We start from the raw sequence: 72,089 nt of genomic DNA, 5'->3' as shown, positions 1-72,089 counted from the left end.
GATAGCAAAATGTTATATTTTATCTTTTAAAGCCATCCATGTCATCAATACACTTCATATATCACTGATGTCGAGGATATTAAAAAAATTTGATAAATGGCTCTAAATAGTAATGAAACTATAAAATTAAATGTTTGAAGTGTATTGATGTTATAGAGAACTACTTTGAAAAATAAAATATAACAATGTTATCTTAGATGTTTGTCTTTTTTGTTGCTGCAGCGTGGAAACTTTATTGTCAGATCATGTATATAAAAAATGCATTAAGTGTAAATCAATAAATATATTTTATATATTCAAGAATGAAGTAGAAAAGAAAAAAAATACATTTATTAATTTGTATAGATTACCTAAGAGTAAAGTCTCCCTTTTGATCTTTATCACCAAAAGGTACTTCAACTTCAGAATGATCACTGTCTCTGTATCGAATACGACCAGGTAATGGATCATTTTGATGACGAGCAGCATTGCCTCTCTCCAAAGGTTTCAACACTTGGCCTTTCACCACTTCGTTGCTGACTTCCTCAAATACAATTGAGCCGGGTGGTAACTTTGTAATGTTGCAAGCTACTTCTTTCCCCTAAAATAGAAAAACATTAAATTTTAAGGACATCATATATACAAAAATTTTAGTCATAATCATAAGACTGAAAGCAAATTGACCAATTACAATAAAAATTAGGATCTCATGATTTAGAATACACGACTGTGATTGGTTGATATGCTTACAAACTTAGAGTTACAACTAAATTTTTTTTACATATAATTAAATAACATATAATTATGTAAATTTTTTACGTGTCTTCAGATTCTTCGTAATTTAAGTCATATGTTGCTTATATATGTATCTTTTCAAGAAACACATTTATAGAGATTTTATTTTACTTACATTACGCGTTTGTATTATAAACTCCACATCATCTCCTAACCTAAGTTCTTCTTTCATTGATTTAGCTTCGCTAAAGTGGAAGAATATTTCTTTGACTACATCAGCACGCTCGATAAAACCAAAATTTTCTTTCATTGAGCATACCACTCCGCGATAACGGACTGGATGTGCTGGATTTTCCAGCCTTACATTACATGCATTCAAGACTCCTCTGAAATATAAGAGTTGCATATGTCAGAAAAGAAAATACTACTTATGTTTTTTTTACTTTACTAACAAATACTATATATGTATATAATCTAAAAACATCGTACCGTTGATTATTTGCAACTTGAAATGATACTTTATCACCAGTTCGTAAGGTGACGTTCCCTTCAACATCATCTTTGGTATATGGCAGAAAAAAACATTCTCCACGGTATTCGAAAGTGATACGTCCTGAATCGCCACTCGCTTGTAGCTCTGTGGTTACATTACCGATGCATCTTTGATCACCCAATGACTAAAAGAAGTATATGTACATTTACACCTTTTTATAATATCAATCACTTATTCATATCATTATTGTTGTTATTATTATTTTACTAACCACTGGGCCAATTTTGCTAACGGTGCTTGCAATAGGCTTGCCCGTTCGTCGATCATAAGTCATTTCAAACTCTACCGCATCTCCAATCTTTAAATGTTCAATATTACCACTAAATTGGCTAAAATGAAAAAACAATCTTGCCTGTCTTTCACAGCACTGTATGAATCCGTAAGAATGCTGTTAAATAAAAATCATGTATAAATTAATTGCTGATATATACATAATTACACATAATTACAGATAATTAAGTCTCATAACATTTGTAGTGCTCACCAATAATTTTTCAATTATACCAGTTTCCCGTGTTCCTTGATTCGCAGATTGATCCTGATAGGTAGAATTACTGGTGGCAGGTTCATTTGTATACCCAGCATTTGTTTCCATACCCGTAAATTCAAACGGGAATCTTGTGGCGCCATTGCGTGGCGACGACTGTGTACCAGGATAACTTCCGTAGTTAGTAGAATTTTTACATTCAGGAGATGAGACTATATGATCACCACTGTAATTGGTACCATTTCGATAGTTATTAGTTGTCGGCTGATATCCCGTTATGGCTTTAGGACTTGATATAGCCATAGACTTATAATCGAGTATTGCTGGGTCAGAGTTCATGATTGGCGGCTGGAACGTTTTCCACTGAGGATTGTTGGACATTGTCTTCTCAATTTGCGCAGTGTTACGTGTAATATTTACGTATAATTCAACTCTTCTTGAAACAATTACTTAATTTCTTGTTTACACTTTTGCGTTTCACCCCACAATATATATACTTATATTTAGAAATTTTTAGTCTTTTTCAATTATTTAAGTGTTTAACATAGATATCACAGAACGGTTCTTGGTACCTTATATCTTTGTTCACTATTAATAATGTTACAAGAACTTAATGAAGAGGAAGAGTGGCTCCTTGAAATGCTGCAGAAATGCAGACTTCTTCGTGACCAGAAAGTGGAAGTAAGGTCTCTTCAGAATACTTTAACGCGTTTATTGTGAGAATTATTTATCAGAGTACCACAGTGACTCTACACAAACTTGGCACTCGTCAAACGCAGTTAAAGATGTTCTAGTAACCAAGCGGAGCAGCACAATCTCAGCCGCAATCACAATCACGGTCACTGTATTTGCTCACCTATCTCTTGCTCACAAGGCTTGTTGTGTATATAATGTACAAATGAACGATGCAGTTAATGCTGATTTATGACTTAATACAAGTACAAAATCTTAGCACACCATACACTGTCAATACTTTCCATACGTATATGTATATATATATATATATGTTTGAATATTATAACAACTGTTTGATAAATACTCAATTTAGCGTACACTAGAACAACTGTGTTTTCTTTTGAACATCAGTCATTCCTTATAAAAGGAGTAAATCAAAAACATAGGAGATTTTAAAGGATAAATGTTGACTTGAAAATCCTCAGATGTCTTCAATGCGTGCTGAGTCTGGTTGTGTTCTTCCAATATTTCTATAGTAACGTTTTCTTCTTCAGCTTTTAAATGTAGAATTTACAGTGAACCTTGGTTTCAGAAGTGTCCTAAACTAACAATGACACAAGCTGTAAAAGAGAAAGACAAAAGTTACAAAAGTTAAAAAATCATTTTGCAAATACAACATGTATAGCCAAAGTATATTGTTTGTTGTTTGAAAATTGCGAGCTTTGCACTAAATATTAAAATATATAAAATATACAAACATTAATTTCTATATTTTGCGACATAAATTAAATAAAGCTTCCATGTCAAATAAATGATTTAGAAAAATTTCAAAATTTTTATGTACAGATCACAATTTTACAAATAATACCGTTCAAAATAAAACTATACAAAAAAATACGAACAACTAATCGCTATGTATTACATGTGCTATAAAAAATATTTACAGTTAAGAAAATACTTCAAATTATACTCCTAAAAAGAATTATATTCCGTCACAACTCTTCATAGATATGTATGCATTCAAATAAAATTAATTAAAAATTGTCGAAATATCGCGCGAAAAGTCATCGAAAATTCAACGCACGCATAATTTTTAACACGCATTTCGAGCACACGTGATTGAGCAGGCAGGTTACTTCATCCTCGCGAGAACATAAAAGAATTTCCCGGAGCCGGAAGGAAATGACCAAGGCGGAATAACAACGCGTTTATTTATAGCACTCCGCGGCGTGAGACAAACATACTTGTACCAAATCATCTGATAGTTTGACATTGACACGAGGGGATACGAGATCTTACTTTCCGTTACGCGCGACCGCGTGAAAATTGTGTCTGACGTGAGGGCGTCGCGCGGCGCGATCCGCGGATACGTGAGTCACGGCTCTCGGACTCGCGCTATCGCTTCCACCTCAATCCTTATCCTGCTCGCGCTATCAACCGACAACATTACCACGAGCACGTTTGTGTGCGAAACCTTCGGGAAAATTCGAAAAGAGGGTGGCGATCGCGGCGACGAATGGCGATTTTCGTGGATCACGTACACGCCAATCGTCCGAGCTATGCTCGCGACCAATTTCGCGGATCCCTTTTGCATGGCGAAGCGGTCGGTGATCGAGACGTAATCATGCATGCTCTCTGTAGTTTTAAAGTGGTTGATTTTTTTATGAGGTCGTGGAGCGCCTCATCTCGCCGTGGTGGTCATTGCGAAGTCGCGGCATGCTCCCATCGGTCTGTCCCGGACGCCAATTCGATCGGCGAACGTTAGCGGGGATCACGCCGATCCGGATGACACGTCTTCCCGTACAAAGCTCGCAATTGTAGGACGTCGAGAGGATTTACGAAACTCACCACGACACAGCACAGCACTGACGACATGCCGCCATGTTGAATGTCAACATTCGGCAATCGGCGTTCGCATACATCCAACGGGAGCGACCACGAGTTTCCTGTGCGCGCGCGCGCACGCGCGCAGCTGGGACCGAGTTGACCGCGACGTTGCGATGGAAACGGGCTTAAAATTACTCATTACATAGGATAGTACGCTATTTTAACACATAATAGTGAAAAATTTAATTTGTTTACATTGTATAATGTAAACTACAAAATTCCTTTATCAGTAGTGTATAGGATTTCAATATACATTTAACATATCACTGCGCATACTTTGACGCTCGACGCTCTCATGTAAAGGCACTTTACAGGCGCCCATATCTATACATATAGGTATATAATACTTCTGATGCGCAGCCAGCTGCGACAAAAAATGTCAACGTGATTCAAATTTTTGAGAATTGATTGACAGGTCACCTCACGAAACATTTTTAACCAATGATAGCGTTGTAAATGCGTTTTAAAAACTATTTTTGAATCTATTCGTTTTGATTGTTTTCATCAATATCATAATTTCTAGAGAACAATTATTATTATTATTATTTCTTTATTGGATGTCAAAGAACAATTTGAACTGTGTGATTAATCAGCAATTATTATTCACTTCCACTAATAAAAGAAAACTTTAATATGTCTATTGTATATTAATAAAAAATTATTAATTTACCCATATTGGAAAATAATGTAAGTTAATCAGCGTTTGGAAAAAATTAAAGAATTAGGACGATTTCGAATTATATTAATTAGATTAATTTAATCATATACTATCTTATTAAGTAATACAAATAAAGCTATTAAATTAACAAAATTATTTTTAATGCACCGATAAAAGATTAAAACAATGAATTGTACATTAAAGATTTTGTCTTAAGTGACCTATCATTGAGTTAACTGCTGATTAAGTTGCTCTCTTGATTCAATTTACTATAATCTTTCTCCAAGATCCTAAATACTAGATTTATTATATTAAATCGATCATTTTTTTCTCAAATATATTTTATATTTTAAATATATATTATATATAAACACACATACACAAATATATACATATTTCAGAATTGATTAGTAACGGCAGATTTCTTGCTCAAACGTTTTTATTCCGAGAACGATTAGTATAACAAAGTTGAGAGGGAGAACAAAACGTCAACGAGAGCACCGTTTAACTTCGAGGAACCAAAAGTGTACCTCAAATCTCATTTGACAAGTACTGTGTCTCTTATTATTGTAGCTCTCTCATTAGTATACAAAATGACATACCTTCTCGAGTTCAATTATTTAATCTTATAATTTACAGTATAACGGTCAGTTTAGTAATAGATAATTTGTGCAAAGTTTGCGCTTATTGTTAAGTGTTCAGCTTTGCGGGAGCTTCATTGTTGGACGTCCTCGTATAGATGCCAAAGTGATTGAGCCGACGCCAACGTAGATCTTCGGGATCGGGTGTTGGGGGGGCAGTAACACATTCGAGACTCAGCTGTAAGGCTCGTCTCAGCTCGTCATCTTCGTCTGTATCATTTGTCAATTCTGTTAAATGCGTCGTTTTATCGTCAGTATGAAGATCCAATCTCAACTTTAGTGTCTTGTCTACGTCATCCTCGTCATTCTGCAGACTCATCTGTAAGGCTCTAGCCAACTGCATATTTTCGTCCTCCTCTTCGTCACTCTTTTCTTCCCTACTCTCGACTCTTATGGGAATTAGCCTTTCACGAGGTTCGTCTGTAGATAGTCCGGGTTTATGTAAAAGCGACGACACGTTTCTGCTTGCACTTGAAGATTGTGGGACCTTCACTTCTCCCATTGCAAGAGCAGTTTTCAAAATTTCGTCCTCTAACTTGGTGCCTAAGCGATTGCCTTTAGGTGTGGTTTTTGATTCCGAGCTTGAATTGCTTTTAGTCGCGACTATAGGATTTTTTTGAAGAACATCTTCGGCAGGACATTGCGGAAGGGTACCGATAACGATAAAAATAGAATAACCTGTAAAATTAGCAAATAATTCATATATCTTTGATTGACATACTTTTCATTAGTCTTACTATAGGCTTACCTTCTTGTAATAATTGAGCTAGATACATTGTGAGATAAGTGTCTGATATAAGCTGGGGTCCGTTGAGCATTGAATTTAAATTAAACCACTGACTTGCAAGTTTTCTTATCGTAAACCAATGTCCCTTATAATTACAAATATATGCTCTCATCCGCCTGAAAATTATATTGTCACTATATGAATTATTTCATAAAATCATTATAAATAAAACTACTTATTTTAAATCACTGAAAAGTGAACGCTCAATATAAATGATGTGATATAAACAAATATGTAATATAAAAAAAACATGTATTAATTTGCATGTACGTGATTTGTTACTATAATTGTTATAAGGACAATAAAATTTATGAAAAATATGCTGTTCTGCGAGTGCAATAAAACAAAATATATCAGGACACAACATAAAATAGACTTAAAATCTTTGACTACACAAGTGCTCATATATAGTCAAAGATCAAAACAAATTATCAATAACCTACGAAGGATCATTCTGTGCCAGTAAAGCTGTCGGTTCTGTGCTGTTGTATGGTATCAGTTCTAAACCCCAAACTTTCAAAGCACTGCTAATAACTTGAACTGAAAAGTATCCACTGTCATCCATGTTTCCCGATGGTTGCTAAACATAAGAAGCATATTCGTTGTTGTTACAGAGAGTATTTGCACAGCTCTTGGTAGCAGATAATAGCAAGGTCAAGCGTTTATGTCTATCAAAGAGGACATTTTCAAAGAGTGCGTGTCTTTTCTATTAAGTTGAATTTTTGCGTGACACTTCTGTATCGTCGAGTATTCTGCAATTATATGTTGAAAGGCTTTGACACGCGACGTTGTATTCACCTCGAGAAACAGCTTGTAGTCCTCGCTGTCAACGCCCGATTCAGCCATCCTGATTCTTTCCTCCTCGTCCATTTGATGACCGAAGTTTGCCAGATCGACGGCGTTGAAATACGGGCCTTGCAGGAGCGCGTTCAGGCAGTGCTGGGCGCACAGATATCCCTCTTGCTGCGAGGAAAAAAACATCGCTAAAGAACGTGAACCCTATCCCCATCGTTGAAAACGGAACTGATCGTCATCGCGGCAGCATGTTTTTTTTTTTTTTACCTTCTCGTGAAATATACTCTCCATTGCACAGTTTGCCCGGCGATACCGCGGATAACGCAGAACCCCGCGCCCGTCACACGCGTAATAATAATCGTAAATATAATGTCCCTCCGCCGATCTCGGCCGCAGGTGAGAACGTCATCCACAAAAATATTTTCAGCCTACAGTCATGAACAACAGATGACCATTGTGTGTCGCGCTCGCTGATTTCTGATTTCTCGCCACTTCTCGCTGGAATGTGTCGGAATGATCGACGGGATAACAGATGGCGGCAGCGTTCGCTAATACATACGTCAACATCCGGTCATTCATTTCCGGGTGGAATGCGCGCACATTTTTGAAGAGCGGATCATACATTTTGTACCTTGACGTCTGCGAGACGCATCCGATTCTTCGTCGTCCTCGCCTCGGACTCGCTGTTATCAATTATTGAAAGGGTCTCTACAGCGATATCGCGCGTTTCGTCCCATTGACATTCCAACGGGACTAAAACCCCATTTAATTCCGCACGTCACGTATTTTCATCTTCTCTGACGCGTCACTTTATTCAACTTAATTTTCTCGCGGACGTTCCGTCACTGGACAGATTTCGTTCAATTTCGTTGTCGCGGAAATGTTGGAGTCAGGACCACGTACGACCGATCGCTGTTCTATCAACCTTCTATCCACTTCTATTCGCATTCTTGTACCGTAAAGGAAAAAGTACCGTTGCGGCGTTATACGTATATACACGTCCGAGTTCCATGTGGATATGTGTGAGTGGTGCGACGACGATCGTGCGCTGTGCGCCTCGCGACAGCGACAGCTCGGATCATTCGGCTGTATCGCGTGAATACAGCTGTCGACACTGCGGAAGAGCTTCAGCAGAACCGAACTGCCACTGCCAGCGTTCAGTTCGTTCGTTCTGTTTCTTCCCTACGACCTGGTTCTCTTGTTTCACCTCTGCCACCCTCCGCGTGAGAATGCGAGATCGCGAGCAAACCTAAGACACGAGTCTTCTTCTCCCGAGGAAGGTACAACGGCAGAGAGACGTATGCCTGTTACGCGAACAGGCCGCGGTTATGTTTTTCGATGGAGAGTACTTTAACGACAATGGCAGCAACGTCCCCGTCGAAGGTACGTCGAAGACACTCGAAGGTCCCTCCCCTCCCCTCTAGTTTCCCATGTTCTGTGAGTTTCCCTCTGTCTCCTGTTATCTTCCACCCATGTAATCCCAGGGAACGCCAGCCGCCTGTGTAATCGGGAAATAATTAAAAAACCGAAAGAGATTAGAAAGAGCATCTACTTGATTTCCGACTCGCGCGAGGCAACCGAACGATCGAACATACTTAATTCTGACGGATATTGCGAGACAAGATGGAAAACGTACGAACTCTGCGAGAATTTGTTCGCCGTTGCTTATCGTCAGATCGTTATCAATGAATCATATTAATTGTCAATCGCGCCCGTTATTGATGCAGTTGTTCCTGATTTAGGAATTATTTTAAAAACAAATCTACTTTGGACAAAGAATTTTATGAACAAAGATTTTATTGTCATAATGTGTGCGATTGTATATTCTTCAGACACACGACACATTAATAATTTTTTAATTTTTGCTATTTATCATAAATGTCTCATAAATAAGTAGTTTTATTCTTTGTACTTTTATAACAACCCATGTTGTTCATATAATTTGCTGAATCATATCGTATGCTGAATAAAAATCTTTATGCAAATATATGTGTAAAATTTTATCTATATAGATATTAATACTTGTCTCTAAAAAAAAACATTTATATATCTCTTGGACCAAAGTAGTTTCTTCTATAAGATTGTTTAATATAAAGAAATATTACATTAAATGAATTTAATTGTTTAATATCCTAGAGGAGACTGCAGAAGGAATTGATGTCTTTAATACGTGAGCCTCCACCATGTGTACACGTAGATGCAGAGTTAGCTGGACAAAATTTGACGCAGTGGATCATCCATATGGAAGGTGCTAAGGGCACGCTGTACGAGGGGGAACAATTTCAGCTTCAGTTTAAATTTAGTTCAAAGTACCCATTTGATTCTCCAGAAGTGACTTTTATTGGTGGAAATATCCCTATACATCCACACGTCTATAGTAATGGTCATATTTGTTTATCCATATTAACGGAGGATTGGTCTCCTGCTCTCAGTGTGCAAAGCATCTGCCTGAGTATCATTTCAATGCTAAGCAGCTGTAAAGAAAAGGTGTGAGATTAATTGTTAGAACATATGCAAGTTTAATGTAATTTTATAAATAATATATGTATACTTTACATGTAGAAGAGACCACCTGACAATACGTTTTATGTGAAAACTTGCAACAAGAATCCAAAAAAGACAAAATGGTGGTATCATGGTAAGAAAACTAGCTTTGTATTACACATTTTAGAGTTTGTTTCTGATACTTTTATCATATTGTTAAATCCCTGTCCTGTATAACATTTGCAATTCACTGTCTTAACTCACTGGCTAATTAGTATTTTAGGTAACAGTATTAACTAATTATAATTTTATGTATGTAAAAGTACAACTTTGTAGAATTAATAAAATGAATAATTTGTTTTTTTTTTTAGATGACAATGTCTAATATTGAAGATCATATAAAGTTCTTAACAACTTGTCAACACATTTGTTGGACCAAGTGGGATAACATCCAAATGTGGAACTTGCATTCAATAGAATTTTCATGCTTATCATATTATATTATATAGTAAAGTCAACATAACAAGAAATTAGTACTTTTAAGAAAAGACAAGGCTACAACTTACTTATTATTATAATTATAGAATTAATGCAAACTATGTGAATTGTTTAATCATAAATTATTGCAGTGTTGCTGATAGTGAAGCATATTTTAGTTATATAAAGTTACTATATCAGGATCAGTAAATTAACGCTAAAAAGACAGATACATAAGAAAAAGGTATTATTTATTATTAAATAAAATATTAATATATGAAGTTTTCTCTCTTGTTACTCCGAATTTAAGGAGATTCCTGATGTACATTACAATCATTTAATAAATTTAGAAATTATAAGAAAACACGATGAATATATATGCATACTATATTGATATTACAGTAGCTATATACTCTAGAAATTTGCTTTTTGTTGCTTTTAATAAAACTTAAAAACATTGAATCTTGATCTATCTATTATATACATTTGGGAAAGCATATTTTGCTCAAAATTTAGTGGTAAATACTACTCTCTTATATACTGATTTCTATTTAATAATTAAATGTGATTAAGCGCAATATATACTTTTTCAAATAAGCATTTTTATCAAATTATATTTTTTAATACATTCCTCTCTGTTGTATTAATTTGTTTCTTTTAAATTTTTTGAGGCTACTACTTACGCGATTAGATCTATCAGGCCTGCTTTTTGTCATTGCGTTAAAAATTTCTTTAAATTTTAATTAAATTTCATTAAAAAGATCATAGTATCATGCAAATATGTTGAATAAATCCCATTGGATATTATTAAAACTTCCTATATTTCTTTTTCACCAAAATTCAAATATTTATTTTTTAAAATACTATATATTAGTTCAAATGCAAAGAACAGGCCTGTTAATATTATGTATTTAGTAAAGTAAATATTCTATTTAAATACAGTGAGAATTGAGATATATATATATAACTCATATATATTACATTTTTAATATTAGTACTTTTACAAACTAGTTGTGATTTTTGTTTAAATATATGTATAAAATATTGTCATATCACGCTATGTTCTTTTGATAAATTTTAAAAACTAAAAGTTTTATTTATATACATATATATATATATAAATAATTCATTATGTGTTATTTTATATAAAATAGGATAGCATTGATGATAATATACAATATGAGATTAATGACACTGCAAGTATCAACAATTACAATCTAATGTTTTAAATGTTTTGTGTCACATAGTTTCATAATTACATCATTACATGTATTAGCTAGTAAAATATTTTATATATTTATTAAAAATGTAAAATGACGTGATATTAAATTTCTTAATAACATTTAATGTCTTTTCCAATCATTAATTCATTGCGCTTTATACATTATATATGTGCGTGTGCGTGTTTCTTTGTTTATGTAATTTGGCTATATAATGAATGTGCGGAGCACTACTTTCACATGAAAAGATAAGTTTTAAAACAAATAATTGATATCAAGTTGGAGCATAACCTATAGGTAACTGCAATAAAATAATTTATTAGAAAAATGTTTTATGCAATTATTATACTTCATGTTTTATCGTTTTTATTGTAGATATTTCATTCTTTCTGCTCTATTAGAGCACTATCAAATATTTATCCTTTCAAAATTGTTAATTTTAGTCAATCGAAAATAGTTAAAATTTCTAGAAAATATATTTTGTACACTCGTGTGATCTTTTGATACATAATTTCTTTCTATAATAAATTATTTTTATCTTAAATATAAATATTATTCTTTAACAATCGAGTAATAAAAATAATACAAAAGGATAAGAATGATTGATAATAAAGATAAAAGTTTATTTTGGAAACGTTTGATTGGAAAGAAAAACTTTTATCTTAAGCATAGAATACTTTTCCTAATTATTAACTTTATGTTAATTTATTTTTAGTTTCATCTTCTTTGTCGAGTTTTCAGTAAATACCAGAATCAATATTACTCTTTCGAAATCCTATAATTCCAAGAGAGACGACTTTATTCCAGTTATTTTCGTGATTAAATATAATCTCAGAAGCTGTAGCAAGCAGGGTCGGCGAAGTAAATTTTTTCTATGTATGGAGTTTCGGTTGGAGGAGGGTGGCGAGGGGGAGGGGTGACATTAATATTTTAGATTTAGACTTTTTTCATATATATGCGTTTTTATTTTCATGTTTTATAAAGCAAAAATGTTGCTGCTTTTATTTTGTTTTTAGTTATAAAATTGTTCATTAATAATTCGAAATCTAAATCTTTGGCAATATCCTGATACACATGTAAAATTGCTATATTATTTAAACGTTTTTCTAACATTGTCGCTCGAAGAAAATTTTTTAGACGCCTAAGCGCGGAAAACCCGGAATTGTTAATATTATAGTATTTTCATTAATTTAGTGAAACTAATTATGTGTTAATTAAATGTTCATTAAATGTTTATTAAGTATTAATTTAGTGTTTGACGTATGTATGGAATTCCATAGCTCAGAAATTTTTATGTATGGAGTGCTCCAGACCGACCCTACTGAAATCGCCGGCTCTTATAGATAGAGCCTACCATTCTTGTTCTCACTATTACTTCTGACGAAGTATGTATGGAATTCCATAGCTTAGAAATTTGCATGTATGGAATTCTATAGCTTAGAAATTTGCATATGGAGTACTCCAGACTGACCCTACTGAAATCGCCAGTCCTGGTTGCGAGAGATGAATCTTTCTTGTATTTGTTTGTATACTTATGTAGTATAACATATGTATATGTAAATCTTTAATAAAATATAACTTTTATCAGAGTAAACTTGCCTTCTTTATACATATAAATATCAAAATACAAATAAGTATTAAAATCGCGGCTCAACACAGAGAGCACTCACATTGAAATTATGATAATAAGCTCTCTCTTGCATTCTTTATAAAATTAACTTTATAAAATTAATCTTATAAGCAAATACGGTTATATTACTACTTATCCATTAAAAAAAAATATTTTATTAAAATTTTAATTGAGACTCAACAGTTTCCAGACTGAAATCACCATAAATTTTGTTTCCTTGTATGATTAATTTATACCTTATAAACAAATAAACCGAATGTATTTGTTTAAAAAAAAAATGCATTCAATACATTAATTATTTATTTATATCCTAAAAATATTTTTTTCTATTTCTGCGATTTTCTTAAAAAAGTTAATCTACATTTTCGATTTATTGTCTGGTTATATTATAACTTTGATCACATTTTGTCCCGTCTAGTTTGAAACATATATATAATATTGTATATAATATAGATACATGTTCTTCATAATATAATTATTGCGAAATAATAATCTTTCATTTTTAATCACAAAAAATTATAATATAAATAATATAGGTATTTTGTTTATGCTGATTTGATAGAAATCTTCGACCTTAGAAAGGCGAAGATACAAGTCATCATCCGGTTTCACGAAAAAGATTAAACTTGTGTAAAGTGACGTTATCGCACATACATGCATATCGCAGCTGTATCGTTAACAGTGTGGTTGAGAAAAAGAGGCAAAGAGTGGGGCCAACGATTTCCGAGCACGTCTGACGTCTCACAACGCGACAACAGTCTATTCCGTGTCGAAATGAACGGAGAGATAATGCCCGCCATTACGGATGCCTTGATAATTGATTCCCTCGGTAGTTTGTCAACGAGTGCTTGACAAGCGCGGCTTGCTGCCGCAAAATCCATTCTTTCTGATAGAAACGATCGCCGTGGCGTGCATTTAAAAAAAAATATATATATATAAGATATCGCATTATATTTACGGTGGTTTTCTTATAAAACGCAGTGCGATAATGATATAGATTCAGTGCGCGAATACTGTACGATATTATGATAGTGCATCCGCGTGTATCAGCACAAGAATCCGTATTAGTGTTATTATTCGAATAAAATTCGAGACTACTGCATCCAAAAGGGAATATCGTGAACGCTGTACCAGTTTTCTGTTTTTCCATTTTTTCCTCATTTTGCTTCTCCTACTTACGCTCTCAACAATTCCACCTCCAAGCGTATGTCGTCCTTCGGCAACCGTGTGGCGTCATCGCTGAAGCCAGTATCTGTCTGACCAGTCTGACAGTGTCGTAGGATCAACGAAGATAATTGACAGTGGTCAGTTGAACCGAGCTTGTTCTCGTTTGGATTGTATGTACTTTATTCCTGCGGGTCAGTGCATTTAATTCTTCAACAGCTGGTGAAGTCAAAATCGCGTGTCGAAAACTGTCGGGGACCAGTTCGAATGAAGTTTTCCTTTCCGGGAAACATTCTCTACGATAACGACATATCATGTCGTCATAAATTGTTGGTGGATTTAGTGTTGGCAAAGTGACCGCCGCCAGCACAAATGATGATTTGTACGAGGTAATCTCGAATATGAGTCAGTCAATCCTTAATTTAGTAGATAATTGTTGTCGACCGGTTACACTCTGATTTGGGATTTTTTAATCGAGCTTGCCACTTGTCTTTTTACTTTATTTTACAAGTTAAATAAAATATTTTAAATGTATAGGTGTTTTTACTTTTCTATATTCATAGTGAACTTTGTTTCTATAGTTGATGTATAATTTACCAAAACAAGATGTAAAATATTATCAAATTTGCATTCTTTTTAGCTAAATTTTTTGCACGGTTTACCTCTTTCTCTTTTTCTTCAATACAGAGATAAAAAGGAAAAAGAGAGGTAAACCATGCAAAGTTCAGCTAAAAAGAAGAAAAAAACAGATTTATCTATTTTGTGACCGAAGATTAAATAATTTTACCTAAGCAAGAATTATCATATTAATTATAGAGATTTGTCATCGTGTGATGTAGATAAGCAATTGATCAATCTTATTTGAGCGTAACTTTCTGCAATATAAAATATTTTGAACGACGAAGATATTACGACGTTTAGTCCATGTTCCTTTTCAACTTCTTAGTATATAATCTTTATATCTTTTATATCTTTTATCGTTAGTATGTTCATAATTTGTTTACAATGTAATCAATTCGTTATACATAAATGTTTTGTATGCTTCATCCTTTTTCTAATTTCTGTGCTATTCACTTTTGTTAGATATATACTTTATCCGAATCATATTGTGATTAATCTCCATCATCTATAGAAATGGAGTTCCAATGAAATATTATTAACAATATATAAGAATTTTAAGAAAAAAATATTAATATGTAGGATAATAATTTTACTGAAATATTTATATATTAATCGCAACGATATATTTTTAAAATGACAATGTACGGTAATAAATTTGACGCAAAAAGAGTACAGTGACGTACATTACGGTGACTATAGTACGTTCGTACTCAAAAAAACACGCACATGATGGCACCATGAGGCATGACTCATCGGAACATCCCATACAGCACACAGTCATTTCAGCAATATGCAAGCTTCTGTGTTGTGTGAAATTATAAAGAATCCGGAACGACAATTTTTAATATAAATACGCAATTAATCGATTTACGATAATTAAATATAATATTCGTAATATATAAAATGCGTATAAGTGCGATTTCTATCCCGTATGCAGCATATATATAATGTTGGATCCTTGTTTCAGCAACAGCCAATGAATATAAATTTAAATAAATTTATCAAACACCAGATTTTACTTTAATCTGTTTATTTAAGTTTCTTATCTCAATACTATTCACTACGCAATTGAACTCTGATTGGCAATGTTTTGATCTAATTTTATGTATTCTCCACTGAATCACGTCGTTTTATAATTTACGTAATTTTCTTGATTGAAGCATTCTATTGCTATATGAAACAATAAGGACCCAACAAACATCCGGCAGTGTTGATTAGAAATGAGTTATTATTATATTCCTCAACGATTTAATTGTCGGTTTCATCAACATTAGTCAATTTTAAGCATAATTCAGATATTTTGTTTTTTTTTTTTAATTTTACAAGAACTAGAAAACACAATGTTTTCAATTAAATATAGTTACAAAATCTGGCAAGAAATTTTGAGTTTAAATATTTTGAACGTAAGATAATTGAGAAAAATTATTTTTAAGATAAAAATCGTAGCTTTTCCCAAACTGTTAAAAAATCTTACATTAACATAAAATCAAATTTCTGAATTTCTCTTTTCGAGAAAAGAGAGAATAAAAAACAAAGTATTAAACAGTACATTTATACTCTAATAGAAGTGAAAGGATTGTAACGACTTGACGAATTTATCTAAAGACCCTATAGTTACTTCTCCGTAAGCGCATAATTCTACTGCATGTGTGGCGTTTATCTTTTCAAAATATAAGTAAGTATATTCAATGTAAAAAAAAAAAAGGTGAATCTTCCTCGTAGCACATGGGTATGGTGACATTGGTACAACAACAGCAGCAAACGCTCGACGGTAATCACCAGTGTCAGAAAGATCAGGACCACGTGAACGGTGCTGTTGTGTCCGCCGAAAATCACGCGGTCGACAGGTTTCACGGCGAAGCTGCGTACTCGGCGAGAGAAACCGCGGTCGTCGCTCCAGGCAATGGTAGCGTTGGAGATTCCTCTACGCAGTGCAGTGACGTAGACGACGATGAGGAAGAGGAGACGGACGTTGAAGAAGCCGGCAGCTGGTTCACAAATCTGCCGGTATCCTCGACCATCATCCAGCAACATCAAGCAGTTGCCACTACAAACGGCGATGTCGTTCTACCGAACGCCGATCCGTCGAATTTTGGTGACGTTTGCGTAAAAAATTCAACGAATGTGCATCTGGGTAACAAGACCTTCTACAAGGGTCCGGTTACCATAAAGCAGTTCGTTTACACGAATCCTATTCCGATCCAGGATGCGAGTAAACTCGACGCCAACTGCGCCTCCGACGTCTCGGATTTGTCAACGAATAAAGATAATGGAACTGCCAATGGACCCATTTTCCCGCAAAATACTGAATTAGTTAAAGGTAATGATCTATTAGATTTTGTTTACTTTTCGTTGTTTTTAGTTTCGATTGTCTTTCTCTTCCAAAACAAAGATAAATACGAAATCGACAGGCAAAACTAAAAAGAATAGGTCTCATTTTAGATTTAGAATAGGACAATTTTATATAAGAAATTACGTGATTCGCACACAACAAATTGAATTACAATGTAAATATATTTCAAACACTTTGTGATATTATTGCAATAAGGATTTTGGAAATATCTAAATATTAAATCAAAAGAATCAATATTCATCTTAAAAATGTTCAATTTATCAATAGAACTTTACGCATAATTATAAATATATTTGCAAAAAAAAAACTGTCGATGAACTTCAAACGTTATAAGGCGACGGTTTTAGTAACGTCTCATGACAAATTTGACTGGACGTACTCATTGCACACTCATGCATATTAAAATCGTTACACACAAATTGATGTAAAGATGTGCTTAATATGAATATAAAAACAGGTTAAACTGTGAAGTCCTCAATATACATTTTAATGCGGACGTGTTTTATAATTCGAAATATTTGCATTTTACTTTTACAATATCAAATCTTATTGGACCGTGAAGTTTAAACTAATAAATACCGATGAGAACACATAACGGTTAAGCTGGATCTTGGATGCTTTTAATATGCAATTTAAAGCGATCACAATTTAGTGTGAATTTATATATTAGAATTTATATATTAGAAGCATTCAAGATCCAGCTTGACTGTTACGGCATGTTTTCATCGATATTTATTGTAGTTTTTACTTTTATACTGTGATCAGATTAAATTACGATGGCTTTAATATGCTTTAGTGCGTTCAATTGAATTTGCTATTATTAACATTAGAGATGTCATTTCACCTTGCTACTTTTACGATGTGATCGGCATAGCTTCATGTGGTATAGAGTCAAAGACGTCATCAAATATAATCTCTTTTTATACGTAAACATTTTTAACATTTCGAAATATGTGGTACTGATAGTTATTTTAAATAATGTATACATATATAATAGTATGTATAATACCGTTATATATTATTTTCATTACCGATTAAATGAATTCGATAAGAATCGATGATGTATGATATATCTCAAAGTTCTTTGAAGCGTATGGAATACAATAATCAATCTGCTATAATTAAAAAAAATCATTTTAATGATATATAACAAATATCATTAATTCTTTTGACTAATGTAACTTAATTAACTGTCACGACTATACTAGAATATATAGCGAGTTTCAATATTGTTGATATATTAAATTGAAATTTGTTCTTACACTTAATTATTACAAGAATTAAAATAAAACTAAATATAGAGCTATATTTACTGGTAGTATGTACGTGTTATGTTATTCTGGCATAAATTGGTGAATGCTACAAATTGTTTCACTCGTCGACTGAGAATAGAGTAACAGAAGAGTGGCATCAAACAAAAATTATAATAAAACACGAAGGATTTAATGCAATTATAATATATTATATATCTCTTGCTAAACACGCTTTCCAGCATAATGCTAATATTTGAATTTTATCCAACGCTATTACGTATAGCTCGTAAACTTGTTATAATGATCGTTCTAATACAGCGCTTTATAATTATTTTAGTGACGCAATGGCTTTGGACGTGGAGATGTGCAGCTTTATCGTGCGTTCTAGCTTTAATACTTCTAACTACTATAGTGGTCACATCTGTATATTTCATTCATCACTCGGACGTACCGATCTTCCCGGAAATTCCAGACTCATCGCTCGAAGGTAATTTCATTTGGAAATTTTTTTGCTTTGCAAGCATACAAAACGAACATTATCTTATCGTGATTACAAAATTTAAATCTGTGTCTGCATTCCATATTTGTTCTATCTATAAAAAGCGTGTCTGTGTTTTCCGTGAATCGTATATTAAAATATTTTGTATTTTCCTATACTTTGCATAGTAATGTTTCAAATTTCATTGCAAAAACTTGGTGTATGCGTCTGATTAAGATTGTCACATTTGATGTCAAATTAAAGAGTTTCTAATTAATTTGTCTGCATTTTGAACTATATACCTTTGTACGATATTTATTTTATTTTTCTAATTTTTAGGTATAACAGTAACTTCGGTACGCTTTGTTGAGAGGAACGAATGGGGTGCGCAGCCGCCCGCAGACCCCCTTAATAAAATGAAGCTGCCAGTACCATATGTAATTATTAGTCACACTGCAACAGAGTTCTGTACCACGCAATCAGAGTGTACATTTCACGTGAGATTTGCTCAGACTTTTCATATAGAATCTAGAAAATGGTCAGATATTGCCTACAATTTTCTTGTCGGAGGCGATGGTCTCGCATATGTTGGCAGAAGTTGGGACTACGTTGGTGCTCATTCCTTCGGTTTTAACAACAGGAGTATCGGTATTTCCTTTATTGGTACATTCAATTCAGTCGTACCACCGAAAACGCAATTACATGCCGCGCAAAAAATCATAGAGCTCGGCGTCAAAGCCGGGAAAATTTCACCTGACTACAAACTATTAGGTCACCGACAAGTGTCAAAAACTTTGAGTCCAGGAGAAGCCTTATATAATGAAATTAAAAAGTGGCCTCATTGGTCACCTCAGCCTTAACTTGATTATCTGGAAGTTTAAATTGTCAATAAAATACCATTTTTGAAAATATTTATATTTTTTTTTTTCTTTAAGTCTGTAGTTAAGTGTATTATGCATTTGTCTATTCTGTTTAGCTAAATTTCTTGCATCTTTTCTTCTCTTCTTTTTATACTAAAAAGAAAACATGAAAATGCAAAATATTCAGGTAAAAAAAGACGGACCATATTATGTCAGTAGACAAATAATTCCAAGTTTAGATAACAGTTGACTGAAAATATCTACGAGCTATACTTATAGATACTGTTACAAATTGCTCCAAGAATAAATCTTTTTGAAATGACAGAAAAGTCAGTCTTTACAGACTTTGTAGCATAAAGTTCAATTAGAATATGAGCTAATTAATGAAAGAAAAGAAATGCAGATACTAAAAGATACAAAACAAAAAACAGTATTGCATTGATCATACTTCATAACAAAATTAATACAGTGATGATTAAATAAATTTGTTAAAATTGAAAATCATTATAGAAATATACATATGTGCAGACATAAAAATAAAATATAATACAGAAAATGTTACAGTAAAAGAATTTTAAAGTAGTTATTATTTTCAATTATATTTACTAAGCAAGAAACATTGAAACATTCTAGCAACATCGCTGCAATATTGCAAGAATGTTCCAAAATGTTTCTTGCTTACTAGACATACTAACATTTATTGATTCATTAATGTGTCAAAATACTAGATTATCTACTTGTTTACATAAAGAAATAAAGATGTCAATGTGACAATTTTATGTATTTTATATATTTTATAGTATGTTAAAAACGGTCAAATGTTAAAAATCCATTTAAATCTTGAAGAGCATCTTTTGTATATATATTAAAAAATATATTGTACATTTAACGAATCTATTTTTTAAATAAAGAAATATACATATATACATTATATACAGCATTTGTTTATTTTTTCCATTCTTCAAGTATTATTTTATTTTTACTCGTTCCACACATTACTAATTTTATTGTAAAGTATAAATTATTGTATTGCATTCAGCAGAATGGATGCATTTAAATTAAATATATTACTTTATGTACATATTAGTAATAACGAGAATATCAAATATTCATATTTTTCAACTTTGTTAATAATAGGCGAGTTCAAGAATTCTACACCAGTTACAAAGCTGCTTTCTCTGCTGAACGCAGCCAATAGCAAGTTCAAGACGGCAAAGCGGCTAGGTATGCTTGCCGAGCGATTGAACATAATTGGTTATTACTTATAGATCCAACCAATCATATTCAATTGCTCGGCAAGCGTACCTAGCCACTTTGCCGTTTTGAACTCGCCCAATGGCTGCGTTCAGCAGAGAAAGCAGCTTTGTAACTGTCGTAAAATTCTTTATATAATTGGTCTTGCCCTTATTTCCTCATTAGATCTAAATGTATAAACCAATTATATTCAAGAATTTTACAATTGCAAAACTGCTTTTTCTGCTGAACGCAGCAATTAAACGAAGATAATCGACTGTATGAAACCGATAGGTTAAATTGGTTCTTTATTTCTGCCTAAACCGGCCTAAACTAATGTCTAAACGGTGCAATAAGTTGAAGTGAAATAAATTTACGTTTCGCTGTAACTGGTTGTAAAACTCATTGCAGTTTAAAGTACAAGAATACAGAACAGACCTGACATTTCATGCGACGTACGATAAAGGTGAATTCAGATCATGATCAACCTCATAGTCCGGGAGATGATGACACTAAAATGGTCATGATTTGTTACCGCTTGAAATCGTCATAATTTGTCATTTATTAGGTAAACATGAAGGAAACGCAAGTATGGTAAACCTCCCGCGGTTTTAAAATTGATAGCGTGTGATTGAAATTGTTGATTGAAATTGTGATTGAAACCGTACCCATGGACATAGGAATATAGGGATCCCGAGCATAAATTCGTAAGATAGGCGAGGGTAGAGTTCTAGGGTGCGTTCAGAATCGTCGTGCGGATGCACCTAGATGTTGTTTTATCCTTGTTATTCATGAATGATAAACAAGGATAACACGACATCTGGGTGCACTTAGATGATGATTCTGGGAATCGATTTTGTATTTTGAAATAAGGTGAAAATTGCAAAAGTGAGCGAATTTACTAGAACATTTATAATTTCATTGGTCAATACCTAGTAAATTTGCTCACTTTTGTAATTTTTACTTTGTTTCGAGATACAGAATCGACCCCCTGAACGCAGCCCTAGATATCAGGGTATCGATCATAAAACTTTTTCCCTAAGATGAAAAGTCAAAAGTGAAAATTTTTATCATTGAAGTTAATGGAGAAATTTTTCAATTTTCACTTTTCATCCTAGGGGAAAAAGTTTCATGATCGATACCCAGAGAAGCGCAACCGGCTTAAGTCAGTATCGCAAAACTACTAAGAAAGTACTAAAAATGGCATCGTTTGCAGACGAACTATGAAATCCACCAATCGTCTATTAGTCAGCCATTTTTAGTACCAATGAATGAATGTCATGATTGGCTGTCAGTCACGCCAATCAGGGATGCGGAACATCGGTTGCACTTCTCTGATATCTAGGACTCTATCATGAAGAATAGAGATAAGGAGGCTGAACTAATACCGGGACGACGCGTCAGATTATGTGCCCAAAACTCATCATCTGTATTAGTTCGAAATGCTGCTCGAGAGATGTCGCTTCCGTTCCACACGTCCTATACACATACATAAAATCGTATATCTATATAACATACGAATTTATGTATGTGTGTTAAGCCTTAAGCGGGGAGCACAGACTTTTGCATAACGCATAAAGCATGTGCATAAGGAATTTGATTGGTCCATTGACTCATGCATAAGAAAATGGACCAATGAAATTCCTTATGCACATGCTTTATGCGTTATGCAAAAGTCTGTGCTCCCCGCTTTAGGCCTGTTCTTTTTGCCTGCACTGTCTGAACTGGTACATACAGTGCAATAAGTTGAAATGAAACAAACATATATCTGTTTCACTTCAACTTATTGCACTCTGTGTACATACCAGTTCGGTAAAAAGAACAGGCCTCTTGTGTCCACGATGCTAGAACTTGGACCGAGTTCTCGGATGAAGGAATAATTAACCAATCATATTGGTCACGTGACCAATCGTCATCTGTACCACTGCGAACTGAGCCGAGAGACATCATTCCTGTCGGTCTATTCTTCATGATAAACTGATAGCTCAAGGCACTCGGTATCTATTCCCAAACGCAGCCCGATGACGCGTGTGTGTCGTTTCCCGATTGTAAATCGGCAAGTGCAAGTGACCAAAAGAAAAATAAATTACATGTTTGGAAAAATAAAATCAGTGATTTAAAAATCAATTGCACATAAAAATCTTTTATTATTTAGGCAATGACAATTTATATCTTCCTGTTACTGTCAAAAAATAACCTCGCTATTCTTTGTTTATTGTGTGTGCGCATGCGTATACAGGAGTTTTGCGATTCGAATGCCATTTACCGAGCACCATCAATAGTATTATGGGCCTTCTACAATAAGCCATAAGTCATAAATCAGAAGTCAGAAGCTAGTTGCAAGCGAGTCAGTAATGCGTCATAAGATAGTAATAAGTCGGTAGTCCGTGACCGAGTGGAGATGGCCAAATTCCATCTCTTCTGACTTACAGCTTATGATTACGTTATGACTGACCAATCAAAAAGCAGTATGTGTCTACCATTTCTTACGAGAAAACTGATTTCGTGTAACCTAAAAACTGAATCGAGAATATTTTGATCTAAAGCATGTGCATAAGGAATTTCATTGGCCCATTTTCTTATGCATGAGTCAATGGACCAATCAAATTCTTTATGTATACGATTTATGCGTTATGCAAAAGTCTGTGCTCTCCGCTTAAGAAATTGATCAATCACAGTCGAATGTGAGAAGAATAATCGACCGTGATTGGTCAATTCGCTTACTGATTACGTTTACGGCCTTACGTTTTTCTGTGTGCCATGGGCTAAACTGTTTTATGATTTTTCGCTGAGATAGAACTATTCCTTTAGATCTAAAAATATAATCCAATATAATCAACGAGACGAATCATAAAACGGTTGCAAAACTGTTGAATCTGCTGAACGCAGCCAAAGTCGCGATTCGTAAGCAGTAAAAAATTGGCCAATCAGAGTTGAATATGACAAAATATTCGATCATGATTGGTTAATTTCTTATGCCTAGTTCACACTAGATGAGCGATGCGCGACAACTAATAAGAACTCTGCTTTACATCGTCGTGTGAGCAAAAGCAAAGCTTTTATTGGATATCGCTCGTCGTTCATCGCCCATCGCATCCAGGATGAACTAGGCATTATACGAATTACGGCTCTATTGTGAAACAGGCGTGCGAATTTGAACATTTTCGTATGCAAATTACGATCAGTATAGACGCTATTTCATTTGTGCATTTTTAACATACAAATTTTTTAAGCCTGTTGATTGGCTGTATGGTAGTCTAACTTGAGTATCTTTTTGTCCTGCATACATTTGTTGCATGACAAAACGCACAAATGAAACAACACCCTACATACATGTCAGGAAAACGACACGCGACATCGCAATGGCCGATCAGCTTTCGTCACGTGTTATCGTTTCCGGTAGAAAATGAGAGGATCTCGAAAGTTTTGATCGCGCGTCGCTTCCTCCGTCGCTTTCCCGCGTAGCCACGCACGTGTTTTTCCGAGGCGTAGCCGCACCGGTGATCAGTCATATAGGAAGGGGGAGCGACAGACACGAGCGCGAGGAAACATTTTTTTAGAACGCATTTTTTTTTTTCAAGAGAAAATAGACGAAAAATTTTTTGCAGCTTTCCGGTTTTTCTTTACGTACGAAATTACGTGAAAGGGGAAGGATTGGTAGTGTACAGCCATGTGGTGGGTATCGACGCGTGCAACGTGTGTACGTAAACGGCGCGTCGATTGCGTATTTCGAAGATGGCCATTTTGGCGGGTGACGTGTTGCATGCACGCTGTCAAGCGGCCATAACATGATTCACGGCGTGAATGACGTGCATGTCACTCCGTCGTTATGAGAAGTCCGCAGCACGCGAAGCCAAAGCTGCCAAAGATTAAGCCATGGAATATCAAGAAAATTTGATCGGCCGTATCAGCTAGACTCGCACTCGTCGAGTCACGCCGAGTCGCCGCGTAGTTTGCGTTGGTTGCGTACGATTGCTAGAACACGTTAGAAGGGCGAGGAAGAGGGGGCAAGGCACTATGGGAGCAATTTGCGACAAGCGCATGCGCAGATCAGTTTACAGTTGGAGCTTGGAAGAAAATGGCGTCAGCTAAGTTTCTGGAGGAAGCTCTAAGCACGGATGTAGATGAATCCGCAGTGAACGCGATAGTGGGCTCCCTTGAGACGCAGCTTGTAACGTCCACGCCGACTATCGTCGGTCATCAAGCGAGTTCCGCATCGGTCAGCCAGCAGAATCACCAGGTGAACAGCGCTATTTCCAACGGGGGCACCATCACCGCGGTGCAGCCACAGAAACATGGGGTTTCGAACGGCGGCGGTGTGACTACCGTGAACAGTCTAATGACTCAGGAGGTCACCAAGTCGATTACTACCAGCACTCTGTTGCCCGTGAACGTGGTTACCTCGAACACAGTGGCGCCACAGGTCATCACCACACAGCAGCAGCCGCAGCAGGTACAGCCACAGCAGCAGCAACAACACACGCAACCATCAGGGATATCTCCCGCTACCTATATCAATCAAGTAACGACTAATCAGGTGTCCAGTAATCAGACTACACATATACCAAGCTTAACCAAGACGCATGAACCAGTGAAGCTTATCTATCCCACAGTCGGACAAGTTATTGCCACTACGGGGGTGGCAAATGCCAATAATAAGCTCTCCTTTCCCGCTCAAACTGTCGGGCAGTTAGCAAACGGTACTTTAGGTATAACGTCGCAGGCAGTGCTGCAGACTACAGCGAACGTTGTTACCAATGTTGGCTCTGTTAGCCAGGCAGCGAGCCAAACAGTGACCACAGTAAATAAGCCAACAGGGGCAGCTTTAGTGATCAAGACCAGTGTAGCACCTGGCATGGTTTCCGTTCCAATGTCTGTACCAGTCTCTGTGGCTGGCAATGCAGTCAGCACAGCATTGCAGACTAAGGGTGGGGTTACTTCAACGATAGTTCCCAGTAATGTTCAAATCCTTAATGTAAATACGATGCGTCCTGCAACGCCAGTAACGGGACAGCAAGCTAATAAACAAGTTACCCCAAGAGTAGTGATTGGACAACACCAATTGGTTGGAGCAAGAGCTGGAGGTCCAGGGGTAAGACGTTCCATTTTGTTATGATAAATTATAAAGTTTCTTTTTTTTATTTATTAAGTACATATACTTGTATAGTATGTAAGAAAGTGTATTGGAATTTATTTTAACAACTTTATTTGTGTATTTAGATTTCTATTGTATATCTACATAAATATATTTAAACCAATTTTAAGTTATATTTAAATTTTTAAATTGTAAAAATATATAGAATTTTAATGCTCATATATATTGCTTTACTTATACTATACTATTAATTTATATAATTAACTGTTCAAAGAGATCTTTTTATTTACTTATAGTAGAAAATAAATTTTATATACTGATAATATAACTAATGATTATTATTTCCAATTTTTAGATAACATTACAGACACTTCATAGCCTTCAAGCTGGTGCTCAAGGTCATCTGTTATTAAAAACAGAAAATGGGCAATATCAGTTACTGAGGGTGGGTCCAGCTCCAACTGCGGGTACACCTACGGGTACTGCAGTTACACCGAATAGTATAACTGGCAATACAGTAGTTGCTGCACCATCTCCAGGCACTACATACCGCCTAGCTTCAGTGCCGACTGTAAGTAGGCTGAATACTCAGTTCACTGGCCCACCACTCGCCACCCTAAGAAAATCTGTTCAGGTGACGCACTTTTATACCTCTTACAAGACTCGTTGTAGTGCTACTGTAGATATTTATTAGTTTGTGATTTTATTTTCTGTGGAATGATGTTATCAGTAAGCCAATATATTTTGTTTACTGTTTGTTCACACTAAATTTAATTACTACATAAAATTTTTACTATTAATTTATTTATTGATTGTTTGCAAATATTTAGTGCATTATACTTAAAAGACACAGTATATTATACAATTTTTATGAGTATTCTGAATGCAAAAGTTTTTATGAACAATTTTACTTATTGTCATAGTATTTATTGATTTTTGTCCACATTTATTCTACATCTTATTATAAAAATTTAAGATAATTGATAACATCTCAATATTAGCTTATTTTTTGGGATGCATTTTTCTAGTAGTGTGTCTTAAGTTTTATGAAGTATAGTAAATGCGTTAAAATTCAAATAATATCTTTCCAATTTTTAATTAATTGCATGAATTATTGGTTAAAGGTGTTATGTTACGTAGAAACTGCTATGTTAGATGAAAGATAAATTATTTTTAAGAAAGAATATGTTTGAGGATATCTATATATATACATACAGATATCTTTTTGCCCTTTATTCTACATTTTTATACATATATTTTTAAAAAGTTTATTTTTCTTCCTAATATGTTATTGTACTAGCATGTGATTATTTAAAATTTTTATGAATCTATTTTTATGAGCTTACTTTTTCTAATTGGTATTGAGAAATCATAATAGTAAGATGACACATTTTTTAAATCTATCTCTGTCTATTTCTACTATTATATTATATTATATATTGAATAATGATATAATAGTATAATTTAGTTAAAAATTGGCATATTGCACAATTACTTTCAAAAAAATTTTTATACATTTTCTTACATTGACAATTGAAATTAGATAAAAGCTGATATATTGTTCTGTAAATTATTGAAATAAAACAATCAATGAATATTGATTATTGACATATGTTATTATTTTAATCATATATTTTATATGTCTACATAGTCACAAAAATTTGTAAAATATGAGTCTGTACAAGGTACAAGTGCGTCTAAAGAATACATTGTAATGCTATATATACATATATATATATATATATATAAACATGTAGCAATTAATTATAAGTATAAATATTTTTGTTATATTTTTAAAGTCAAATTACTTATTAATGCAAATAATTGATTTGTATAAAATGTATTAAAAATTATATATTAAAAACTTATGATTATGTTTATATGCAATAGCCAGTGGAGTTAAACTTTTTGATAGGATTATTCTAAACCTTGGCATGCATGTCAGAAAAATAGATGCAATTATCACAAATGTAGTAATATAGAATTTTCAAAAATTCTAGTTGCATGCAGTAAATTATGAAAATAGTAATTTTTATATTTTTATCACAACCTTTTGAAATTTTAACAAATACATTTGTTTGTTTATGTTTGTGATTTTAAATATAAATGTACTATATAAAATCAATAAATCTTATGTGTTATTCCCCAAAATTGCATTAATTATATTAATTAATGTTTACTAGGACAATTGTTACATGTAAATATGTGCGATAAAGTCTCAATAATTCACTTTTTCTTATACTGCAAAATTTATTTGAAATGTAATAATTATATTTTACAATTAAGTTTATTCTTTATTATTTACATTTATTATTTCTGCATGCAAGTTTTTTTTATTAAGTTTTTTATTAATTTATTTAATCTGAGTACATGAACGTAAATTTTTATATAATATTCCATAGATTATAATAATTTTAACATTTCAACGACATTAATGTATTATAAAAATATTATATTGCTACAGACTGTTGCTCCTACTATTACTACATCTACTACAACTCCAGGAACAGTGACTACTGCACCCACAACTACTTCTACACCAACGGCTACCACTGTTCAAACAGCTCAAACTTCTACACCGGTATATTTCACTTCTTTTAAGCTGAAATCCTTACAAATTACAAATTAAGTAGTAATGACTATTTTATTTGAAATTTCATAAAAAATTAAATTTTATAAAATAAAATAGTTTAATTTTATATATCGTTTTTAATTAATGATGTTTCTTTTTTTCTTTTAGCGTCAAACTACTGATAATACCAAAGAAAAGTGCCGTAAATTCTTAGCAAACTTATTAGAGTTATCTAGTCGAGAGCCTAAAGCAGTGGAACGCAATGTTCGAACTTTGATACAAGAACTGATTGATACTAAAGTCGAGCCAGAAGAATTTTGTGACAGACTTGAAAAATTATTAAATGCTTCACCACAGCCATGTCTCATTGGATTTTTGAAGAAAAGTTTGCCTCTTTTACGGCAATCACTTGTCACGAAGGAATTAGTCATAGAAGGAATAAAGCCTCCTCCAGCCAGTGTTGTTTTTTCTTTATCGTCGGCTGTTCCAACTCTTACGGTAAAATAATTTTTTTGTTATATAAAAAATACGATACAGGGTGAAAAATAATTCACCTGTATTGCATTTTTAAGTATAAAGCAGGTTGAATAAGCTTTTTACCATAGGAGATAAATTACCGATGGCAAGTTTAATTGATTTATCACTGTTTCATAGATACATAATACTTGTTATATATATATATAATTGTTACAGGATTGTCACATTATTTTCTAACTTGTAATTATATGTTATTGTATATTGTAGCAACCTCAATACAGACCTGCAGTAGCAGTGGCAGCAACCGTTCCTGTAACAGCAACAGCAACAACACAAGTGAGAGTAATGACACAGCTTCCAACAGCAGTCACGGCAACAGCAGCAGCAGCAGCAGCAGCAGTTACAACAACAGTCCCACGACCTGTTCAAACTATTCCACAGAGGCTGGTAAGATTATTATTTATTTTTTAGAAATGTTAAATATATATTTATATAGAGATAAATAAAAGTAAATCAGTTTCGAAGGGGACGTATGCTTATTTAAAAAATTATCCATTTTGTTCACATACATTTTTTAAGTTGTTTATATTATTTGATGCAACTCATTATTCTGTTCAAAGGTAAGATATTATAAAAGTTAATAGTTTACTACATATTTAATATTTTTTTCATGTTAAATGTGCTAGAATAAGGTACAATATAAAGTATATCTTTTTGGCATTTCTACTTGAAAAAAAACAACGTGATACAAAATAATCTTCCAAAATCTGGAGACACGGTAGTGTCTCGGCGCTAAGCCAGGCGCGCTTGACACTGCCGTGGCTACTTTACGCGAACCGACGAGTCGTGGCGGATTGAGATTATCAGATCTCAATAACGGCTGAACCGATCAAGTTTTATATACTCTCAATCGATAGAAAATACTTAAATTGTATGATAAATATATCTCTCTCAGAAACAATTTTTATTTGAAACATTTTTCTGTATTTTTTAGATATTTCAATGTAAACGTTAAAATGAGACACTCGGTATAATTGTACAGAAATAAATTTGAAAAAGTTTTAATTGTTTTATTGACATATTTTATTGACAGAAATTATGCGTTTTTGCAATTTTTTTATAAATGCAATGTATAATACAATAAAAATTACATTGTTTTAGGTTCGACCAGTAACAACGGTGGTTCGGAGTCCTAGCGCAGCAACATATACTGTAAAATCAACAGTAGCAGCAACGGGAATTCGCCCCTCTGCCCCTGTTGTGCAAAAACCACCCACAATTGCAACCACAGTTGTAAAACCAATGACTACTACACAAGGAAAAACACTCAATACCACCACTACTGTTAATAAAGCCGTAGTGCCTTCTCTTGTTCAAAAACCGGCTGCGAAGGAGAAAGAGAAAAAAACGTTTTCATCAGCAGGATATACGTAAGTTTTTTATTGTCTAAGAGTGTTGTAAAAATAGTCAATTATTGTGAATAAATGAACGGAGATACGAGCGAAGAAATATGTATCTGAAGTTGATGCATATCATTATTATTATGAACATGTAATATGTGATGATTTATTATATGATTTAGGGCGGATGATGATATAAATGATGTAGCAGCTATGGGTGGTGTTAATCTTGCAGAGGAATCTCAAAGAATACTCGGTTCTACAGAATTTGTTGGTACTCAAATACGATCTTGTAAAGATGAAGTATTTTTACACATGACACCATTACAACAAAGAATTAAACAAATTGGTAATTTTATTCTTTTCAATATAAACCGATATAGAACAATGTATAAATTAATTCTAACAACAATATATCATTTTAGCATCCAGTCATGGACTAGATGAACCCAACCAAGAAGTAGCAGCATTAATTTCGCATGCTGTACAAGAAAGGTTAAAGAATTTAGTAGAAAAGTTAGCAGTCATCACAGAACATAGGATAGATTTTATAAAGGTAAAATTTATTTTTAAAATTTATAGAGAAGAAAAAGAATATTTATTTAAAATTTTTGTATTTTTATTTATATATACAGATATAATTTATAGATATTAATCTATTAATTAAACATTTTTTAAATATAAATTAGTGGATATTTTAGTAGATTCTTTTTTGTTTTTATAATATTTTATCTGGTTATAGATCGATCCTAGATATGAAGTAACACAAGATGTAAGGGGACAATTAAAATTTTTGGAAGATTTAGATAGAATCGAACGTAGGAAACACGAAGAACAAGAACGGGAATTACTTTTACGTGCTGCAAAGAGTCGTGCAAAAACAGAAGATCCCAAGCAGGCAGAATTAAAAGCTAAGGCCAAAGAGGTAATATATAAACACATATAATTCTGCAATAAATTCGTATGATAAATTATGTTACATAAATCCTAATTTTTTCGTAATTTTCTGTGGAGTTTACCTTTTCATTATTTATTTAGAATGAATAAAACATTTTAGATGCAACGTGCAGAGATGGAACATTTAAGGACAATGGATGCAAATAAAACAGCTTTGCTAGCAATTGGCCCTCGTAAGAAGCCTAAGCTCGATACAGCAGGATCGACCAACAGTACTTCTAGCGCAAATGCATCAGTGAGCGGATTGAATAGGCAAATGCCCATGAGACCACGTTTGAAGAGAGTGAATTTCAGGGATTTGGTATTTCTTCTCGAACAAGAGAAAGAAACATGTAGAAGCACAACATTGTATAAATCATACTTGAAGTGATGCACTGTGAAGGGCAGGAACTTTAGTGACCCGCCCAAAATCTGGCGCTCTATCTACATGGTCTTGTATGAGCTGGCCTCGATGGATCGTACAACGTTATTTTACGTTGCAATGTATAGTAAGTTATTGCACATTGCATATTACTGCAATAAAAATTATTGGGAATTGGCTTGGGATTCTGCGTATATTCAAGGTAAAATTGTTTCCATCATGTCGATACTAAGCTTCCCTATTGTAAATGACTGAACATTTTTTAACTGTAGCATACGTTTTTTAAATGTAACATAATAGATCGCTCTTTATTTTTCAACACAATCGCATCGATGAAAAGAGTAATGTGTATGAGCACATGTCTCGTGATTAGTCTACATAGTCCTTTCGTGGTGTGTACATGAGAGAGATAGAGAACATTGTGTATGTGTGTTGTGTGTGGCCATAGAAATATTGTTACATGGTGAGTATGTGAGTATGTACATTAAGTGAATGAATGTATGTATATTGTCACTATGTATAGGTTCGCTGCATTGTAATACTTGACCTATACTTTTGGACACTGTAGCGCTAGTGTAAAATAAGCAGGTTTTGTTATAATAGTAAATCGTATTTTTGCAAACTATAATGTAATAATACCGCGAGCACACTGTCCAAAAAGTATGGAATAATTTGTACAATATCTTACACATAATTACTAAATAGTGATAATTTCAATGTTGGTACAACAGAATATAGCTACTCTCCACCGGAAGTTGGAATTGTTATCAGTATATTATGTTGTATATTGCAATCAACATTTTCAGTGTTTATAAAAAAAATTAGCTGTTACGTTTTTTATTAAAGAAATATTTACAAAACTAAGAATAACCAATATTTTTTTTATTAATATTAATTTAATTATTTATATTTCCTTCTCGGAATTTTGGTGCGGATTCTGCTAATAATAAACTTTTGCAGAAATACTTTGCATAATGAATTAAAACAAATTCAAAGCGAGTACCTGATTTACATGTAAAAAAAAGTAGCCACAAATGTATGTGGTGCCTGAGATCATAGAGAACAATGCTTACAAAATATCTATTTTCATTGATTCTTTCGTGATGTCGGTTTATATTATATCATTTATATGTCTATTTCTTTCGACGATCAAAAAAATTTATATATATATATATATATATATATATTAGTCATAATTAATGTTTTTTTAACATATAAAACGTATGATTAATCTTTGTAGCTTTACTTATTATTTACAACATAACGTGAAACTATTTGTGCAATACAAGCACATTTTTAGTAGATATTTTTCCCTTGTATCACAATTGTTTTACAGCTCTCGTGTTAATCTTTCACATACTTTGATAATACTTTTATTAAAATATTTTATTTCATGTTGCTTTAATTATAAATTTTTGATATAATAGTTAAATATCAAGATTGATATTACAGTAAAAAGAAATCTCCCGTATTTTCGAGTATTGCCGATCTTTGAAATGCCTATTATGAAATAGCATAATGTCGCCTTTATTACTATCCACTTAAGTGTTGATTAAATTATTTGGTATAAGATATATATTGTTATGGAGTATGTTTGTATTTTATGCTCACAAAGTCGAGAGAAAATAATTTACATCAACATTTAATATTTAGCAATTTCTGTGCTTCCAGTTTGAATAGAAGAGCACAATAAAATATTTCTATTATAATATATTCCGACGTATATGATGACGTTTCTTAGCTTTCAGGTGTCAATAAACAAAATGAAGAATGAACGTGTAATAATCACAATTGTTAATTATTGTTACACGCGACAATTGATTTAATTGGTTAAAACGATTTCACGTAGGAAAGACTGAACAAATATGATAATGCGTAAGGAAAATAAGTTTGGGTATATGCATTGTAATGTATTATAGCACAAAATTTATGTAATTGGAAAAATATCGTTACTTAGAATTCATACATCTGAAGCGTTAATATGGGAGGGATAATTGGAGACGACATAATTTACGTACGTATTTGTATATATAAGTACTTCAATTATTATTTTTTTTCTGTCATTACAATTGATTTGATCATTTTTGAGAGAACTATTGCGATCGAACAGCATTTACATATGCTAAAATTTAAACTAAAAATAATACCCTCCTGATCTATCTAATTAATATTCAAACAATCTGTCGTGACAGAAATGGCACTGTGTATACCTTGTGTAAATAAGTCGTTTTTAATAACTGCATACTTTACTTGGGAAGCGTTTGAAATCATTATGTACCAATTTTTGCTGAGCACATCGCGTATAAAAATCCTCACTTAGCTGTATTATCCTCTTTGCAATTATTATACATTTTTTACAAACTCGAAGTAAAGCGTAAATAAATCATAATGTTCTCTTTACTGCCAGTAGGTGGAATATTAATTAATATATTTATAAATAGAGAGAGAAGAAGAATATGAAAAAAATTACAGTAATTACAATTTTGGTACATTATGATATTTTTATAAATTGTACTGGGTAAGCAGTAAGCGTGAGATAATAAAATATAAAAAAACAAATATCGTCGAAATACAAATCACATTTCTTTATTTTTTAGTATGATATTATGTTTAGTTTTATAAAATATTATTAAAATGACTATCAAAAACAAAATTTTCCTTTTTATATTTTTTATATTACAGAAGTGTTTATGTTGAATATGTTTCGAAGCAAACGTCTAATTGATAAACATAACACCGTAGAATTTTAGTTAAGTCTTAATGATATCTAAAAAAAAAAAGCGCCAAATAAATCTTCAATTTTTTTCAAGTATGATCTTTTAAATATTTTTGAAGTTTTTTTTTGTAACAGTAGCTGTTTTTTTATAACTATGTTTCACATGGAATTATAATAGCACTTAAGATCCAGCTCGACCATTAAAGGCAATTTCTTATAGGTGTGTTTTTCACATGTACGGTGCTATAAGATTTAATATTTAAATAGCTGTTTATGCACAAATATTGCTACTTATGATATTGGAACATATCTGACGCGAGTATGTATTTAGAGTTTGTATTATTTCTTTTCGAACAAATCCATTTTGGAATATTATGCGCGTTTCCAAATTTAAATGAACAATTTATCTGCAATGTAATGTAATCCTATGTAATTAATATCACGCAATAATCTGAAATTTTTATTAAGTCTCTTAGAATGGATATTACCATCACTTCTCGAAACATTTCTCTTTTACTATGATATTTTGACCTAAACTAAATAGGAGGGAACAAATGTATATAAGATTATAATGATAGTGGGGTTGACAACATTACCTCATGAAAATTACTTGTTACCGTTACCGTTCTTTTTCCTAAAAAATATTCGTTCCCGTTACTCGTTGATAGGGAGTTTCTCCAATACCATTTATCCCTGATACAGTGAACGCTAAAGTCACCTTTTATTCTTTTCTTAATTAGTTGTGAAGAAAAAAATAACGTAACTTTAAAAAACTCCCTATTGATTTGCAAAAGTAACTCGTTACCATTATCGTTACTCAAATATAACGAATCGTTACTTTTTTGTTACTTTTTTTCTTGACACTAATAGAATGTTAGATGTAGATTTTTTTGGTAAAAAACATCAAAATTCTATTTTTTATATGTTTATAATAGAGGAATAGAGCTAAAAAAATGTGTATATATATATATATATATTTATATTTATTAGGATAGAATCTCACATGATCTCGCTGGTCTCATCACTACAATCAGTACAGTCTACATGCTATATGTTTAGCGTATAGATGCGTTTCGTTTCACACATAGTGCGTTATGATATATCATTTTATCCTGGTTGTTCACCGAATATTAAAGAAAGATAAAATGATACATCATAATGCGTGAAACGGAACACAGCCTATAAGTGTAAACTGTGAATACAATGTGAAAAAAGACGTTGTGATTACGTAATTAAGAGAACCAATTAGACCTATTCCTTTGACGTCGCATTTCTGTTTTCTATAGCTTTAGTTACGACTAAAACTTTTACGTGGCTAGAAATAAAGTAACGATAAAAGTAACTATAGTAAAATCCTTACCATTATCCCAAAAATGTAGCTGCGTTATCATGAACGTTACTCCGAAGAAAATGTAACGTCGTTATCTATTCGTTACCGAAAAAAGTAATTTGTAACGGTAACGACGTTACAAATAATGCGTTACTTGCCAATCTTGATTGATAGTTACTTGTTTAATATAAAGTGAAAAAAAGAATTCGATATAATTTTATTACATACAATATATATATAATTATGTATATGTATATATGTATATCATTGATCGTAAAAACAAAAAAGTTTTAAATTCATAGATAAAGGTAAGAATTATAAATGAAAAGATTAGAGAACAAATTTTAGAAAAGATGGTAAAAATTTCTCGCTTTCATATGTACTTTTTTCCTGATATTTACGTACTCAAAATAATTTTCCTTTCAACTTATATAAATTAGATTTACATTTACTGTACCTTTAATTTGTTATTTATTTTAATTTGAGCTCTTCAAAGTCCTGTAAAACTCTTCTTTATGTGTAGCTGAAGTAGAGTCGTCAGGTTTGCACTTCTAATGAGTACGAGATGAAGATATAGTATACGATAGAATAAAATGCAAGATGTATTGCGAAGTATCAGCTGCAGATTTTTTTAAGTGGATTAACGACATAGGGAGTTGAGGAAAAATATCTTCGAATTTTATATCTATCTAAAAAGCCTGTTTTTCACATAGCTTGTGGCTTCGTGTTGTGTATACTGGAAAACTCGGTATTAAGGTGGCCAGGGCGATCCAGAAATGGAATATAATCAGCTCGACGAGGAAGAGAGAGAGAGAGAGAGAGAGAGAGAGAAGAACGTTTCACCGGATGGATTCGAGGGATGACAGCCCCAGGCTGGTGAAACCCTCGGGCGACACGGATATTGAGTTCATAGTAACCATGGAGACGGGGCCCGAGGGCACGATGTTTGTGCGCTTTATCCCTTATTCCCTGTTATATGATCAACGCGGTCCCAATGAGCCTCTTATACTTTGCCTCTTACATGTTTCATTCTTGCATGGCTTGCGTCAAACTGAATAAGCTATATATTTTCTAAAAAAAATTTTAAGTAAATTTTCTCTATACATTTTTCTATTTTAATTTTTCTACAGTATTAAATAATTACGGTAATTATTAAAACACTAGGGAGTTTTGCAATATTGTTTATTCCAGAATCTGTCACGTTATCTTTTTCTTCACACCTATAATTAAGAAAAGGATAACGTGATTTTAGCGTTCACTATATCTGGGATATAAACGGCATTGCAAAAACTCCCTAATGATACCATATTACGCTTAACGTTACGTGCGTTAAATTCTTTTAAATAAATAAATATTTTTTAATTTAGAAAAAGTATTCGATGGAACATCTCCTTAAAGTTTTCTCTTATCTTTTGTTTATTTATTTATTTGAATAAGGCAGTACAGAAATGATTTTTTATCGCTTTTTCATCACGTTCTTTTCCGTTATTTTTCTAAAATGGTCAGTCTTCTGCGAGATTGTTCAATTTCTGATCTTGACTTGAGTGAGATCCAGGAACTACTATATAGGGTTGCTTCGTTGCGCATTCTTGAATGGGATACCGATTGATCGTCTAGACATTGTAACCAATTGCAATTTCACCAGGAATTTCACGTAGAATTCGTGATCTCTCGTCGCTGCCAGACGCAAGCACGCATTACCAGAATGATCTTTGAATAGTGCTTGACGAGAAGACAACCCTATTCAGGGATTTGATGAGAAAACTTGATAATGCTTTGTGGCATCGTAATTCTGTGCTACGCTGATAGCTATCATGGCGAACATATGTTCAATAACGTCTATATATAAAATAACAACAACAGTTATTAAAATGTTACGCCACACGTGTGTTTAAAATTACAAGCCAGTTGGTATATCTTTGATGATAGATTCTGTTTGTTTGCCAAGAATTAATTTCTTACGTTTATTTCTATCAATGTTGATTAACTTTAATTTCAGTTTAATCAGGTTTAACTTATCTTTTTACCGGTTTTTCATTCTAAGAATAAGAAAGAAATAAAGGAGTAAATTTTAACCCGAGTTATAATAAGAATTTTATTAATAGAGGTGGATATTATTAAATTTTTGGAGAACAGTCTATTTCTGTCAATATAGTCTAATTTTAATCCCGGTTCACTCGATTCATTCTTAAATTTTTTCTAGCTCTGTGATTTAAAAAAAGATAAGAGGAAGTTGAGATTCACTTACCTACAGTGATAGAAACAGGCAAAAGAGATATCCCAGAGAACAATGCACGTCTGAAAGACATCCAAAAGACGTCTTCAAAAAGACGTCTTGAGGACTTTTCCAAAAGACGTTCTTAAGATGTCTTTCGGATTTTATCCAAAATAAGTCTGTTGCATGTAGTCGGAAAGACGTCTTGAGGACATTTGAAAAAGACGTCTTGAGGACTTTTCCAAAAGACATCGTTAAGACGACTTAAAGTTGATTTTTATAGTCGACTCTTAAAGTCGATTTTTAAGATTGACATTTATAATATCGACTATTCTGAAATGATTTTTTGTCGATTTTGAATGTAATTGACTAAGAGTTGACTTATATTGTCAATTTTATATTTATTATTAATAATAAAAATCTCTAGATGCGCTATATATAACATAAATATTTCAAATAATATAAAATACTAAAAAATGATTATATAAGTAACAATAAATGACTTTTATTGTTGCGATGTCTCATCGTAAATTTTTTTTAAATCCATATTGTATAAATAATAACAAATTAATGAATAATCTATGAGCACGTTAAACATGTAAATAATTTGTGGTAAATGCACGTATAATAGAGAAGTGGAGGTACTTATGTATAATCTGAATATGTTCCTTTTAACAAATGATCATCGCAATATGTGATGCTGTACTTTCTATGTCATCGATCTTTCATCAGTTGTGTTTCTGACCATTGCTAACGAAGAGAACATTAATTTTAATTTAAAGAAAAGTTAATGAATTCATATCGTAACCCGACTGGACTCCATTCAATCAAATTTGATATTGATCAGGTAAGAAATTCTTTTCAATGGTATGTTCTTTCTTTTATTTCTATTATTTACTTCTTTAAAATTCGGTGACTATAAAATCACATAACATTCATTCATTCATTCCTCCCCAGCATTCGTTCCTCTCCTGTCCAAGGCTGCAATGTCCTTACTCCTTCACCGTCTTCTGAGTTTCCCTATTTTGGTTTTTCTTCCAACTCGATTGCGGATGCGGATCGAAACTCCTATTCTTGAAAAGAATATATAGTAACAAAGAAGACGTGCATTGGAATTAAAAAAAAATTTGTATTTATTTTGTGTAAAAATATATTTAAAAATTAAATAAAAATTAATAATTAAATAATTAATGATTTCTACATTACCGACGATTAATGCATAAGTCTGAAATTGATCTAAAAATAATGTCTGAAAGACGTCTTTCAGACATTATCCTTAAGACGTCTTATGGACATTGATTTGGGATCAATTTCATTTACGTTAACATAACTGAAATTGATCCTAAATCAATGTCCATAAGACGTCTTAAAGATAATATCTTTAAGACGTCATAAATCGACGCATAAGACATCTTTAAGACGTCATATAGACGCCATTCTGATACTTCCAAAAAATGTCTCATGAATTTTAGGACGTCTTTATGACGTCTTTAAGACGTCAAATTGTTCTCTGGGATTCTAAAGATGTTCAACGAACATCTTGTATTCTCTGAACATCCTAAGATATTCCCAGGATGCCTTTCGAAAATGGAATCTAAACAATTTTAATTAATTTGATTTTTTTATACATCATTCATTGCCGAATAATATTCTTTTTACCAATAATATTTGAATTAGATTCGTTAATCGCCTCTTGAATTTTGCGCTAGATATATAATTTGAGCGTAGTCTGTCATCAAGTAGCATGTCGTGACGATCGTTCTTGACCCGTGAAGTTGGCCGCGAGATCTACGATTTCCCGCCTCCGCCATATTGAACTCGTTGCGTCTATTCGTACGGCATCACGGATCGTAATCGATATCCAGTGGATCGTAATAGCTTCTGCATAGAATGCAGCAACGCTTGCCGCGCGGCGATAATTGGCTCGAAAGTCAAAATCAGTTTATCACTTTTCTATAAAAGCAAAACAATGATTGGCTATCCGTGCTAACTTTCGCTGCACGGCAAGCGTTGTTGCGTCCAACGTGTGCAGGAGTTCTATATCTCTATACGTAATCGTATCTTGTCAACGTCGCGACCTCGTAAAGTGCGCGTTGCGTGTGATTTGGTGTGATTGTCGCCGGATGTTCTATATGTGAGGTATTGCAGCGAGCGTCATATTTTGCCAATCAGTCGACGCGCGAGTAACCAACTTTTGTAAGTAAATATTGTTAATATCATTATTCTTGAGAATCTCGTGCAAGTGTCACGTTATTAGATACTTAAAAAAATTTTTGAGCGCGTCTTTTCGTAATGCCTAGATATTGACAAAGAAATTGCCATCGAATGCAGCATATCGCATTGGTAGTGTGAATGAGCGATAGTTCCATCAAATGAACTCCATGCGACTGTAGTTATTTGTTCGATGAATTTGATGCGTGCTGTCAGTATTACTGATTCAATATTATTGGGGATCTGTTCTTGAAAAGAAACGCGCGTATACAAAAGTCTAGGAAAATACTACAGTATATTATAGTAATTTTACGTATATTATAGTATTTTTTTAGTTTTTCGTATAGGTACGTTTCTTTTAGAGCCCCTGATCAGTGTTTTACTGATCGTGTATGGTCACCTGTAAACCCAGTCATACGTAGATAACTTGAAATACACAATAGTATTCAATTATTTTTTGCACAACAGCATTCTTTTAAAATTAAATATCTGTTTATGAAAGATAATTAAAGATATTATTGTGTGTGATGACTACTTTTTAAGATATTGAAACACTGCTTTAATTTATAATTATATATTTATATAATAATTACATATTTGTATGTTACAAGTAAAAAAAATGTATAATTACAGTCCCACTGCTGCGCGTCTTGTGCTAGTGAATTAAATTATTTTTTATTTTATTCTTGAGAGAGAGAGAGAGAGAAAGAGTTATAATATATTAAATGTATATAAGGTATACATCTACATAAAATTTTCATAAAACTGTAAAAAATTAAGTCTTTTTCTGACGATCATTTAGTCAGATTATTTAATAGCAATTTACTACATGTGTATGTGTATTTCATATACTTTCAATCCTCATATGTTTCTAATCGTGATACGTATAAAATTATATAAATTACAATTTGTAGAATTTGCTTACAAAATAATACTTACATATCATCTAAAGTAACTTTTAGTTTCTTAAGGGTATAAATTTGACTTTCAGTTGTATATTCCGTTGGTTGAAGCAGTAAATTTTCATGCTAATTTATTGCAGTAATTAGATTTTGGTATTTAGAAAAAAGTAAAACTGTCCTTCTTTCTATTGCATGATTGAATAAAGAAAGAAATGCTCTTAGAAAGAGAAGCACGATATTATTTTCAGTTTTTTAAATTACTAACTTATTATTTGATTGTGAAAAGAAAAAGAAAATAGGAACACAATATGAATTAATACATCAAAATAGAAATAATATAAATAATTTAATTTCGAGATTCTTGATATAGCAAATATTTCGCGTTTTTATATGTTAGCATTAAAAAATTTTATCTTTTCGTTGGACTATTAAAAATTTTTACTTTCTCTAAAATCTTTGGAATATAATCTAAAAAGTAAAATCTCACTCTTATATAAAAATTGACAATTGAACCTTTTTTTTTTCAATATTGACTCAATTGTCATTCATTGTCACTTTTTAGAGAAAACATGGAGATAATTATATATAATCGAGAATTAAGAAATCTCATTGTTACAAGACATCCCGTTGTCTTGTAACAAATATTTCTAATTTCCATGTTATGCTAGCGATTTTGTTCGACTGTTAATTTTATTGTGTGAGTAAAATTTTTTTGCTTCGGGCGTGACGCAACATCCACAGCAATCGAGAATTGATTGCGAGTGACAATAATTTTGCAGTCTCTGTACCTTTACTCGGTTCTCGAATGGAAAATTTATTGTCTGTAGAAAAAAAAATATCGATTGTCCTGTTAACAATATTGTTCAGTCCCTCAGAAAATAGACAGTGATAATTAAACTATTTATAAAGTATAATTCGTGACTGTTGTAAAGATAAGGATGACGTATTTCACTAGTTTCACCTCGGACGTTAAGGATCATGCGTACGAAACAATAAAATTGCTACGTTTTCCTGAAACGTAAAATAAAAATTTTTTTATTAAATCAGTTGTTATGATATTTATAAGATTTCTTAGCAATTATAGTCCGCTCTTTAAATCTTAATAATTATTAGGATTGTGATTTAGTTTTGAGGGTCTTTTCTCAAAAACTGATTTATTTAAACAAGATAATGAACAAATACTTAATCAAAATACCTTAATCAAAATATTTTCCTTCGTTTTGTATAACTTTTTCTCATCTTTCTGGCAAAAGTTGAATTGATTCTGCGATGATAAAAAGATTCTTCTTTGGAGTTGATCCAATTTTCAACAAATTTTCGCACATCTTCAAAATCATGAAAGTGTGATCCTCTAAAGTCTAAAGCATATTGCATTGAATGGAACAAATGAAAATCAGAGCAATGTCTGGAGAATATTGCGGGTGCGGTAAGACTTTCCATTCCAGCTCCAATAGCGTTTGCTTGACTGATAATGCAACATGAGAATGCAATGGCATTTTCTTTTCTTACAAATCTTTCTCATATCATGTAAATGTTTAGTAACTGTTGTATGATCAACATTTGATGCTCTGGTAAGTTCTAAAATGGATTGTGCTGGATTTTCGTCCAATAATGCTTGCAAATCTGCATTTTCCATCTTTTTTGGTTGTCCCGAACGATCTTTGTCGTTAACATTGAAATCATTTTTGAATCATCTGAATCAATATTCACATATCTTAATTAATGAGGCAACATCACCGTAAATTTCTATCAGAATTCTATGACCTTTATAGCCGTTTTCTTCTGATTAAAAAACAAAAGCAACATATATCGAAAATGCTCTTTAGGAAGCTTCATTTTTAAGATGATATAATCACGATGTTTACTGCATCTATTGTTAGTAAATGACTAAATATTATGGAGTAATATTAAAGGATTAAAAAACAATTACTGTGATTGGAAAGTCTTCGACAACACTGGCATTAGTGCCATATCTTGCAACACTCTCAAAATTAAATCACACTCCTAATAAAATCTAAAGAGCACGTATAATTTCGTCAGTGTTTATCTTAAGAAGATTTAAAATTTTTTCTGCTGTTTTCTTTTATCTTTATGGTGGGATATAATTTGATTATCTTGATGAAGATTTTAATTTAACTTTCAACATAATTAATATATATTGATTATTTCGTTGTTTTTTTGATTCTTCCTTATACATGATTTTAAGCAGAATATGTAAATTCATGTTTATGCTACATTTATATACGTATGAGTGTATTTAGATCTATATGTGTATATATATACACGTTTATTCGCAATATTTACAGTAATTAGTACGGCGTTTAAATACATATAGGTACACTTTATTAAATAATAACAATGTTAAAAATCGGCGCATCTGATATTCTCAAACGCAAATCGTAACACGAGGAATGGACAACGATGTTTACAATTGCGCGTACCATTCCTAATAGCGTTAAAAGCGTGCAGAAGACAGTACGACATATTGTTGATTCACTTTTTCAAGCTGCGTAATGGCTACATCTCTAGTTTCTGTGAAACGTGCATTTTTACAATGAATGAAAAAGGACATGGAATTATGTGTATACGATTAATATTGTGGCTTAGGCTTTCTTGTGGATCACATGGTACATCGTTGCCAGTTATTAAGTTCGCGTCATTAGGCTCGCTATACGCTGTTGACTTTGCTAATACTTTTTAGATGTGACTCAATGTGATCGTTGTACAAAATATATCGAGTCAAATAATCTATATATACTTAACTATTTATATACGTAATTATACTTATTTAAAAAATATCCGCAATAATTTATTTAATATCTTCTCACACAACTAACAACGATCCGTTTAAGTCACATTTAAGCGCGAGTAATCACTCGTCGCAACTGCAGATAAATATGCCACATATTTAAACGATTTTTTTTAAATGACTTATTATGATTAGAAACTTTTCATAAATTTATAAAACTCTTTCTAATATATTATAATATACATATATATATATTATCATGCATATATATAATTGTTATATATGTAATAATTACATAAAATATACATTTATAGTAATTATATACGTATAATTATTATATTATATATATTATAAAATATATATATACATACATATAATATATATATATATTTTACGAATACGCTAAGTATTTTTGATGTATTCTAAAATACATTGACTTTAATTGTCCTCCCAATTTGTTATTAAAAAATCTATTAGTAAATTTTTGAAACTATATGCAGATTATTAAAATTACTAGAATATCGTTAGAATATAACGAGTTTATTTGAAATTTGCACATCGATAGTTTTATGATTAAAATGATCGATTAATATCAACTATTTCAGATCATAATACATGCAAATAACTCTTGTAACTTACGTGTACATACAAAGGAGACGTTGCTGTTTGACAAAGTTGATTTATAAAACGAATGTAAATTGATGTAAGTTGCAAAATTTATTCGCACTCTTTTAGTCACTTATTCACTTTTTCATGATTCAAGATACCTGACAAGTGTCGAGAGACTTTAATACTCATTGCGAGATCTTCGTATTGCTATAAATATTTCGGCATCAAACAGCAGTTGCGATTGCTAGGCTCCTATCCTTGTACCGAGATGCCCCGTTTTGTTTTGTTATAATAGAATAATCAAATTATCCGCGATGCAGTCTTGAGGTGTTCTCCTGGACAGTTGCACTCACTCTAAGTCACGCTGTAGGCAGCGGATCGACTTGGAGATCGTTTTGCGCTGATGCGCCGTGCTCCGTCAAGTGTTGACGGCTTGCCTGACGAACAGGTACTCCGAGAATTGTTGGCCCTCTACGCCGCCGCCGTTGCTCGCCACCACCCGGAAACCGGCATTCAGCAGTCTGGTGATCGCCTGAACGGAGTTCAATTTGCAGTAACCGTTTAGTGGAAACCGTATGACGTGACGGGCATCCTGTTGGTGCCAAGCAACGCCGGATCGCGCATCGATCACCGCCTGCGTCGTTTCCGGAAACACTTCGTCCAGCAGCGCCCGTCCTCCTGACAGCATCACCCGCTCGCCGAGATCCGGGCTCACGTGTAACGCTACGCACTCGTAGCTGCAGTTACCGTCATTACCGCGCATCTTCTCAGAATCACGATTGCAAGGCGCGGTAGTGCAGGCAGTGCCACGACCACCGAGCTGACCAGAGGGCGGAGGACTTGGCGAAGTTGTGCTCATTGTCGTTGTCGAACCGTTTTTTATACGCTCCTTCTTCATCTGCTCCAATTGCCTACACATAGCTGAAAGAAAAAAGAGCGTTAAATTCGAGGAGAATGTACTAATGTGACAGAATAATAATCTTGTTTCAATGATGATGTCGCAAATACGGGCAGTTCGCGATATTGATAATTAGTGGAGCTCACGAGATTTCGTCTCTATTAATAGTATTCTAGTTCCTTTTGGTTATAAATGGATTTATATTATAATAAATTATAAAAGTGCTTGAAGAAATTTTGCACGTAAAATGCGATTTTAATCAAAACGCGAAATACTGATTAGTGTTCCGAGGGAGTATATTTTATTGCCTTATTCTTTTATTTTTATAGTACTCTGAATTCTGTATTATTCCTGTAATCGAGTAGTAAACAACTACTTTAGAGTTTGTTATTACTATTCCATTATAGCTGAATATTACACAAAGACAGTTCAGAAGTCGGTCAAGAGAAATGATATATCGTTATATCGCGATTTATATTAAGAACGAAAGGCAACTTTATCATCTTTGTTTTATTATGCGACTGAAATTGTAATTTCCATATCGTTCTCGCGCGTAAACAATTCAATTACGGATATTAAAGTAAAAACAAAGCATAAGAAATGAAATTAAAGAAACTTACGCGCAATATCAAAGTATCGTGCTTCCTCCAGCAGCAAATCTAGGTCGGCAAAGTTGTCGGGTATCAGCAGCCGGGAATTTCGCATAAAATTCAATATGTGCCGGAACATGCCACCGTCTCTATCAATGAAATAGTGTTGTTTTAGCGAGTCCAGAACGATGGGGATGCTGCCGTTGAACAATTTCGCTAGTCTGGATTCCGGGTACCTGAAAAAAAATCACAAGATTTTTTTAATAAAATAAAATTTTCATGTGTGAAAGTTGTAACTTTTACAACTTATAAGCATTAATCATTGATTGAAAGTGCGTATGAGAAAATTTCGAGAAAGTATTATCGCGTTTGATTCATGAGACTTCAACTTCGAAATCGTTATGTGACTGATATATATACGTAATTATGATCGACATTATTTATAAAAATTTACTTGAAATCCGAAGTTAAGAATTCGATGTATACGAATTGCATATTTAATGTCATGAAAATTACACTTTCTATCAACTAATAGTTAACTGAGTGTTGGGCAGGTGCTGACACTTTGGTCACCTGCCAAAATCGCTTCAGGTAGCTGCGTGTTGTTTTCGCGATTGATGGTTGCGTACAAGCAGCTGTTCATTTAACAAATTCCAACTCGACGCACTGACTGAATTAAGTTTGAGCAGGAACTTATAATTATTATGAGAGCTCGAGAAGTGAATCGTGATAACATTATCTTAAATAAATTGATTAAACGCCTTTTTGAACCGAAAAAGTACATATACATATATTCAGATTTAAAAAAATAAACGTTTAAAAAGTCTGAATATGTGAAATATTCGAAAAGTACGAATTTTGAATATTGTGGGTTATTCGAAAAGTAGGAATTGAATTATCTGAGTGAATAAAAACGCAAATATAGGACAAAAATGACATTTCCAATCACAGAAAGAAATTCAACCATTAATAAAATCCATTAGCCGATCATTTATTGGAAGGTTCCAATTTAATTCAGTTTAATTAAAAAAATCGTTCATTATTGAAAGAAAACAACGAAATAGAAAAGAAATACAGAGAAGAATCGAATTGGGAATTTGTTATGTGTGAATGAGGACAGAACGGTAGGATCATAAAAACAGCGTAAGATACGCGCATAAAATCTACTTTAGCAGATATGCAGATGCACGTGTGTGTATGCTTCCCGAAGCAGCAAGTCCATGCACCGTATGTATCACTTTTTCCGGCTTCTTTAGAAAGTGCCCGTGACATTTTCGAACGCGTTTCACAACATGTTCGCGAATGCTGCATCGTTCAAAGTAGGCTGCAGCTAATCTTCTTATTACATATCTTTGCGTTGCCGTTACAATACCCCTTCCGTGCTTCGTAATTACATCTCGAAGATAATAAGAATAATGTAACGTTTCGTTACGCATTTAATCTCGCTATAAATTAAAGCTATAAAATTATAGAAAAGAGAAGCTCTTGCAAGAAAAATTATAATTTTATTCTTTTATAGCGAGATAAATTTAATTAAGTGTCTCAAGGGTTTTATTATTAGCCACGATATGGAAAATCGTAATTGTACGATTTCGAGAGAGGAAAAATTTATACGAGATTTCTGATCTCCTCACGTGCAATTTTTTTAAACGGACATTCTAATTTAGTTCTTATATCAATTTGATAATGAGAAATTGTTTTGTCTTATAACATTTCACTTTATTAATTTCGTCTGGATTTTTTAACGCTCGTTATTTTAATGTTACTGCGATGAAGAACGATAAACTTCTTTCTTCGATAATATTTGACATAATTTTTACATAAAAAATTCTCGATATGCATGTAAAAATTCGAAAAATCGATTGTCCGATATTCTGTTTTCTGTAGTTAATAATGCCACGACCTCGTAAACGAATCGCACTTGTGGAATCCGTGTCAATCAGCTTCACGGCGTTTGTTCGCATGTGTTCTCGGACGTGCCGTAAGCGATGCCGCGTGTTCTGCATGCACCGCGCCGAAGGTCGTCGTAATTTAGCATATAATAGACGAATGCTCTGGGAAAAGGACGATGAGGGAGGGGGGGGGGGGGGGGGGGGGGGGGGGATGTAATAGGGAAAAGGACGGATGGAAGAAGGCACGGTTGACTCTTAAGGACCGCGATGCGACGAGAGAGGGAGAATCGGCTCTCCTCTCCGTGTATCTCGTCGTTGTGCGTTATGGCACAACGAGGGGGAAATACCGAGGTAGGTACCTGGTACCCCCTCGGGCCGGTTCCCATACCTTCCACGGCGATAACATATAATAACGACGGCCTCATGGAGCCTGTGGGCGATCTGACTTCAGCGAGGAAGAGAGAAGACACCGCGGGGTAGATACAAAGATGTATACATATATGGAGACTCTCTCTCTCTCTCCCTCTCCCTCTCTTATTCTCTCTTTTCAGCCTTCGCCCTTTTTCTTTCTCTTTCTTCCATCTCGCTTTCTATCGACTTCCCACTGATACTTTAGTGTAAGAGGATAGAGAGAGAATCGCTGTCAGAACGGGGAAATGAAAATCGCTGGATTTTACCTCAAAGCGTGCGCGAAATTTTATACGGTATAGTTAATTTTCTATAGAATATCGAAGCGAGTTATTGTAAGGGAAACTTCACTCTTCCTCGGCGAACAAATCCCTTCTCTTTCTTCGCTGCAATTGCCGCGGGTAAATTAAAATTCACACTGTAATTTTGGCCAGTGAAGACGTGAAAATGGTATACTCTGTATTTAAATGAATATTATTATATCTCTTTTCTCCTTTCATCTGTTATACGAGACACATTTTCCGAACATTTTTCTTTTTTGTATTAGATTGAAACATTTAAATGCAATAATAAATATTTTATGAAATTCTTAAAAAGTCAAGACAATCGAAAATATATATATCAGTTTATATAAACTTCTCTCTATGATTAATCTTACTTTCGATTTTCTAAATTCTCATATTTTGTTTTATTTTCTAAAAAAAAGATGTAATAAATATTCTCATAAAAATGGAAATGGAGGACGGAAACAATAGAAAAAGCTGGTTTAACTTGCATTAAGAAACAGAAAACAAGAGAGAAAGTGCGAAAGTGATACCGTCAAGAGAAGCGAGAACGAGATATGTGCGCTCGTAGGCCAAGGGCCATCGTTGTCTGTGGAGGTCTGAAAGACGGAAGAGGGGTGATAGCGGGGGAGGAAACGGTACCGGGGGCGGAGGACGAGCACCGTGATTACCCGCGGCGATTTCTTGGGCCCACCGAGGTCCGATCCCGGGTCAGATCCGTTCGCTATGGGAAAACGCTAAACGATCGGCTCACATCACTCAGATTCCGCTCTGCTTTCGACATACACAGGATATATGTTCGATGTCGTGTGAACGTTACTACAGTTACTTCTTGATAAATTTCGAATTAACTTTACCTCAAATATTCGTCGCGAGATTTAATTTTAGACTTATTAAACCACGATAAATTAATATAATAAAACTACAGAAAGATAACAAGGTATTTCTGATAAGTATATTTAATAAAATGGATTTTATTTTAACAAAATTTTAATGTGACATATGAAGATTTTCAATTAATAATTAAGAATTTCGTATTACAAATAAAATATTTGTCCTTGCCTTTTTAATGACTAAGAAGATCGTTGGATGTATAGAAGCGTTTTCACCAATCTGAAATTTTACGCGATAAATCGTACTTCATGAACGAAAATAAGGATAAGCGAATGCGCTCATGTGTGTGGCTGACGCATATGCGGAGATACGTGTGAGCTCGAGAATGAGACGGGCGGCGCGGCGCGGCGTCCACCGAGACATTCCGTTATATCCCACTAAATTGCACGTGTCCGACTAGAGGGCGAGGAAATGACGACTTGGTACTTCACCATGGGATACCCTCGAGGCCTTGTACAGCCTTCTCAACCGGCAGGATGATCGACGATGTTTTAGGGATTATGTGATACCGGAAGCGTGGACTAATGATCGGCTATTACGTCATTCCTGTAAACGCTTGGTAGAAAATGCCGATACGGCAACGATTAATCTTTCGCAAGGCACGTGGAGTCCGCTTTAGGTCGATATTGTTGCATTACGAGTTATTAAAAATTGTACATGACAATATAAAAAAGTAATTATCGTGGATTTCATAATTAAAATTCAATTAATGAAAGTGAATAAGAACATCATAATTTTATACGTAAATTTAAATAATATATGTTGATTTTTGTGTCATAAAAGTAAATTTGCAGAGAACTTAAAAAAGATTACAACACGTTGGGATTAATATTTTATCGATCATTTACTTAATATTGAATTGTTTAAATAAATAATTATTGGCGGATATGTGTTTTGTCAAAGTATTATTTCGATTGTCGGATGATTGCTCTAAAATGTAATTTACTAGAGATGATTTAATTTAAACAATTGACAGACCGGTTAAGCGGCCAATTCAAGCAACACAGTTATACGTTCAAAATACGTTTAATAAACGTTAGAAATTGTGTAATAAACGTATAAACTGAAAAATAAATGTTTAAAATTTGATACGTTTTTAAACTATTTAATAAACGTTATGAAAACGTTTATAAGACATTTGTACGTCTATTAAATGTTTTTTACTAGTTTAATATACCGTTTTTATGAGACATTTCAACGGTTTAATAAACGGATATTTAACGCTAATAACGTCCATTTTACGTTTTTATACAGCATAAAACCGTTTCGGCTAAATAAATTTTTTTTTAACTTCAATTGTCCGCTTGGAAAAGTAACAATGTAAGAAAACAAATGATACAATCACGGCATAGAACAAAATAGTAATCAATTTTAAAACGCGTGTAATATACATACAATGCAAGAATTGCTCTTTTCTGTTTCGAAAATGAAACGTACATATTTTTATACGGAGTGTTCCGAAATTCGAGGATAATATTATTTTCGCGTGAAACTTCGTGAAAAATTAAGTAATAAGAGTGTAAGCCGTTTTCTCCCGCAAATTTTAAGTATAAACGTTTAATGTTTGACTAATCATAAATATTGATTAAAAAATCATCTGTCCGTGTGTATAATGATAATGGATACTAAACGAAATATTACCGCGCTGCACGCACACTACACGATTGGATGACTTTTTCACCAACGTTTATGATTAGTCAAATATTAAACTTTATATTTAAAAAACTACTTTACGAAAAGAAAAAAATGGTTTTTATTACTTAATTTTTCACACAAAGTTTCACGCTGAAATAATATTGTCCTTGAATTTCGGGATACTCTGTATATTAAGTAAAAACAAGTTGATATTAGATGAATACCGCATGTTCGGTATACAATCCTGTGGTTATCGCATAAATAGACATTTACTAATTAACATCGTGCTAGGTCCGGTGGGTTGTTACGGGATAATAAACGTTTGGCTTTATTTCGAAATTGCCGATTATACACCGACGATTGAACTAAATTAATCAGCAGCATGAATTTATTATTCGTGCGCATTATATTGACCTGTTTACTTCATCTATAACGTCGTATAAACGAGGCACCTAAATATGCGCAGTCTAATAGAAACTGTTCTCTATCCGTTGCGTTTATTAATGCAAATGAATCGCGAATATTTAATCACTTACACGCGTTTTAGAATATATGCGTGTATTATATACTTAACCAATATTCTACATCCTTTAATTAATCGGAATTTTTTCTCTCGAGGATAGAAAGTCGAAATCCAATTGAGAAATTGTCAAGTGCTCTGTTTACGATAAAAGTACGAGAAAATAAATTCTTATCTTTATCCAGAATCATCAAATGCAATCTTGTTGTACGGAAAGCGTCATTGATGCCTTTCCATTTGAAATTGATCCTCTAGATAGTTTATTTGCTACAACAAGTAAATAGATTTTTTCAAACCCAATAACTCTTTATCTGAAACATTTTTCTAAAAAAATGCATACTTTCTAAGATATTCCGCTGTTCCAAGACAATTTCTCACTATAGTATACGTTAACGTTAGACATCTTTTACGATTGTTCGAGTTTCTTTGGAATGACTGGATTATTAGTTTAGTTCGAGGACATGTCTTCCGGCAGTCATTTCGCATCGTACTTATTATTGTTATCTTCTTGTCGCATGATTCTAGAGCACATCGTTAGCCATCTGATGTATATAAGTATCAGCACGAACTTCAGCGCTAGGAATTCTAAGTGCAAACTACGTCAATATCGTTAAATGACAGCGATGATGTAGCTACTGTAAATCAGTTGCCTCAGTAATATCACGCTAAAATATATGGTCTCTCTTGTGAAACAATTTTAATGTTGTTTTAATGGCAGGGAAAGCTCCGATTGATGCGCTTATTTTGCTGAGGATAATTAAATGCATGCTAATGGGTAAGCGATATGACGCGATGATTTTGTCAAACGCAAAACAAATTGCATAATATAGAGGTTGCAAATCTGCTTTGGTAGTCTGTGCATGATTTTTAGGATGCTGATGATATTTCATTATCGATATACAAAGCGAATAAGCGAAACGCATGTGTCATTTCGTTGATTAAATTTATGATTCATTTGAACGGAAAGAATGATAGTAGTCACCAGCGTAAACCGTAAATCCCACTTTAGAGGTTGTATAATTTGTGTATAAATTTTCAAATTTGGAACAGAATTCTCCTAGAAAATATATATATGTATGTATATCTGCAATGATATATATTTTCTACATGTGTGTATTTTACTTCTTCAGATTTTTTCTATACGTGACACGTAAAATTATAAATAGAATTCCGAATTCAGTCGTGAATTATAAATCGTTTAAAGCGGATTTGAGATTCGAAAAATTGATTAATTATAAATAGGACTAGCTCGAATAGAAAAAAAAATGGAACCTGTTTGAACTAATTCTTTTTGCAAGAAACTCGTTGTCGAATGATATCGTTGTTGATATATATTTGCATGATATTATCATTTGCGACGCACGACGCAGCCGAGCAGTATCGGCTGATACTTTCGACAAAGCAATAAGGTCACGTCGTGTAATGAGGGAGGAAGGTGCAACGAAGTGTGACGATGGAGTTGGCGGAGCGGGGCGGGCAAGCTGTCAATTTTACGTGATATTCATTTTGCACTCTTGCTGGTTGCTCGATACACCGGCGACACTTATCCTGTCGACATTTTCACAGATTAAATCACGGGTGTGTTCGCGATGCGCACCATAACGGTTCATAGAAAACGGACCTGCGCTCCACTAACTCGACTAACGATAATCCATGCATCGCGTGTAAATTTGTCTATCGCATACTGTTGTTAGTTTTAGCTTAGTTTAGTTATCCTACTGATCTAACGATTTTCGAATTATTTCCTTACAGAATATAGCTGTTACATCAAAAATAATCCGTTATTGTTAAACGAACACTGAATTGATTATATGATGAAATTAATATAACTTATATTTTTCACACTATTTATTGTTTTGAAATCCTTTTCTATTATTTTTTAAAAATAATACAAAATTAGTATTTACTAATACATTTTATTTGAACATCTAAAAAAAATAATTAGTGAGGAATTCTTAAATTTTAAAGTTTATCCATTAAAAAAATTTTTGAACAAAAAAAATTATATGATAATATTTCTTAAATTACTTATAATATGTATATTAAAGGTAATAAAGAAGTCTTTTAAAACAAAAATAGCATTATAATAATTTTAGTAATGAAAAATGTGAATTATAAATATTAATTTTGTCACCATCAGTAATCAATTCAGTGCTTGTTTAACAATTATTTTTGGCGTATATCTTATACAAAATAACATATTACATGATACTACAAATTATCGACTAAATCAATTTTCTTTTTTGATTTCAATTTTTGACATACAATTTGAAGACGAATTAACATTTTGTTTACTTCGCATTTGTTTTTACTTGAATTGTTTGATAAGAAGTTTGAAAATATCAGTACCAGCGAGTACTAATGTATCCATCACGATTTTCTCGCTCCTTCATTATGGATAGTCTTGATAGAAACATCTTCGCAGCAAGTCAGAACTCATTGCCTATTCAGTTAACGAGACGAACGATAAGACCACCTGTCAATTATGATCAGCTTTCTCACGAACGCATCTATCGCGGTTTGCTGATGCTGTACCTACGTATGCTGTATTCTGACGTCGTGCACTCGTGATCTCCTTGTGAAAGGAATGATTTTCCTCACCGCTAAGCGCGCTGGATATTCACCCGCGTTGAAGATAGCGTATTAAGCTCACGTAACAAACATTACTTGAAACGAAGATCATAAGGTTACGGCGACATTTAGCAATTTATGTCTAGTAGCCATTAAATCGTTGCCGTGTATATCAATATAAAGTCTAATTTATTATGCAAGTGAAACGTATGGCATTAAATTTCAATAATTTTAAGATTATTAATTTATTCCTCTTGAAAAGATAGAGAAAAACGACTAAAGGAAAGAGAAGAATGGATAATAGAAAATTTATGAATAACATATAACACTTGCATTGATCATTAAAGTCTAATTATGTCCTATGTATGATTTTAATTTAATTGTACGTGTGTTTATATCATTAGATTTTACTCTTAGTGTCAGAGATTTACTTATACTTATACCAGTCGGAATCATGCGGAGCATAATACTCTTAGATTTTTCTTGCCAGGGCAAAGAGGATATCTGCGGGGTGATACTTTGAGGAGATTAAAACCCTCTCTATAAGCAAAGCGCAGTTGTGCTTTCACGTTATGTCTCTTTTATGCATAAAGTGCACGGACATACCGCAAATAGCCTTTGGACATTGCCGGGCACGGTAACGGTGTGCCTGATTGCGGACGATATGTTCTCAGAGATATTGCCCAGTACGAACATCCTGGAGCGTTGTCGATGGTCACGTTTCCGCGATCCGGACATCACGCTCCCTTTCTACTCTCTCACTCGCTAGAATTTCTTCATGCCGCTTAAAAGTCACACTCTGTGCTTTCGCGGAAGGCTCGAAAGATATCCGTTCCCGATATTCATATATAACTCACTCGAATCATCGTTGTCTTCTTTTCGTTATAATGAAAAATATTTTCTGAATATGTATACGGAAAGAACATAATTTTGCTGAAGTCTATAAATTTAGCTATATACTGATCTAAATAATTTTGTTATACATTATAAAAATAATTACATATAGGAATCTCTGACATGATAACTAATGCAGCAAGAGTTTTGACATTCTAACAATCAATTTGAGTATCCCATATTATTTTGATTTTTAATAATCGGACCTATTTAAATTTTTAGATACTCGAATAAAATTATCTTTTCCATATATATTTTTTAAAATAATGTGTTTTTTCGCGAAATATGCACACAAAGCTCTAGTAAAAATCAACGGCATAAAATTATTGTGAATCTCAGTCTTGAATCGTTGACGTTTAATACTCCTTAATGATATAGAAATTAAATTTTTATAGCACTTATTAAGTTGCGGAAATGCGTCGGATGATTGTTAAAAATTGTTTAAATGAACGTATTCTTACTTCGTTAAAGTCTCGAGGGAGGACGTGTATATCGTGCCGCCGACGTCGATGTGAACCGGTGCAGTGTACCTCGAAGCGGCCGCTACGCAAGGAATACCGGTCATCTTCTGGTTGTAAGCCGGGGCCGCCGGCGTTGGTGGTGTTGGTGACGAGGAATTCGACATCGTGGGCGATGTGGCCGGCGAACTGCTTGGCGACAGCAATCTAAAAAGCACTTTTGATATTAGACACGATAAGATTACAGCTGGTTACTAACCAGAATTTTTGGCAGAAAATTTTTTCGAATATTGCTTCGTGATCGAATAAAAACCGAAAAAATCCATTCCATTTTTGCGCTATCATTATTTAAAAATCTCAGAATAGCAATATAAAACTTTTTCTATTTATTAACTGTATTAGAGCTGCGATATAAATTGAGATGTGATAATATTTCTATTCTATCTTTGATACATTTTACATAAAAGCTGTACGTTATAGCTATTGTAAATTAAGTAATTAGCTCTTCTATTATATTTTGTATTGCGTGAGTTCTTGTGCTACATTCTATATAATTTTATATGCAACTCTAAGCACGACCAGGAAGCTAATCAAACGAAGGCGAACTATGAGCTATGAAATCGTGGACGTTGTGATTTACGATGTATGAAATTAAATGACGCTTACGGAGAGAGAATTTTACTGAGTTATATAACTCTTTCTCGAATGGACTATTCTGGGACGACTTATATTGGAACTCGGATGTAGACTTATTTACCTCATTTTAATTTGAGCGCTAGGGAACATATTGCGTTGCGCCGTCAGCTCCACCTTCGCCTCCTTCCCATCGGCCTCACATTTCCGTCTGAAATGAAAAACATATGGATATTATTTAGTTGTACGTATTGTCAATAAAAGTTAAATATAAATTGTACACACACACACACAACACAGCAAGTTTAATGTAAAATGTACGCGCAAGCCATTTTACATTCACGGTGATTAACATATAGATTCGCATATCTTTAGTTTCCTTGTCTTCCTCTCGTGTGGATTTATATTTCATATCGACTGAGGGACTTGGCGTAACATTTACCACAAATTAGATCCGATCTTATGAAATTTTCGTTATGTATTCAACGCTTATACCTTTTAGGCATAATACGCAGGTGTCGATTTAACGTATCGATCCTCACGGCTGGTCGCGGACGACGATAACCCTGGTTTAACGAGCTATTGTTTTTGGTCAAACATCGGCAATGCTGAATCGACTGAGAGCTTGGAACATTAACGCGAAATTCTCATATGCATTAATAAGGCAATTAGCGGCGTAACAATATTTGGCGGGCGCTAGGTACTGGCCGTCCAAGGGTATTCTTTTAAACGCGCTTTCAGTGGAAAGGGTTGGTTCAGTTGCAGTGGTCGGTTTGGTTCGCGAGTTAGAGGCACCCCCTCGAATTTTCATTGCTACGTGCTCGTGAAAGGCCGGTACGTTGTATTAACTATTATCCAGAGGCCTGCTTTGCATAGTGTAATACATGGTTTTCGCTGGACCAAGAGGATCTCGCTGTTATAAAAGGAGCGACTAATAAGAAATAATAAAAACAAATTCAAAGTTTAATAATTTCAACGTAAACTACCGTTTCCATCAGACTGCTGCTTGTGTAAAAAGGATATCTATTTTTTGAGCTTTTTAAATATCGTATCTTGGTTAAATAATTCAATATTTATCTTAACATATATGTTTTTCTATGACTTGTTACGATCGATCCCAATTAACAAATTACAATTCAATCCCGAGATATTGATTTATTTTGATTTTATCCCAGTATTTTTCGTCCGTAAAATCTCGCTGCGCGTCGTTCGTAACAATTGTGAGACTCGAGAAGAAGGGACGCGCGTTTAGTCGTCTCTTCGGTACTCGTTTTCCACCGTCCAGCGAAGAATTCGCGATGGTCAGAAGAGACGGCACGTGAGGGGGTACCGGTTTTCTCCTCCACCCACCCACCTACCCACCCACCCTCGCCCACATCAGTCCACCGCGCCGCCGTGCCGTTGCGGTGCATCGCCGCGGGAGACGCCGCCGCGAAATGCGATGCAGCACCTTTTCTTGGCCGCGCTGCGCTGCGAGAGGTCGCCGAGCGATGCGCCCGCGATGCCTCTCTTCTGGTGGGGAACCGGCGCGGCGCGGCGGCGGTCGCCGCAAGTCGGACATCGGGTAAAAGAGTGGAGTAAGAAATGGTGTGGAGTCGGCGGAGGCGGACGAGCAACAACGGCCATCACGGCCGCGCTGCTGCTGCCGCAGGCTAATCGAGAGATTTATGTGGAGCTATGCATTTACGAGTATAGAAACGAATATACTCGCGTACGGGGATTCATTCGGGATTATTGTTGTGATCTTTAGCATCGATGAGGGATCGATCATTGTCGCGCTCTCCTGTGGAAACACGTGTCGCGGTCTGGATGATCGCGCATTCACGGTATTGCGGCGAAATTAATGGCTTTTCACGGCACTTCAATCATAATCTCGCCGTGTTTAAAAGCATGATGTTTGAATGTCAGATGCGGCCGAGATGAAAAATCACACGATAGCGTTATTGGATTAGAAAACGGGAGGGAAAACGGTACACACTATTTTCTTCTTTTTCACCATATGTATCAATTTGATATTGGATCTACTTTTTCATCTTTTTGTTTGCTTATGTATCTTTAAATCATTTAATTTAGCGATACACGATAAACGAGAAAAGAAAATAGTAGAGAATTGAATTTTACGAGAGCGGACGGGATATATAGTTTCGATTCAGGTATACCTATGCTCCTCATAATACAACGTTGAAATGACCAGCAGCGCCGACGAAAGAAGAATCTGAAGCACGATATAGCTATAACAATGGCGATGATCATCATGGTCGTTCGAATACCTCGGGGCGATTGGTCGGTGTACGAATGTACATTACGGTCGACGTACTGAAGCCACTCGCTTATCATTATGCATAATTACATGCGTAAAATCGACAATTAATTCAATACAGAAATTAGTATTTACGTGTGTAACAAACAATTTACGTAAATAATTCGACACGTTGCGATATTTCGTAGTAAGATTAATATTGAAAACGTTTTGCGATCTCGATTGAAACGAAGCCTGGACTGGCGCATTGAGTGTAAAGAGATTTTCCAAGATTCTCGTATCGCGCGTTCGCGGAGAAATCCTGGAATATGGGAGCCATCAGGACGAATGCCGTAACGATATCCGCAATAACGTCCATTGCGACGTGGCGATGCCTCGAGCCAATTGTATCTCATACGCAGATAGTTTTATTGCATGCATACATCCGCATATACGCCAACGGGTATACGCGCATGGATAAAGATAGGTGGAACACAATTATAATGTACTATCTATCTGTACAACTGTCTGCGTACTAATACGACTTTCTTGTTAATGTGACATTACGTACAACGCATTAGAATAAACGGACACTACGTCTGCGATTGAGATATCCAAACGTAGTACGATGATAAAGAAGCGCTGATTTTTCTTGAATAGTGTTCTTTTCTTTGTAGATTTTTACCTCCTGGATACGATAAAATTGTTAAAAGGTTTGGAGCGTTTTGGGGAATGCCTGAAAAATTAAGCATGAATACGGTATATCTATCCAAATTTCAATATTCTTGCTCAATTTTCGAGGTGCTCCCTGAAAAAAACTTTTTAATATTATAAAAAAATTTTTGGTATCCAGGAGGTTTACAAAATATCTACAAAACCATTATATTTCTTTTACTTTTACACATCTTATTGAGCAAAAATCGGTATCTTTTTACATCCTCCTTCGTGAAGCAAAACCTGCCAGGTCATTTAGATTCTAATGTATCCATCTGACCTTAATAATACCGTACGTAGAGTATAGACCGCGTGTAGAAATACAAGTTGCAAGCGGTAGTTGACGTCTGGCAGGCACGCGTCCGACGTCGCGAAGGCGAAAAGCGTTTCACCGGGCGTGAAGATGCAACGTCGTCGCCTCTCGAACGTCAAATTAGAAAGGACGGTGAGGAAGAGGCAGGAGACGTCGTCCGCAACGACACACCGTGATATCTGGCGTTATTACCCGAGGCCACCGGAGCCTCTTACCCAGATACAATTCTGATATGTACGCACGAATGAACGTGTGAGCGCGCGAGCGACCACCGACACACGCTGCAAAACGTATAAATTCGCGTTAAGGTGATCACAGCCCGAGGACACGACGAGGCGGCTAACACGCGCTAAGGACGCGCGCGTGCACGATGTCGTGCACAGAAGAAGAGCACTACTAACTTCACGTGGACGTTTAATGGCCCGAGGACGTCGGCGTATGCAAATTTGAAAGCGATCTGTTATATCGGGCAACGATGTATCATCGGGAAAGTCCGCCAACAGACGTGAAAATGAGCCAACTGCCGTAGCGGACCATTTTGTAAAAAAAAAAAGTCTCAAAAGCTCACGTGAGTTAGAAAAATTATACAAAGGGGTGTAATCGAACGAGTACGTGATCGGAAAAGTTTCCAAGTTGTATTAGGTTAAGTAATTTGAAATAAAACTTAAAAATAAACATACGTGAAATAAACTTTGTACGAGAGAGAAATACGCGTCATTTTTCATCTATTTATTTGGAAAACAGTTTATTTGGCCAGGAAATTTTGTTGGACGGAATATATCACATTATATGCGAGCTAACATTTGAGACAAAATATTGGACTTTCCTATATATGTATGTGCGAATGATAAATTTTAATTATTAAAACCGTTTCTATCGATCTTTTGGAAAATCTTGTCTGTTTATACTCGTGCGGGTACAAAGCTAAAATAACAGAGACATCAGACGGAACCACAAAGTGATGAAATGATACCGCATGTGAATTCATTTAGACCAGTCGACTGGATTTCCCTCTGGTGATTTCATTATGAGGGCCAGTCAGATCGGTTCTCTCTGAATAATATTTGTAATGGATCCATTTGCGAGCGCGCACGAATGTTCGAACCGCAATGTTATTAACGTCATAATCTAGAGAACGTAATCTTTGCACCATAGCTAGTACATTGGTTTTCTCGAAATAATACGATATCGCGAATGAATTTTAGAAATTATCAATCTGATCTCTTACATTTATTTAGACATTCTTATTTTTAGAGCAAGAGTAGTTTTATCTGTATTCCACGGAGGTTTTAATCCACTGCATTTGTATCGCGATATTTGTGCATGTAGGCCGGTATAGGTTTCAAGTGTGCTTAATCAAATGAATTTAACCATCTGACATTTCAGTACCAACACACCATAAACGCATATACTTTGAGTGTCTCTATAGATAATTCGATATTTTCAAGGAATGCATTGTACATACATAACGTTGCATTCCGATGAATATTGACAACATGCGTAGTTGAGGTTCGCAATGGATGCAATTTTAAAATATCACGCTTTCTTTTCTTTTCTGAAAAAGGGAATAATATAGGAAGTACCAAAATGCTCTAAATGCTTTTACTAATGCCGAAGGTTGGAGTTGTTTGGAGTTATTTGATAAAATATTTTTTTACTATTTTTGTAGAATTAGAAAGAGAGATTATTGTAAAAATTGTACTATCAAAGAAAACTCCGACAAATGTTAATGACTTAATGTGTTTAGTATGGCATGGAAGTGTGCCTTTTTAAGAATATTACTCTGTAAGCGAAAGCATGTGCTTCATTCGGTTCTCATTCGTATCACTGCGCGAATGTTTCGTAAGGCTTGTGCTAATCTATCACGTTTTGTAACAACATCTTACTTATAGATTTGCTTAGCCACACTTTGCAGATTGTATAACATGTGAATACTTTCCATTTAATAACAAACTCTTAATAATTTATAAATTCATATTATTACCAAAACTTGAATTCTAACATAATTTGTAGTTGGCGTATCGATTGAGAGATTGTTTAGACAGTTGCTCGGAATTCTTCTATTTGTTGAAGAAACAAACATTAAATCGTGAATCGAACAATGGATCTGCGTTTCCACCTTTCCCTTCTTGATTGGCTGTATAGTAGTTATACTCTCGTGGCGTTTCGATAAGTGCATTAAGCTACCGCAATCCAGTTGATTGATGGATCGGCTCATTTATTCGCGGCGATATTAACAACTTTGTTGGTGATTTTAAACGTGTCGTGACGCTCATCATCTCCGTTACTTAATCTCTGGAGATAAACATTGTTCAGAATGCATTTGTAACATAGGTAATGTCTTTTCTATTTTTACAACGCGATACAATCTGTACTTTGTATGAGGCATTTTAATTAACATTTAGCAATATTTATTATACGGCATGTTATATAGAAAAAAACATGGATTATTTTTTCTTCATAAATACATTAAAACCGATTAAAACTAAATAAATTGAAATACGCGGATCAACTCGCGATGAATATTCATATTGTGATGCTGTTTTAACATTTTATCCAACATGCAGTCGATAATAATAATTTATTATATAACACAACGCACGTAAAACAGCATTGGAAATGTGTGAATAAAATGTTTAATGTATTAATATTTAATGTTTAGATTATGGCTTGTTTTTAATTGTTTTGAGCAATTTTAGTACGAATTAAAAATTTATGTTTTACGTTGAATTGTATTTATTAATAAGAATAATTTAAAATAATCTTGGAAAAGACTTGCAAAATTAAAAAAATAATAACAAAAAACAAAGCGGGTACTAGAAATTGACGCAGAAAACGATACGTATTTACTTTAATAAATTTTAATTTTGAATAATCTGTTCTCCATTAAGTGAATATCTGCTAAGTGATAGCACAAAGTTGATACAAATAATCGTGAATTTTACCAAACAAATAATAGCAATATTAATAGCTTCGCTTGCATTACCTTTCATTATTAATATTCCGACACTTTTCATCTCTCGCAGTCATGTTTATTTGCACTTAAAATTTTTTTGTACCTTTATGTCGTTATATTGATCACCGGTGAATTGCCTCGCGGAAATTTAGTATAATTATTGCTAATATGTTGAAAGCCGTTTGAACGGTGAATTCAACGAATAATCGCACGATGGTTGCCGGAGAAAGCTTTTATAATATTAATTGCTATCCCAATCGGATGCTACTCGTACAATGGCGGTCGTCATGCTGCAAGCCGCGCGTTTGTGTGCGCCTTGTTAAGGTTTTCAGTTGCGCCGCTGCTGTGTTCCCGCGCGTTCTTTTCGTTACTCCCGTATTTACCACCTGGTACTTCATTACCGGAACGTCACTTGTCGGATACAGACGATAGACAGACACGTGAATAGTTCCCGGCTACTAGAGAATCATTACCCGCAAAATTATGCGTACTTGTTTCAATTGCACGGCCACTTATTGCACACTGTAGAGACTTTAACGATCGTTAGCGACGCGACTGTCGTTTCTCGAACGATAATTGCACTCCGTATTTAGCACTTTTCTCGCTGTTTGCAAGCATGTGTGTAAGCTTTTTTAGAGTCTAATCAGGAAAATTGCAGTCAAACATTGTTGAACGCGGATAATGTATTTTTATCGAATCGTAAATTAAAATCCATCTTCTACAACATGCGTATACTCATTATTTCCGGGTCAGCAATAAGCTTGTCGAACTCGTTCCGCGAGGATTTGTCGAAGAAGAATGTAAAACACGTTTGCAGTGAGCAAAATAATTATTGGCCATACGAATTCCATGAACGTGGGATATCCATTTCTTTGTTATTCAATGTTCACGGAAATAAATAAATCCAAGACATTGGTTCTCTCGATCGCGATTCTTCGCGTACGTTTTAGATAAATAGTATGCCATTCGTCGATATAAGAATCAAGATGCTACATACATCGTCATACGCACCGTGGGCGTTTTTATCTTGTCGAATATTATACGTTCGGCCGGGGTTTTTATAATATTTCATCGGGTGGGTACAAGACACGCAACGGATACACATTTGAGAAGCGCGTATACCGCAGCCGCGGTGTAAATCTCTCTTTCTCTTTCTTTTAGGCTGTGCTCTCTCAGTCTGGCTTGACGGCATGTACTGGTTCGTATGAAGCAGGTATGTGCCTATCTATCTACCTACGAGCGATTGTTGCACACATCGTTACTTACGTCGGGCAACGCAAGGTATGTAGGCACGTACCTGCCCACGTAACGCGGACCCGCGGCCTGTTCCGTTGCCGCGGCCGCGGAGCCAAAGAGGCACTCCCGACACGCGCCAATGCATGTCTTGCTCCATTTCATCCTCGCCTATTCCTACCACTTACTCACCTACTTACCCTACGAGACGGAAACTCTGACCGAGACGACGTGCATAAGCCGCGCCGCCGCGGCGGACAAGAATTTCATGCGCTGTAACGCCAGTATATTGCAACACATATATGTATATACTCTGTAGCATGACCAGGTGTACATACACCTAGCGTGGACGACAGATTTTAAGAAACGAACCGCACGGCGCGGAAGCGCATTGATGCGTAGATTCCATACAACGCAACGGTGCTTCCACACTCTTTTTCTCTCTTTCTGAGATTTTTAATTAAAATTTTTTTTCGACAATCTGAAAAAACTTATTCTTAATCTTCAAATGATAATGAAATTTGCTGATGTAAAAATCTTAGAAAAAATTTTAATAAATTAATGAAACTAAATTATTTTAAAAATTATTGCATATTTAATCAATTATTAATATTTATGTTCATTTTATGATAGTTTTACGATAGTTTTCTCACTTATGTAATTATGCACATAATTAGCTGTAAGTAATACGTGACAATATAATATGAATCTCATTTGAATAACAGATTTCACTTAAAATATTGATAGATTAATAAATATGATTTCTTAGAAAAATGTTTAAAAACATATTTTTATATTTCTTATTAATTCCTGTTCTTTATTCTTCTTTTGTTTAGAATTATATAATTACTCATACCTTTTACGACTCATATTGCATAACACATGTTAATCAATATACGTACCACTGTGCAAATAATTGCTTAACAACGCAAAATATACAGATTGTTAAATATACAAAAAAATAAAGATTAGATTAAGGTTATTATCTTATAGCATATATTATATACAGCTTTGACCAAAAATATTAGGCACCTTGTTAATCATTATTTAAAATTTTAGTTTAAAATAATGCAGTTAAGGGATATTACGAGTTAGCATAGAAAATATTATGCACAAAGTACATAATAAAATATAATACTTCAATACTTAACCGACATCAATTTAATCACAAATTATTTCTGAAATGCCCTTAAGGGAATCCTAAAGATGATTAGTCATACACTGAGAAAAATGTCTCACTTTGTCATAAAATATATTCTGGCAAAATTATTTAAAATTATTTAATTATTTAATTTTTTCTTTTTTTAGTTTAAAAATAGATCTATGGAATTTGTTATAAATTATTCTTTGCCCGAGAACTCTTTTATGTATAATGCGGCTAACCAATAGGTAATAATATAGGTAAAAGAATTCCAAATAAATGAAAAAATATAGATGTCTAATATTTTCGGCTATAAGACTGTATATCACGAAGAGTATTCATGAAGTTCATAATAGCTACTATATATGATAATTTGTTATCTAATTCTTTGCTGGAAATGTACGAAGCAAAAATAGCCACGGTATTAAATATCGAGCGCGTTATAATGTAATTGCTAAGTATTTTAATTAATTTAATTATGGAAGGTAATTACATATCGTTATGAATTTATTTTCGCTGCGGGCTGTATCCATAAATAACGCATTTTCAGAAAGAGTTGATATTTCGGGTTTCTGCGTATATTTTATTTACGTAAAATGTTCTACATATACACAAAATGTAATTGCAGACTTAATATAATCAGCGATCGGAAAAATATTTATATATAAATTCTGCGTAATAATACTGTGATGGGCATGTGCAGCGTATAAAATATTGCAAAATATTTTTTTATTTTAATAACGTGGTATTAACTTACATTTTGTAAATGTGTTAATCGGTTTAACATATTTTGTGATACATTCTCATAAAATGATGATCATCATGTTTATAGAATTCGAAAATACTTCAGAAAAATACTTAGTATACTGATGTGAAAATAGTATACATTTTATCTAATTAATACAGTTCATGCTTTTGATGCTTCTAGAAGCTATGCTATATAGAAGCTTTCGCGGATTTCTCCTATTTAGATCCATTATTAGAATAGTATTCTAATAATGGATCTAGACAGACAATAACTCGCGAAACGCCTAATTCTGTATATGATATAGCTTATGTCATAATTTTATTTTGTGAGTAATCGTAGTACACGCCAAGTGTTAAATAAAAAATGTTTGTCACATCAGAAATACATATTCATTGCGAGATTTAACATAAAAATCAAAATGTGACCAATTTTTTGTCATGCAATCTTCATTACAGCGTACATAAGAAAGAAATTGGATTTATTACGCTTGCAATTAAAATCTTATACGTATAGTCGTTTCACTCGCGATAATAGCCATTCCAGATTGCTACTGGTTAACGATCGTTTCTTTCGATTTCGATTTTCGCGTTAATGACGGAGGTCATCGGTTGCGAGAGAGAGAATTGCGACGATGCGGCGCGGTGTGGTTGATCGGGGCGGTCCAAACGGGGCCAAAGGTAGATCGGGACACACTCGCATGGTCGGTCTATACATTCGTTCATTTGTTCGTTCGTTCGTCGTTCGCGCAAACATACGTACGTACGTACGTACACGTATATTCGGGGCGATATCTCGGACGAGGCAAAATATTTACGAGAAAATTTCGCCGTGGGTGGCGCGGCTTCATGAATAATTTCGGTCCGCAGGAGACTCGTCAGCCGCGGGCTATGTGCTCGGGGCGCACGGTTCTAATTACGGCAACTGCAGAGCGCGCGTCTGCGCCCCCGGCCATCCCTCCAGCCGGTTTCCAACCTCCCTTTTCCTATCCCAGCACAATTTCCACAGAGCCCACATCCGTTCTGAAATGCCAGCAATCCTCCTCCCCCTGCGGCCCTTTGCCTCTCTCTCTCTCTCTCTCTCTCTCTCTCTTTTTCCCCCCGTCTCTCTCTCTCTCTCTCTCTCTCTCTCTCTCTCTCTCTCTCTCTCTCTCTCTCTCTCGTTCTACGGTTCTCTCTTTATCCATCGTGTTACGCGTACTCCTTCCCTCGCCCCCTCTCTTTTATAGCTCGAGGTGCACATCGACTATTACGTTGCAACCAATTTTTGAAAAGTTGCAATATATATATATACACATGTATATATATATATGTGTGTGTGTGTGTGTGTGTGTGTGTGTATGTGTCCAATATTATTTTTTCTACGCCTATACATTCGCGCGCTTATGGAGAAGCAAACAAAGTTTGCCACGTTAGAATTGCTGAGTTCATGATTTACGTGTGTGATGTATAAAATTGGCGAGCGTTTATTAATGTTACACATATGTGAATTTTATAATAGTTCAATTAAAATTTCCCTTTTTGTTACCACATGGGAGTAATATCATACGTAATTAAATTACGGTTGTATGGAATCAATCATGTTTTTTTACGATTATCGTTTGTATTATGCTTTGATTTAATGTGCGAAATTGCTTATCTTAATCTACAACCATACTTGAGTTCGTTAAGTGGTACTAAGTTCCATCGTAAATTAAGTATTAAATTGATGTACAATAGTCACGCCGATATTCTTAAAGGATATTTGTGAAGGGTGAAATTCAGAAGAAGCGTATACAATCAAAAATTATTATCATGTTCTCCAATGTCAACTATTCAATTATAAAACTACAAATTCACTTCAATTCATTTTTAATTAATTATGATTGATCGTACAATTATATATCGTGATAAAATCAAATTTTTTAATTTTATTTATATTATATTTATACTCTGGTCTTTTTGCTGCACGTCTCGCGCAGAATTATGTAGTCAATTACTTTAAGTATTTAAGTTTCAATTAATATTTTTTCCTCGAATATTTCATGGCTCATTGTGTCAAGACGAGAAGCGTACTGATTCGTCAGTTACGTAGTCTCGCACAAGCGCACTGAAGAATTAAATGTAATTTAGATTACAGACATAATTTGAATACGTAATTATAAAAAAATTTAAATTTTAGAATATAAGCTTTAAAATCTAAAAATGGTAAAGCTCCATTAAAGAATTTTTACATAATTAATTTTTTTTATCGTCATTTATACGAAGTCTTTTTATTGTATGTTCATCTACGTTAATTTTGTGGCTATTGTGAAGTCACAATTTCTATCTAGGCTAAATGTAAACGGATAATTTGTTTCGATATGGAATAATGTAGCGACTTTTGTCTAACCATCTCTATTCAAAGCCTCTGTCTACCGCATGTGATTATTCGCGATGTGAAGTGTATAATTGATTGTAACTGTTGCTCGATGATGGCGGAATGCGATGAATGATTGAGCAATTGCATTGTCCCGTCGTGTTTCTATATATTCGTTTCTGGAGGCAGCGACACCCTCTCGAACGTCTGGCACAGATTAAACTTTCTTTACCCGCGGTGTCGTGAGATCAGATTGACTTTCTACTGACTTCACTCTGCAGCTCAATCATATAAAATGCTCCACGGACGCGTGCAATTATTCGGTATCCAGAGATTTATAGTATTCTTTCCCGAAGAGAAATTAGCGCGATAAACAGTTAAAAGCTGACACAAGGACGTTGAAAAGATTAAAGTTCTTAAGCCTCAGTTTCCCAGAGGAGGAAAAACTTCTGGTAGAAACATAAAGAAGATGCGCAACTTGCAACGTACAACTTCAAAATATTGATAAATGCATAGAATAGATGAAAACGAACATGGCAGAGCGACTGTATCTCTATGTGCAAAATTATTGTGCGAGACCACTTGATTCCCAATTCGAAATGTCCGTCTGTTACTATTATTAAAATCATCTGTAGCTTTCGTTAGATAGAACTTTCCGTAGCGAAAACGCTCTTGGCCGCGCCTCGCGGGTTACAAGCGACATAATTAACTACGTGAAAGTACACCATTTCCATACATGAATATCAGTTTGTCACGCGACGTTTCGAAGGTATCCTGTACGAGAGAACAAGCGAGAGAAATAGATTTTTCTAGACACTTTCCGTACCGGCGATATTATGATAACACATGCAGTTTCTTTACCCGGAAGACTGCGATCAGTAAAACAACAGCGAAAGATACAAACAGTGTGCCGTAAAAATTTTTTGGAGTGTTGAAATATGAGTCTGTATATAATAAGTGAATGTTCTCTCAAAGATCCGAGACTTCGCGCAATGTAAATACTCCAATAATTGAGACAAATTCACATATGACGACAATTATATGCATATTCCTGGAGCAGATACTTGACGACGAAAGAGAGCAAAACGATTCGAGTGTACGAGTTATATGTCCTTGTCAGGATAATAATCCCCAGGTTTATAATTATCACATCTAAGGTTTATATCAGAAAGCAATCATAACTCTGGCCGATGCAATCATCGGCATTTTAATTACGTTATTACGTTAACCGCGTGATCAATCTGTTCTTCAACGTTTCCTCATACGCAATGTTGCAGAGAGAGATTTATCGACAATTTATCAGTTGACAGTTTTTTTGAAGACATTTTACAGTTTAACAGTCCGAAATCATTAGATTCCGTCTAATGAATTTTCACAAGCTTTACACGATGCAGGCTCGTTTTATGTCGCATTCACACGTATATTTATAAAAATCTCATGGTGTATAGCTCGAAACTCCGCATTCCACGTACGGATTTCACGATCGAATCGAATAATCATGACTCACTCACCGTTTCTGGCACGTGGACTCCAGGTTGACGGTTATTCTCGTGTCCACGGCTGCGAATTTGAGAACCCTGGAGCCCCGTCGCGCTCGCGGAAATTTCTCACTGTTTCTATGAGGCACCCGGGTCGGAATTCTCAATATCTCTAGCTCTCGTGTCACGCACTATGGACCACGTGGTTGCATTCACGTGTCTTCTCGGCCGAGGGACAAAAGTGGCGCGGAGCCACCACCGCGCACCACCGCGGCTTTCGTTAGACTGCGTACATTCTCCGCTGTTGCGATCCTCCTCGCGCCGATTTCCTCGCGCTACCACCACCATTCTCCACTACCACCACCACCATTACCGGCACAGACATCGCCCGCCGGTCCGCCACCAGCGACCATCGTCATCCATCGTCGTCCGTCGTCCTCGTCCTTCCCGCCAACCCACATCGACTCGTCTTTGTCCCACGAGCTCGCGGCGTTTTCGGCAAACGCCTCGAGCTTGTGACGATTCTCTCTATTCGAATCGCACTGCCGTACGCGCGCCAGTTTCAACCCCTTCCGATCGTGTATTTTGGCCGTTTGTGTAAGATATAGCGATTGTACCTGATACGCTTTCTATACATAGATCATTTCTGTATGTTTCCTCCTCTCACTGTATACTGTAAAAAAGAATTTACTCAATTTTATTGAATATTTGTTCGAACAGTACTAACGAAATATTTGTTTACAGTAAATAAATATTTATTTAAAATAAAAAATTATACTTTAAATAAATATATATTTACATTTTGTAAATATTTTGTTGATACTATTTAAATAAATATTTAATAAAATCCAGTCAATTTTGTTTTTCAGTGTGGGTAGAAATTTTATCGATACTTTATATTGATTTTTAAATTTATTTTACATGATCCATAATTAATCTTGCAACAGATTTGTATGTATAATGTTAGTAATTATTATTTTATTGTTGGATAGTTATCGAATAGTTATAAATTACGCGATTATTTTTAGTTATTTACTAATTTTGTATTAATACATATAGGATAAATTGTTATATTGTATATAAGTAATATACCGGATGGATCCGCAAGATTTTCAAAATGAAATAACAATGTGAGATATAACTTGAATATTAATTTCTTATTATACATATGTTATGATATTAGTTACATAACAATAGGAAGTATAAACCGCCATTTGAATATATCTGAATATATTTGTGTGTAATGACTGCGCAAATATATTCAACAAATAAAACAGCTCAATGAACGCTTAGTGGTTCTTTATATTACAATATATATATATATTTTTTTTTTCTACATTTATATTATTAAATCCAATGAACTAAAGGCAAAAAGCAATCGTATTAAAAAATTATTGAACGTCCACATTGAGCTATAATTGTCTATCGAGTGTACAGTCATTACTCAAATTTATATAGATAAACTCAAATGATATTTGATTTTCTATTGTTATATAATAAGAAGTTATATTTTGTATTATTTTATTTTGAAAATCGTCAGGTTCCGTGGCTCACTTCGTATAATAATGAAAATACATAAATTCATAAGAAGTTAAAATTTTGGTCAAAGTCTACGTTTAAAGAAGCATGTGTTAAAAAAATAACGGTTTGCCTATGTATTGGATTTTTTTGTATTATAAAACCGTTGATATTTACGATTACATAAGGACTAGAACAAGAATAGATATATTTGATAAATCTCTTGACCACACGCTATGACCTTTGCAAATGACATCCACTCACATCGACTGTTGAAGTAATATTGCCACTCACATTGATCGTTAAAGTAATAAATTTTTCTTCGGATGATTGTAGAATTGTCCTCTCCATAACAGCAATATAGTATAATTCGATCTATTGAATACGAAAACGTAGTGTAAAGATAATACCGTGTAATTTATGAATAGAAATAATTGCGTTTGACAGAAAAGTTTTGAAAAATTTATTTCTCTATACTGGAAAATGAAAGTTACGGAACTTATTATGAGAAATGCTCCGAAAGTAGATCGAGTGACGATCTACCACTTACGTTGGAAAAATGATTTTTCAAGGTTATTTTATAATAAGAATCGTTTTTGAGAGGCAATTCGGCGCATCGACATTATCGTCGAATAACTGAAACATTTTCGACGCCGGCCAGGGATTTCGTCTTCGTAAAACTACAATCGGTACCTCGTCCATACGATTGGCCATCGGCCATCGAGAATAATGGAGCAGTTGGCGAGAGCCGATATAAGGGGAACCAAACGCGGCTCGGGCCTCGGTCTCTGTCGTATTCGAAGTGCCCCGCGGCCAAAACGGCCACGGCCGACAACATCGTTCCAGAATGCCTCGGGCACTTCCAAACCCACCGGACGATGTTACTCGCATACATAAACGCCAACTTCGTCAGGGACAAAGTGACGCTCGTATATATGTTGATCTGGCCAACGGGTCGCGACGGAGGAAGAGCGCCTTTGCCATTTCGAGACTCATTTTAACGTCCGCCTGGGTCGCGTTCGCGGCTGGTTCCTGTCGTTGGCCTTAGGCATATGCCTGTCGGCCAATTACGGAATGTTCCAAATCTTTTTCAACAACAGTATCCCACGCTTTTCGAAAGCGCGTAGCACAAACGCGGGTCTATCGTTTTTCTTTCTTTTGTGCGATGCAATTT

The 72,089-nt window shown here is 34.2% G+C and overlaps 6 protein-coding genes across 10 annotated transcripts in view; 3 read left to right on the top strand and 3 right to left on the bottom strand.

Moving 5' to 3' along the window:
• Positions 1-2,332, bottom strand: part of Unr (cold shock domain-containing Unr) — a 6,374-nt gene extending 4,042 nt beyond the window's left edge. Inside the window, exons 1-5 of the mRNA XM_018540984.1 lie at positions 1,752-2,332; positions 1,479-1,655; positions 1,204-1,391; positions 890-1,100; positions 351-580 (exon numbers count right to left, since the gene is read on the bottom strand). Coding sequence (XP_018396486.1) covers positions 351-580; positions 890-1,100; positions 1,204-1,391; positions 1,479-1,655; positions 1,752-2,135 — 1,190 coding nt within the window. The 5' untranslated portion in view covers positions 2,136-2,332. The remainder of the gene's footprint in view (positions 1-350; positions 581-889; positions 1,101-1,203; positions 1,392-1,478; positions 1,656-1,751) is intronic.
• Positions 2,333-5,395: 3,063 nt separating this feature from the next.
• On the bottom strand, positions 5,396-7,834 carry LOC108774789 (ataxin-3). Of its 2 annotated transcripts, XM_018540989.1 has the most exons (6): positions 7,820-7,834; positions 7,465-7,695; positions 7,201-7,365; positions 6,846-6,982; positions 6,364-6,518; positions 5,665-6,293 (listed from the first exon to the last, which is right to left on the bottom strand). In XM_018540989.1, the coding sequence occupies exons 2-6, from the start codon at positions 7,486-7,488 to the stop codon at positions 5,665-5,667; spliced, it is 1,110 nt and encodes a 369-aa protein (XP_018396491.1). In that variant the 5' UTR covers positions 7,489-7,695; positions 7,820-7,834. The 2 variants fall into 2 exon arrangements, with proteins under 2 accessions (XP_018396492.1, XP_018396491.1); XM_018540990.1 differs by lacking the exon at positions 7,820-7,834 and having other exon boundaries at positions 5,396-6,293; positions 7,465-7,488.
• A 345-nt stretch (positions 7,835-8,179) lies between these two features.
• LOC108774785 (ubiquitin-conjugating enzyme E2 W) lies at positions 8,180-10,272 on the top strand. Of its 2 annotated transcripts, none has more exons than XM_018540982.1 (4): positions 8,180-8,580; positions 9,334-9,684; positions 9,760-9,835; positions 10,053-10,272. In XM_018540982.1, exons 1-4 carry the CDS (start codon positions 8,536-8,538, stop codon positions 10,064-10,066), a joined length of 486 nt encoding a protein of 161 aa, XP_018396484.1. In that variant the 5' UTR covers positions 8,180-8,535; the 3' UTR covers positions 10,067-10,272. The 2 variants fall into 2 exon arrangements, with proteins under 2 accessions (XP_018396484.1, XP_018396485.1); XM_018540983.1 differs by lacking the exon at positions 8,180-8,580 and adding an exon at positions 8,624-8,829.
• Positions 10,273-13,883: 3,611 nt separating this feature from the next.
• On the top strand, positions 13,884-19,766 carry LOC108774783 (peptidoglycan-recognition protein LC). 2 transcript variants are annotated; one of them, XM_018540980.1, is made up of 4 exons: positions 13,884-14,561; positions 16,516-17,113; positions 18,737-18,886; positions 19,217-19,766. In XM_018540980.1, the coding sequence occupies exons 2-4, from the start codon at positions 16,519-16,521 to the stop codon at positions 19,735-19,737; spliced, it is 1,266 nt and encodes a 421-aa protein (XP_018396482.1). In that variant the 5' UTR covers positions 13,884-14,561; positions 16,516-16,518; the 3' UTR covers positions 19,738-19,766. The 2 variants fall into 2 exon arrangements, with proteins under 2 accessions (XP_018396482.1, XP_018396483.1); XM_018540981.1 differs by lacking the exon at positions 13,884-14,561 and having other exon boundaries at positions 16,454-17,113.
• Positions 19,767-25,042: 5,276 nt separating this feature from the next.
• LOC108774788 (TBP-associated factor 4) lies at positions 25,043-31,841 on the top strand. 2 transcript variants are annotated; one of them, XM_018540988.1, is made up of 10 exons: positions 25,043-26,062; positions 26,421-26,636; positions 28,530-28,646; positions 28,806-29,135; positions 29,382-29,561; positions 30,276-30,544; positions 30,697-30,863; positions 30,940-31,070; positions 31,257-31,439; positions 31,572-31,841. In XM_018540988.1, the coding sequence occupies exons 1-10, from the start codon at positions 25,049-25,051 to the stop codon at positions 31,839-31,841; spliced, it is 2,877 nt and encodes a 958-aa protein (XP_018396490.1). In that variant the 5' UTR covers positions 25,043-25,048. The 2 variants fall into 2 exon arrangements, with proteins under 2 accessions (XP_018396490.1, XP_018396489.1); XM_018540987.1 differs by having other exon boundaries at positions 26,421-26,699.
• A 12,926-nt stretch (positions 31,842-44,767) lies between these two features.
• On the bottom strand, positions 44,768-69,486 carry twz (BTB/POZ domain-containing protein twz). The gene is made up of 5 exons (XM_018540995.1): positions 69,431-69,486; positions 56,366-56,452; positions 55,612-55,815; positions 46,083-46,288; positions 44,768-45,485 (listed from the first exon to the last, which is right to left on the bottom strand). Exons 2-5 carry the CDS (start codon positions 56,392-56,394, stop codon positions 44,983-44,985), a joined length of 942 nt encoding a protein of 313 aa, XP_018396497.1. The 5' UTR covers positions 56,395-56,452; positions 69,431-69,486; the 3' UTR covers positions 44,768-44,982.
• Between the last annotated feature and the right edge of the window lie 2,603 nt (positions 69,487-72,089).

Source organism: Cyphomyrmex costatus, unplaced genomic scaffold (genome assembly GCF_001594065.2).
Source record: "Cyphomyrmex costatus isolate MS0001 unplaced genomic scaffold, Ccosl1.0 scaffold274, whole genome shotgun sequence".
NCBI classification, from domain to species: domain Eukaryota; kingdom Metazoa; phylum Arthropoda; class Insecta; order Hymenoptera; family Formicidae; genus Cyphomyrmex; species Cyphomyrmex costatus.
The sequence above is the reverse complement of the archived record's forward strand: the minus strand, read 5'-3'. Positions and strand labels throughout refer to the sequence as shown.

Bases quoted from the DNA above. Each gene is read 5' to 3' on its own strand.
- LOC108774789 (XM_018540989.1), bottom strand. From the start codon at position 7,488: ATGGAGAGTATATTTCACGAGAAG. The intron at 7,366-7,464 runs GTAAAAAAAAAA...TTTTCCTCGCAG, and splicing joins AGAGTATATTTCACGAGAAG to CAAGAGGGATATCTGTGCGC. The intron at 6,294-6,363 runs GTAAGCCTATAG...CTAATTTTACAG, and splicing joins AGCTCAATTATTACAAGAAG to GTTATTCTATTTTTATCGTT.
- LOC108774785 (XM_018540982.1), top strand. From the start codon at position 8,536: ATGGAGAGTACTTTAACGACAATGGCAGCAACGTCCCCGTCGAAG. The intron at 8,581-9,333 runs GTACGTCGAAGA...TTAATATCCTAG, and splicing joins CAGCAACGTCCCCGTCGAAG to AGGAGACTGCAGAAGGAATT. The intron at 9,685-9,759 runs GTGTGAGATTAA...CTTTACATGTAG, and splicing joins TAAGCAGCTGTAAAGAAAAG to AAGAGACCACCTGACAATAC.
- LOC108774783 (XM_018540980.1), top strand. From the start codon at position 16,519: ATGGGTATGGTGACATTGGTACAACAACAGCAGCAAACGCTCGACGGT. The intron at 17,114-18,736 runs GTAATGATCTAT...TAATTATTTTAG, and splicing joins AAATACTGAATTAGTTAAAG to TGACGCAATGGCTTTGGACG. The intron at 18,887-19,216 runs GTAATTTCATTT...TCTAATTTTTAG, and splicing joins TCCAGACTCATCGCTCGAAG to GTATAACAGTAACTTCGGTA.
- LOC108774788 (XM_018540987.1), top strand. From the start codon at position 25,049: ATGGCGTCAGCTAAGTTTCTGGAGGAAGCTCTAAGCACGGATGTAGAT. The intron at 30,864-30,939 runs GTAATTTTATTC...ATATCATTTTAG, and splicing joins ACAAAGAATTAAACAAATTG to CATCCAGTCATGGACTAGAT. The intron at 31,071-31,256 runs GTAAAATTTATT...ATCTGGTTATAG, and splicing joins ATAGGATAGATTTTATAAAG to ATCGATCCTAGATATGAAGT.
- twz (XM_018540995.1), bottom strand. From the start codon at position 56,394: ATGTTCCCTAGCGCTCAAATTAAAATGAG. The intron at 55,816-56,365 runs GTAAATAAGTCT...AGTGCTTTTTAG, and splicing joins AGCGCTCAAATTAAAATGAG to ATTGCTGTCGCCAAGCAGTT. The intron at 46,289-55,611 runs GTAAGAATACGT...ATTTTTTTTCAG, and splicing joins TCCCTCGAGACTTTAACGAA to GTACCCGGAATCCAGACTAG.